We start from the raw sequence: 72,089 nt of genomic DNA on the forward strand, positions 1-72,089 counted from the left end.
TATCGCATACAGCTTGATATACCCGGCAAAGTTGAGAAGTACATCCAAACACAAGTTGCACTTTCTCTCCATATGAACGGACGTCTGGGGATGGTTGGAAGATGAAGGCCATGATGTTTCCCGGAGAAGTAATGACTGAAGCGGGTGAGCTTGGCAATGCAAACTGTAATGATCATCAGGGGCACCCACAAAGGAGCGCGCTGCGACAGAACGCGTGCCCTTGATCGTGGGCTGCTCTACAAGACGAGAGACGAGCACCTTGAAGCGATCACGTGAGGGGGAGGCGAGAGAGGGTGACTCAGAGGTCACTCGATTTGCAGGATGGATCTCCCTGATGATAGGTCTTCTCATCACCCCCGGATCGGCTGATGAACTGATATAAACCCCCTCTCTCAGAACAAACACTAAAAGTTAAACTATAAGACCTGTGTTCCCTTTCATGAAAAACCCTGACGGCATATTCACCTTAATAGATGGGACTTTAGAAGGAACAAATGTCTCAGTAGCAAGCATAACTGGGCCCAACACCAGCCATCCACACTTCCTCGAATCTCTTACTACGCACCTCGTGAGGTCCCTGGTCGCATACCGGCTGTGGGGAGTAGACTTTAACATGGTGCTTGATTGCACCCCTGATTTGAAACGCTCACTACTAACCCCTTCCATCGGGCTCTAACAAACCATTGGTGCAGGGATTTTGTCTATGGGTGGCACAGTGGGAACTGGCATACCTCTGGAGGGAGACACAACCCACAAACCAGGAGTACTCCTATATGTCAGGGGTACAATGCATTCACATGAGATTAGATAGATTCATGGGATCTATGCCACATATCTCAAATATCCCCAATGTAGAATATTGGTGCCACACAGATTCCGTCAATAACCCCCCCTTTTAGCGACATTAATAATTGGGAGGGAATTGTCTATGCTATCGATATGGAGACTACCGCCTTATGCGCTACTAGACCCTCCTGTTCCGGACTGCGATAGGTGAGTCGATCAACAACTACTTTCAAAATAAAGAGGGTACGGCCTCCCAGTTGAATATAGAGTGGGGTGCATTCAAGATAGTTATCAGGGATTATGCATTAAGACCTCGTATAGTGTTAAGAAAACATTGATAAGGGAGGTTTGAGATGTGGAGTCACGTCTCCGCAAACTGGAAATTGCTGCATTGGAAACACCCACAGATCGACCACAACTACGGGAACTGGCAAAAACACAGTGTGCATGGATGGAGTGTCTTCAACGTATACATTACAAAGAATATGCAGCGAGACAGTGAGGGGGATAGACTGGGCCATCTTCAGGCGTGGCAGGTGAAGAGAGACACCCACAAAAATATGTCAGGGTTACACAGCTTCCTACGGGCCACATAGTTACGGCGAAGGCCAAAATGAACAGTGATTTTGTAAACTACTATAAACCCTTACTCACTACTCCTATGGCTACCCAACATACCCAAATTACCAGATTACTGGCTCGAACATGATTCCAGGGCCTCACATCTGCACAAACAGTCTTTAAATGTTGACCTAGAAGTGCAAGAAATTAAAGTGGCAGTAGACCAACTGGTAAAGGGGAAATCACCAGGGAAAGATGGACTCCCCCTGAATTGTATGCTACCTACTGATCCTGACTAGTACCCCACCAGCATAAAATGTATACCAACGCCTTTAATACAGAACTGCTCCAGGACTCTACTAGGGAGGGCACTATTGTAATCCTTCCAAAAAAGTGCAGAGATCCATTGGCTGTCCGATCATATCGCCCACTCTCCCTCTCAAATACTGAGTGTAAATTATTAAAGAAGATTATAGCCAACCTTTTGCCTCCTTGTTTACCGAGGCTGATACAGCCAGATCAATATGGTGAATATCAGGCTACTACTACATAGCATGCCCCTGGTCGACAGACATTCAGGGGACCCGTCAGTGGTTTCCACAGACATAGAAAAGGCCTTCGACACCCTCATGTGGCCCAGCTTGTTTGAAGTGCTTTCCACAATAGGAATCAAAGTTAACTTCCTGAAATGGATACAGCTACTATATATGGAAGCAATGGCTAGTGTGTGCATGGGTATAATATTATCTGATAGGTGGAGGCTGTGTAGAGGCACCCGACAGGGATGCCACCTGTCACTATCTCTCTTTGGGCTGGCCCACAAACTTCTGGGCCTATTGGGATCCTAGGCACGATGTTGGGCATCAAATTTGGAGGGAGACACCAAGGGGCAGCATGGAATGCAGATGATGCGCTATTGCTTGTCAGATAGTCAGGAAATGCTCTACCCCAACTAGGACAAATACTCAGCGAACTCGGGAAAGTATCAAGTCTCTGAGTTAGATAGGAGAAATCTGGCCTGATTCCACTTAAGGGTGCGTACCCTGCAGAATGCCCCCTCTTCTTTGGAAACTCTCTTAAATGGGAGCCCTCCACATTTAAATATCTGGGTGTCCAAATCTACCACACAGATCAAACCCTGAAGGGGGACAGCTTGGATTAAAGTGTATCCAGAAGTCATCAGCCTATCCAGTTCTGGCACTATCTTCCCGCTCGCCATGCTCGGGTGGGTGGCTAACTTAAAAAGGAAAATTCTCACCCAACTTCTGTATTTCTTCATTGCCGTACTTTTGAGCATGCCAAAATTATTTTCTGCAAGCTACCATCCATACTTTCAGACCTGATATGGAGAACTAAGCGCCGATGCATGGCAATAGACAAATCTATGTGCTGCTTGGGGGGTACCTAACCTGGAGACCAATTCCATGGTGGCTCCAGTGGAGTGACAAGCGCGATGGCTGGTGGTAGAGATGGACCCTGAGAGGCTGCACATAGGCCAAATCCTGGAAGGCGAGACTAACTGGTGGGTGCTGCTGCACTGCAGCAAACCAAAAGGCTCCTACCCCTATGTACTTCGGGCTATCGTAGCCTATTGGGGACGTCTACACCAGAACACTGGAAGTACGCACACCATATTCCCCAGACCTTCCGATATGGGTGTGACCACACATGGCAGACGTACCTGCTCACCACACCACACAATCATGGCACCAGGCAAAGATCACTTCATTTGGAAAATTATATTCCGAGGGCAAACTGCAGTGTAGAAATTAATCAAAGACTTAATGTAACCACCCACCTCGGAGGTTCATGACCAAATTATTGACTTACGGAATACAGAGTAAGGCAGTGACCTGTCATGCATTGGCCCCAGCCTTTCATAAACCTATACACGCTCAAAAAAATATTTGGGAGCAGCAACTGGGGAAGAAATGTCAGATAAAGAATGGGGACACATCCTTGAATACCCCAAAAGCAGGAATCCCAAGTTCAAACACACACAGCTCAATTATTTACATTGCACCTAACTGTCACCGGCCAGGTTGGCGAAAATGTACATGGGGCTTTCATCAGCCTGCCCAAGACGCCAGGATGCATCAGCGGATTCTTTCCATATGTTTTGGGATTGCTCACATATTCATACATGCTGGACATCTATACCTGACTTTTTCACAGAAGTGACAAGACGACTGATACCAAATCAATGACGTTGTGCCTCCTCTGCTGGTTCGCCAGATCCCCAAAATCAAACACATGACTAAAATCATAAATTTAGAGCTTCTCCTTGGAAAATGGCCCATAGCAATGCATTGGAAGGCCCTGCTCACAGCCCTATAAAGACCTGGGTCCGAGACTTGCTTTAGTGGAGTGCTGCAGAAATCAGTGTCTAGACACATATCCACAGACAGAGGGGGCAAGGGACTCCCACAGCGTGGGATACACTGCCATTGGTGCTAGAAGCAAAATCAGATGAGACGCCCCATTAACCGGTGGAGTTAGAGGGTTACATGACACAAAACCACTTTACCAGGGGCTGGGAGGGCACAAGTCAATTGCAAGAAGAGTGTGGCACACCAAATGAGGAGGGACAGGCCTAGAATACATGGATAAACCGCAATACAAACTAGGACAGGGGTGCCCCAGAGCCACAGACCTCACTACCATGCCAACGACCTGGCCGACATGGGGGATAGGCTCCACCAAGGTGCAAGAAAGGAGAGATGTGAGGCTGGATTGGAATGTACATGGTGAAGACACAACAACAATACTACGAATTGAACATTCTAATGTTAATGTTAAACTGTTGCTTGCTCGTAAATACTAAATGCACGATGCTAATTGTATGTATAATGCTGACAATTGGCATGCGTATATCAACTGACACCCCTGATATAAGGTACCATTATATTTTGAATATTCTATAATAATGTGACGAAATGTAATAAAGCGCGACTATAAAAACAGTGAACTTCAAAGACTCTTTGCGTTGTCTCTTTTGAAAGCATCCAGTCCGGGGGGCGTCTGAAGACTTGTTGTGCGTGAGTGATGTCAAAGCAGCAAACGTCGGTGCCAATGAGCTGCTTTAAAATTTTGCATTTTGTCTATTTTCTCTCGTGTGGTGACTTGCTAATGTGGATCTTTGTCGAGCATACTCATTAAAACTCTATTGGACGATGGGCAATTAATCCCATCCACAGTGATAGAAGGGAAATTTAATCTCACTGATCAGGCATCAACGACCAGTCCAGTCTCATCCCAGATGCCAAGGTTTCACCCTCAGACTTGAGGGTTTCCTTGACATGAGCTTATAAATCCTGCTATACTTATCTTCATCCTCAGTTGACAACTAAACCTCTAAGACTCAGCAAACTTTATTGCCACAAGATAAAGAATGCCTAAAAAGCATTGTATCTAAATGAAATTAAAAAGCATATTTGAGCAGCACAACTAAGTCTATGAGTATATCTGTTGTCATTAAACTACGAAGACCCAAGAATATCAACACAAAAAATGCACAGCAGCGCCTGAATTTTAAGTCATATTGACCCACCCACAAAATAGTTCTCAAAACCCCCTTGAATCGTGTAAAAAATCGGGCATGTATGTCTTGGAGCCATAAATACATTTTCATATAATGTGATAAGCTTGTGACTTACTAAAGAGGTAGGGGTCAAGAAGAGAATGTTTCTGGTAATTGTTCTCTGAATCATCTTAACTTATCAAGTAGTCCTTTTCAGTAGTTAAAAGTCAGTAACTAATAGTCTGGGACTTGAAAACATTTTTAGTGTGCACAACGGTTATCATAAAGAAGTTTCAATCTATCTTTAAACCCAACTAAGAATACTAAACACCAGTTATGTCACAGCAGGTATGGCGAGAATACCATGACATTTAAGTGGCGACTGGGATTGCCATGGTGCTTTATTATGAGTCATTATGTTCAGTTATACCACACCCAGTAAATACCGATAACTTATGGTGCAAATATATGAATGAATGAAATGAGACTTCTAAAGCGCACCGCTACTCCCTGGAGTGTCCCAGCACTGTGGTTGCAGTTGACCACAACATGCAACCACATTAAGTATACTTGCTGGAATAGTCACTTCAGTCTTTTTCTTGGGCAAGTCGAAGGACGCTATTTCGTAGCTCCAAAGGGAGTTTATTCCAGACTACCGATCCACGATAGGAAAGAGTCCCTCTGCCCATTCTCATGCACCAGCCCTTAGGGATCCTTGCCAAGTGGCCATGGGCTTCTGGAGGGGGCATAGAAACGAAATCTAGCCCTCAGATAGCCTGCCGCAGAATAGTGCAATGATCTATGGACTAGGAATAGCGTTTTAGAGAGAATTCTCTTCTTTAGCGGCAGCCAGTGTGCAGCAAGTGTAGTGAACGCAGTTCAAAGACGTGTGTTCTTGGGGGCAGGTTAAGTAGAATGCGGGGTGCCATGTTTTGGACAACTGGAAGCTTGTTAACCAGATAGTCTGAAAGTCCTAAGTATAGTGCATTTCCATAGTCCAGTCTAGATGGCATGAGTGATGGATCACTACCTTCATGGCGGACAGGAAAAAATAGTGTAAACATCTTTTCAGAGTCCGCAAGAGCCCAAAGCATGTTCAGACCACCAGCATGATCTGTGGCTGGACTGACAAAGCATAAACAAATTTGATGCTCCGATTTTTGACTACTCCCCCTTGAGGTCCGGGGGGGGGCATCCTTGGGCCACAGCATCTGCCAGTCCAGAGGTTTAGGACCAAAGAATAAGATCTCTGTCTTTTCTGCATTGCATTTTAATTGATGTAAGGACATCCAGTGAATGACAGAAGAAAGGCAGGTTTAAATTGACTTTCACCCAATCGCCTGTCCCCATTCCCACAGGTAAACAATAACTGTGTGTCGTCGACGTAAGTAATCACCTTGGCCCCCGGGCCTCTACCAACTGTGCTAGAGGAGTCAGGTATGCATTAAACAAAGTACCAAACTTGGTGTGGTATTACCGAAGAATTCTGAGCTCCTCATCTCGGACTGGGGATAATGCAACAATAGAGTGTGACCCTCCCAAGGTGCAAAACTTACTTGAAGTAATGTGTTTTCTTAGTATGGGGGAAACGTACTGGTGTGGTAATTACTTCAACTTGGAATCCTGATTCAAATGCAAACTTGCATTGCTGGCCAAATCAGAATTGAAATGGCAATGAGCCAATAGATTTACTAACTTTTACTTCTATTTAACCTATGACAATTTCTAGCATTTGGGTTCTTTTATGTATGTTACTCATGCTGCCACACTGTTTCCTTTTTTCATCTTCCCTCGGTAATTTTTAATTTTGTCACTTATTACAGATCGGATATCACTGGATATCCCTGGATGAGTAGAGTTTTAATTACTTCTTCTTATTTGTTTAAAGTATCCTCCTTTTAATGAATTTCAACTTGGTGTCATTGTCGACTATCATTTTTCAGATTATAAAAAAGAAATGTAAAACATTTCGTGAGCTTCCAAAGCAAGGACACCTTGATTGAAACTTTCACCTGGAGACATATATTGGGCTGAGCAGACAAATATACAAAGTAGCCCTTATGAATGAACACAAACTATTCTGAACATGTCCATCTTCAAGAAATAGATGAAAAAGTCAGCAGGGGTTAATGTGTTATATATCACATACAATATTTAAAAGAAGCTCCTCTGTCTGAAACAATGGTCTACTGATTTCAAAGATGATTCAATTTACAAACAATGATTCTGAGCTGGGTGTACATCTGTTTGTTTTATTGTTTTGTATGTTGATGACAAACATGTTCAGTATTTGGCTGAAGGCACAAATGTATCAACATATTGAGTAACTAAATGGCACATTGTAAAAGCTGAGCATTGTGAACCTTTAAAGTACACTGAGGTTACGGCAGTCCGACTCCATCTAATGGGTGCACTGGATTATCCAATAGCAGGGGCGTAGCGTCAGGGAGGGTGTTTCGGGTGTTACACCCCGGTACAAATGTATTCTGGAGAACATAGTTGGGTGCAAGGGCTTTTAGTCAGGTATGATGAAGTGACTGTTGGATTTTACCTGGGATTTTTACTTGCCCACACTGACAAAAACACACACACACACACTCTCTCTCTTTCATTTGTTTTGAAGGCCTTAAAAAAGGTGGATTATTTTAAAAGATGTTGAGTTTTAAGTGCCCCTAACAACCTACCCTCCTCTCTCTTTCCACTGCCCCTTAAGTCCCCTCATGTACTGCTTCTCCTATAATGTGTTTTAGCAAGATATCTCAGCATGACAGTTGGGAAATGTGAAGCTCTCCCCTCCCCCCCAATCTTATTGACCAAGCTACACCCCTGTCCAATTGACACATTTGGAATGATCTGCATGCAAATCTCTCAGAATGCTTACCTAAGAAAATATGAGAACTAGTTCAGTGGTGGCTGCTGGAGAACGGTGGCGAGGTAAGGTGGGGGGATTAGGAAAAAGAAAAAAAGAAAAAACAAAACAAAACTTACCTGCTGGTCCCTGTTACCACCCATAGCCTCTCCTCCAGCAGGTACCAGGATGCACACAGCCTCCCAGAATTCCCTGACTAATCACAACACTGACTTACAGCAGCGTTGTGATTACTCTGAGTGCTGTGGTTCGGCACTCAGAGAGGGACTGGGCATGTTCTCCACACAGGTTGTACAAAACAGCCTGTGGAGAAAATGCAAAGTGCGCATGACGGTTGGCCGGCCAAAGGCAGCCGGCCAAACCTTCATGCGCACTTAAGATACAGCCACCACTCCTCCACTGGCCACGAGGGAAGGTGGAGGCCGGCCACCTCCTGCCCCGCCCTAAAAACCTGGCTGCACTGCAGTGCAACTGCAATACTAAAAATAAAATGATAACAGCTGTTCAGTTATTATAATTTTATTTTTACTTTGCACTGCTTTAAAGCAGCAGGGTGATGCCCCTCTGCCTTAGTGGAGTAGAGTGGCCCCTGAATCAGTAACGGCTGGTGCTTTAGAGCTCTGGGGTCCCCTCCCTCAGATCTGAAGGCCTCTTTAACACTTTTTCCCAAAATTTCAAACAAATTGGTGCAATAAATCAGTGTCCGGCAGCATGTTTCAAGTTTCGATTGAGAATCAGAATCTGCCCGTGGGCAAGCACAGAGTCATAATTTCTCTACGCAGGGCTTACCTATTTGCAGTCCTGTATTCTCACAAAAAGAATACAGGTAGTTTTTGGCTGCAGGATGGTCGTCATGGTTTCTAGACTGTTATGTGTGTTTTTGCCTTCGAGCTGCCGGCGCCGGGACGCCCCTTTGCTGGGGCAGTTGTGCGCTATATAAAATTTAATAGCATAACATAACATAACAAATAGAGGTGCTGGGGCATAGCTTGGTCAATAAGATTAGGAGGGTTGCGGACCTCAGATTTCTCAACAGTTGGCAGGGTTGTGGTAACAAGTTGGCAGGGTATGCTCAGACGTGAGTCCCTTGCTCACTTTGCCACTGGATTCAAGCAAACCTGGCTGAAGACGCTGTAATGCCAGAAACCGGTCCTAGGAAGCTTGTTTCCAGTCCAGGGAAGGCATGGCTTGGCAGTTCGGGCTGGACTGTTCCCATGAGGCACAGGGTCAGACTGATTTGCATATGGCCATGTCTGAACTGGGGTGGCAGAGTGGGCTAAAGAACGGTGATGGATTAAACCCAGATCTGTTGACTGGGTGTGAGTGTTTGATTGGTTCAGATGCTCCGTCCATCACCACTCCCTTCTGTACCACTGGCTGAAACCCAGCATGAGAGACCGACACGCAATTCTGGCGGGCATGACTCGCTGGTGGGGGGGGGGGGGGCGGGGCCTGGCGGGGAGGAGGTTGCGCAGGGGAGTGGTAAATAAAAATACTTACCTTCGCCTGCCCCGCCCCGCGTCCTCAGTCCAGTGTGGTCCTCTGCAACAGAAAGCAGGCAGCGTCCCTCCCCTCTCCTAAGCCAATCGCAACGCTGCAATGGCAACGTTGTGATTGGCTGGGACACCGACCGCACAGGCGTCTATGGCAAGGCCATTTTCTCCATGTAGGCTTCATTCAGCCTAGATGGATAAAATGGAGAGTGTACATGACTGGCTTGGTCGGCCCCAGAGGAGAGTGCCTTTTATCAAAAGTATCTGCACCATTAGGGGAAGAAAGCAAAGCTTGTACTTGCAGTTTTCTACTATATTATCCAGCTGCTGCAACCCTCTATAGATTCGCTGCATGCAACAGTGCTGTGACAGGTCAAACTTTCAGAGTTTTGAGAAAACTGTTGGGTATATTTATTTATTTGATTTTACAGTGGCATTAAAACTTTATAGTTTTAATCCAGGGTGTTAATGCCAGTATATAACATAGGGTTTTAATTAGTGCCACAGTAAAAATAAATAGTTTGTTACCACTTCCACATTATAGGAGAACTGGATGTACTTAAATAATATAAAATGTGTCCGAAGTGTCTCTCCCTCCAGCTTAAAGTTTTACTAGTCACCACTGGAAAAGTCCCTGTGCTATATATGCAAAACTGTTTGCTGGTTCAACGGTGATGCTGTGCAGAGCGAATGTGCGCATTTTGAATGTGGGGCAGGGTCACTATATTGCATGTGAGATACATATCACATGCGGTATGCTGGGTCCACAAAATTGACATACCACTCCATTGTGACATAAGTATATAGTTACTATCCGTAATTCAACTTATATTTACCTTCAAAGGGAAATATAGAGGCACTTTAGAATAGTAATGATATACTTACCTTACAATGAAGTAAGAAAATAAATCTTATTAGAGGTGGATATTGTCCGCCTCAATTCAGTTCCATAGAATCAAGCGGAAAGCCCATTTGTATTAAGGATGTGACTCACAATGGTTACGGTGTGAATTAGTTGCAAACCGAGGAAGCAGGAACACTACTTGTGATTCCTTTGGCAATTCCTAAATGTTTTGCACCTTTATTTATTTATTTATTGTAAAGTTTTGTATAGCACGAACAAGACCCGTAGGTATCAGAGCGCTTTACATTACAGGAGGTAGGTTAGAGATTAAACATATATAGTATAAAGATTTAAAGAGATAAGAGGTACATAAGTATTTGACTCTAAGGAGGTGAGCATATTTATATACATACAGTAACAGTAGCATAAGGTAAATATCAAAATATAGCTTGGTCACAATGAGTACTGCCAGTCCTGATTCATGGGTCATATCGTAGAGCATTTATCTCCATTAACGCCGGTAACTATCCCTTCTAATTACATAGATGTTCTGTATTGGAACGTCAATATTTCAGTTTTAGTGATGAGTTGTCTTACCTATGTAAGGAACTTACTCATCAGGAGAATCTTTGCTTCCCTCTTAAATGTAGCTGTGTTTCGAATTTTCCCAATGTTTGGAGGGAGTGAGTTCCAGATTTTGGGGGTTGCTCCTGAGAACGCTCTGTCATAAGTTTTCTTCTTCCTGAAAATGGGTGGTCTCAACAACTGCTCCTTGGCACTTCTAGCTGGTCTGCTTCCTCCTGATAGTTCAATTTTCTCGGCGAGTTATCTTGGTGTATTGCAGTGGAGTGCTTTGTGGGTGATACAAGCTATTTTTAGCTGAATTCTGGCTTCATAGGGTATCAAATTTAATGCTTTCAGGTGAGGAGAGATATGGTCCGGCGATGAGTCTTGCCGCTGCATTGAGGCATGCTTTTAATGGTGCTGTGGAGATTTTTGGTAGACCGGCTAAGGTAGTGCATCCATATTCAATCCTCGCGATAACTAAGGATTGGGCTGCAAATTTAAGATCCGCCTTTGAGATGAATGGTTTCACTTTTCTTATGTAGTTCAAATGAAAGCAGGCACTTTTTGCCATTGATTTAATGTGGGCTTTCATGTCTAGATTCTCATCTAATGTAATTCCTAGTGATTTCGCTGAGTTAATTAGGGTAGGGGTGCATTTTAGTGCTGTCACCAGCTTGGTCCATCCCTTCACTTCTGTATGGTTCTTTGGTGGTGAAATTAGTAGGAACTCTGTTTTGTGTGCATTTAGCTTCAGAGGATTGGTCGTTAGTCATTGCAGTGTCATTTTTAATGCCTCATTCATTAGCTTGTTATCTTCCAGAGACGCGATCTTGATATATATTTGCGTTTCATCTGCGTACATGTGATAGGATATCTTTGAGTTTCGAAGATTTCTGTAAGAGGTTCGACATACAAGTTGAACAGAGATGGAGATAATGTAGATCCTTGGGGGACTCTAATTGAGTTAGGACAAGATGGTGAAAGTGATCGGTTGACCAGGAATCTTTGTGTTCTGTTCTGCAGGAAAGATTCAAACCATTTCAGCACATTTCCAGACAGATAAACATTTGCAAATTATTAGCTTTTGGAATGCTCCGTTTTCTCACAGAGGTGCTGGGATTTGGAGAACAGGCCTCTTCAAAATGTCCCCCATATTTAGGTCTGGTCTTGAGATATTAGTTGTTTTGCGAGCATCAAGTTTTAAAAAAGAAAAATCAGAATACATACATGCTTTCGGTCAGCCATCCATATGCGTTGGTCTGTTCACGTGCCATTCACATTTTGCTTCTAACCACAAACGCCTAAATGTGAGGCAATGTGTCAGCCCACTTCAGCCATTGGCCCACTTCACTGTGAGCAAAGATATTTGACTCTTGCCCATCTGCATATCTGCCTAAAAAGCAGCCCACAAATGTTCAAAAGATACCATGCATGCATTTATTTTGTTTTTTAATTTATTATTGCAATAGTTTAATTTTTACTTACTATTTTCAGAACATGCACCCCTCATCTAGACAGTGGTATTTTTTTATTCATGTATTACTTTTATTTATTTATTTATTTTTATTTTAGAGGTTTTCTATAGCGCTAGCCAAACCCGAGGGTATTGGAGCGCTTTACAACATGATGTAGAGAAGACAAATGCATGATAATGGCGTGGTGGAAAAATGCAGAAATGTGGCGAAAGACAGTACAGTTCTGCTTAACGTCAGAGGTGCTTCGTTGAGGTAGAAAGGTCTCAGGCTCAGGATCCAAAGAGTAGGATTGCGGTAAATAGGTCGGGAGGTAGTCTCAAAGACCAAGGACCGCAAGTCTAGTGCTGGAGTTGTTTCCTAGCAGTGCTGACCAAAGGGGTGGTTGTTTGTGCGGTGTCTGAAGGTTGACCAGTGGGGGCGCGATGTCCGGTGCCTCCCAGCTGGGGGCGTGTGAGTCACGTGATTGCGTTCGGGAAGGCGCTGTTGAGGTAAAGGGCTTTTAGGCGGCTTTTGAATTTTGCCAAGGAAGGGGTGGTTCTGATGTCGACTGGGATGGTGTTCCAGATTTTTGGAGCGTTGCCAGTAAAAGAGCGAGCTGCAGTCTTTTGTTTACGTGTTTTCGAGGGGATGAGAAGGAAGGCGTTGGAACTCCTGAGGCTTCTTGTTTGGCCGGCTTTCTTGAGTTTGGAGGCTAGGTATTCCGGTTTCCCTGTGTGCAGGGCTTTGTGTGTGAGACAAGCAGTTCTGAAGGTGGCTCGCATTTCCACCGGGAGCCATTTTAGATCTCTGAGAGCGGGAGATATATGGTCAAATTTTTTGATTTCGGGGACCATTTTGGCCGCTGCATTGAGGGTGCTTTTGAGAGGGGCTAGGTGTGCTCTCCCTGTGCCGGTGAGGACTGCGTTCCCATAGTCCAGTCTGGACAGCACCAGGGATTGGGTGGCTTGTTTGAGGTCGCTCGGAGGGATGTGGGGTTTGATTTTGTTGAGGAGCTTCAGATTGAGGAAGGAGCTCTTTGCGGAGTTCTTCATGTGATTGGTCATGGATAGTTTTGGGTCAAGGGTGATTCCCAATGATTTGACCGAGGATGCCAGTGTGAGATTTCCGTTGAGGGCATCAATTGCTTTCAGCCATTCGACGATTTGCGGGTTTTCTTCCTTGTTTGAGATGAGTAGGATTTCGGTTTTTCCCTGACTGAGTTTGAGGTGGTTCTTTAAAAGCCATTCTTGGACTTCTCTAAGAGTGTTTTTGAGTCTTAGGATGTCGTTAAAGGAGGAGGTTTCCAAGTAGATTTGAGTATCATCTGCATATAGATGAAAAGGGATGTTTGCCTTTTTTTTTACCATGGAGGTGAGGGGAGAGAATGGATCCTTGAGGGACACCTCTGTTCACGGGGAGGAGGTCAGAAGCAAAGGATTTGATTTTCACTCTTTGTGAGCGATTTTGGAAAAAGGAGGAGAACCATTGCAGGACCACTTTGTCTCTTTGTGAGCTTTGATGAGAAGACTATGGTCTACAGTGACAAAGGCTGCTGACAAGTCTAGGAGGATGAGTAGACAGTAGTGGTCTGAGTCGAGGGAGTAGAGGATGTCGTCCATGATGTGTAGGATTGCAGTTTCGGTGCTGTAGCCTTTTCTAAAGCCTGATAGGTGATGGTCTAACAAATTAATGTTGTCAATCTGTTTGTTCAGTTGACGGATAACGCATTTTTCTAGGATTTTGGATAAGAAAGGGAGATTGGAGACAGGTCTGAAGTTGTTCAGGTCGGTGGAGTCAGGTTTCTTCAGAATAGGACTGACTTGGCCGACTTTAAGGCAGTCTGGTATGGTGCCTGTTTTTGGGGGGCTGTTTATGATTTCGCACCAGAGTGGAGCCAGGGTGAGTTTTAGCTCTTTGGCCATTTGAGAGGGAATGGGGTTGAGGTTGTGTGAAGAGGGTTTGAAGGTGGCGATGAGGTTAAGGATTTCTGCTTCTGTGATGGGGTCGAAGGAAGACCAAGTCGTTGCCGGTCGAATTCTCCCGGTATTTTCGCTTGAGGTGAGCCAGGCTATGTCAGGGGGATGGAGGTTAATGTCCAGTGAAAGTTCGATCTTAGAGATTTTTTCGTTAAAAAAGTTGGCGAAATTGTCACATAAGGCTTAAGAGGGTTGGACGCGAGAGGTCACTGGCTTGGATGTTTGTTTTTTGATGATGTCAAAAAGTTCTCTTGATCTGTTTTTGGCCTTGTCCAGTGTAGTGCGGAAAAAGTTGGATTTTTCGTTGTTGATATGTTGTTTGTATTTTCGTCTTGCTGTTCTGAGTTCTTCGTAACGGCTGGAGGAGGGGTTCTTTCTCCAGAGATGTTCTGCTGCTCTGAGCTGTCTTCTTTCCTTATTAATGTCCTTGTCTAACCAGGATCTGGAGGGGGTGTTTCTGGGTTTTTTCAATTTCAAGGGGGCTAGTTTGTCTAGGATGGAGGTCAAGGTAGAGTTGTAGTGAGATGTGAGTTCTTCAGTGGAGAGGCCTTCCGGGGAGATGGGCAGGAGAGAGGATATTTTCTCTTCTAACTCCTCTGTGTTGATCTGCGATATGTTTCTCGACCATGTGGGTGGATCAGAACTAGAGGGGCGAGTTATGATCTGTTGATGGAGGTGGAATAGGATAAAGTGATGATCTGACCAGTCGACCGGAAGGATGTGATCTATAGAGATTGCGTCGCGTTGGGCGATGATGGCATCCAGGATTGCATCCTTTGCTGTGGGTTTCTTTTGAGCAGTGCTGGTAGAAGTTGTTGGTATGGAGCACCTCATTTAGGTTTTGTACTGGAACACTGTTCTTATCATTCCAGTGGAGGTTAAGGTCGCATAGAATGATGTTGTTGGTATCACAGAGGGAGCAGTGAGCGATTAGGTCTGATAGGTGTTCCGTGAACGTGACGGTGTTGCCTGGGGGGTGGTAAAGGAGGTGGCAGTGCACTAGCTTGTTGTTGGAGTATCTATTGCATATGTTGGAAAAATATATATTAATAAAAAAATGTCCGGCTTGCCAATATTCCTAACACATTGCCTTTGCCATTGCTTGTTTTACACTGTGACCCTTTCCCCTGAAGCCATAGTCACAACACAGGTGCACTGGGTAGCGCTTGCCTTTAACGCTGTATGCAGCGGGACTCAAAAACAGGAACAACCTGAATATTAATGAGGTGAACAACCTGAATATTAATTAGGTGAACAACTTGAATATTAATCATGTGTTCCATACCGTGGACGGTGCATTTGTCTACTTTGTGCTCCCAGAGGTGGGTAAAGCTTGGCCACAATGCAGCAAGTCACTGCCCTGACTGAGCAGAGCACTGTGATCAGATCAGTACTGGTCGAAACCCTTTTGTATGGTCGTCTGAGGATTCAGATTTCAATACGTTACAACAGGTCGGAGAATCACAGTAAGAGGGTTTGAGTTTATTTAATAAACAGGCATATTTTGTACATAGGACTTCCATTTTATTAAGTAAACTTACATCTTGTCTTGTCTTGTGACGAGTGATGTTGATAAATATTCCATAGCGAGCTCAGCTAAGAAGCCACATTTTTCAGTTCTAAAGCGGACCCCACAGATATGTCGCAACCAGCACACATGGTCCCTGTTAGGACATACTATTGGTAGAATTGACATTTTAACATATTGAAAAAAATCTACATTTCAACACATCCATAGCAAACTAGAGCTTGATGTGAAAAAGATGCTGTTTACGAGGAACCTAGTGCACTGTGACCTTATTTCGCATGTAGCAAAATATATGGAACAAAAATGCAAAACCAGGTTCTTTCACTTGTTTAAATTCGCAGATGTTTAATTTTGGTTACTTAAAAGATATTGAGCATGGTTTAGAGTTTGGCGGCTGGGATACTCAGCCCAAGCGGGATGAACACCCTGCCTGCCGCAATACAAGTGCCATAGGATACCGTTTAGAATACGGCAGACTGGATATCTATCAAATTTCTGATAGAGAATCCCATCTGAAAAACTTTACATCAGGCCCAAAATCAGCAAGCAAGGTGTAGAAAAAACCATACAAATGTGCTACCTCTCCTATCACTCGTGGTCTTCATGATTGTCTTCGACCCTGTACCATAAAACTTTGGTGCAGCGTCACGTGATGCCAAAACATTCACTAAGAGGTTGATGCAGGGCATCAAGCCATTAATGGTGACGGCACTCCGACCTGTATCTCCCCTCTCCCCAATAGACAAAATGGAAGGAAGGGGGTTGACTTCCTGTGCCATTCCAACCAATCCCAGAGCTGCCCTCATGCTGTTTACAGCATGAGAGCTGCTCCAGGATTGGTTGGAGCAGGCTAACCCAGCACTCATTTTGAGGCTGGGGGCCTGTGCCTGCAATCCCCCAGCTGCTTTACAGGGCTAGGATTATTGTGTTTAAAGTGTGCATATTGGGTAGGCTTGATGTAGACAGCCGGCCACTCCGACATGTGAACTGAGCACTGACAGGGGCAGCAGTCATCCTGCTATCCAGAGGAAGCTGCCCTGATCCCACCCTTACACTGGCGTTTCAGCAGCGCAGGCGAGCGGCACACAGAATAATAAAATAATAATGACCATTTTCTTATTCCGTGTTTAGCACTGCAGCCGACAGGGGATGCTCCTCCGCCTATTAGGAGGACCTCCGCTGTCATGTACAGCATTCTGCAGCTAGGTCTGCGCTATAGAAAGTCCACAGAAACACACACATGTTCGTACGCACATACTTTTGCTTAGTGAGTGAAGTCCATCAATTCTGCATCGAGCCATGTCACAATCACAGTGGTAGGTAAGTGTCGTTACACACTCCTACACCATAAGGTCATATTTATGACCTTTGTGGTGCAGCGCAGCGCAGCGCAGCAAGTTGCCTTGCTGTGATCCCCTTCATCATTAGAAAAGGGCAGGAATGCACTGTATTTATGCATTACGACCCATTCCTGTCCTATTCCCTTGCGCTAGCACCATTTTGGCAGCCTAGCACCAACGCAGTCTCCCTTGCACCATGGCACAAGGGGCCAGTGTTGTAGGCAGGATTGTTTTTTTGATGGAAAGGGCACCTTCCTGCACAAAAACAATTCTTGTAGCACACATCGAAAGAGGAAAAAACTGGAACAAATAAAGATATTTCTCCTCATTATGCCTCACCTGGTGAGGTGCATCTTTTTGGCGCATTCCCAGGATTGAAAGGTCTTGTGAATCAAGGAATGCATAAAATTACCATGGGAGTTGCGTGGGAACACCGACGCAACACCGATGCAACGCCTACCCAGGGCAGAGTAAAGTAATGCAGCGATTTGCGCTGCAGTAATCCATATTTATGCAGCAACTCAAAGATTTGGAAAGTGGCTTTGTGTGGCTTCAAAAATATGACTAACGGTTTGCGTTGCTCTGGCACCATGTTGCATGGTGCAGAGCGATGCAAACTGGGTCATAAATATGGTCCACAGTTTGTGAGTTATGTTCATTGCCGGAACAATTAAATTAAATTTGATTTTCTGGTAATATTTCTACTGTGATGAGATTGGTCGATTGACTGCAAATAAATACAGAATCAATGGAGATATGAAACAAAAAATAACATCGATAAAATGCAGATGTAAAACAGTAAATATGAATTAAAGAAAAAAATAATAAAGAAAAAAAATTCTTAAAATAAACCTGAGAACAATGGAGATTTAGTGAATGTTCCACCTCTATGGAGCAACTCAGTGATGCACTGTTCTGTCGAGAATAGTGTCTCCCCAGGGCACTCAAAATTAAATGTTCAGTAGTTTGTTCAATAAAGTTCAAAAAAAGTTCAATTGACAAGTCGTTTTATTTCAAAGCTTTTCTTTGCAGATTATTACTTTCATGATTCATCTCATGGTATACGATTATTCAAATCATTGGCCCAATGCATTTCGGGCATTGCCCTTCATCGGGGGCCCTGTGCAATTCTGGTCTGCCGGGTTGTAATGCCTCCCAGGCGTCAGATATATCGGGTGAAAGGTTCTCGTTGAATCCTGGAAGGGATTCCGGTAATGCGCATTCAATGCTTCTTCCGCGGCAACCCAAGTACAGTGGGTCCAACCTCAGAGGCACCACCTACCCTCAATGAACTTACAAACATATCAAACCGAAGGAGTGCGCATCCCAACTTCCAATTGGATTCCATTACCTCTATGGAGCAGCCAGCATTAGAAAAGCAAATATGCCTGGTTTGTATTTTTAGTCCTGACTAAGCATTTTTAAAAGCAAACAAAAGTGGGAAAACAAAGCAAAAAATAAAGATTGCTTTCTGTACACAATGAATCTATTGAAGGCATTTAATATAGGATGAATCACTGTATTTCAGGGTGTAAAATAGTTCCTTGCGCATGGGACTGCAAGCACGGTCTAAGAGGCAGCGCAATACACTAAACATCCAATAGAGGGTGATGAGAGAATACTACTCCTCTGGGTGGCACCAAACCCTGCTCTAAGTATGCTTTAAAGAAATGGCAACAATAGACTTTACAGTCAGCTGTACTGTCAAGCCAGGGTTCAAAGGAGAGGTCAGGACATTAGAAATAATGAGATAAATGTAAGGACTTTGAGTCTTTCTCTGCTGTGTGACAAGTCATCATGGTACCTGTTCTGGCCCATACTAAACAGTGCTTTGCATGTGAAACTGTACTCAAAATCACACTGGATATGAATGCAGGTCTAACTCTGAACGTTATTCCTTCAAATAAAGCACCCTTGCAGCTACATTTTTGACTTTCTAGGATTTCTTATGTATTTATAGAGGAAATTTGTGGAGCTCTACATGTCAAATTCTGGCCACTGCAGGCAGCTACTAGGGGTGCCAGAGTCTACACATAGGGCAGCTAGAGTCCAGACAGTAATGGGGGGTGGCCCAGACCAATATTTTACATCACGGTCCATGTGTAGCAGACTCAGCTGGAGGCAAGTCGGAGCAGTCCAGATGTTAGGCCTTTACTGAAATGCCTGATGTTTGGTTCTGCCCTCAGATCGCCATAGAGAGCATTCCACAGGTTAGGCCTGAACTCCTAGATTCCGGCCTCCCTGGTTCATCCTCAAGACGGTACCCTGGGTAATTAGATGTACAGATGCAAGTTGCAGGATCCTGCTATGCATGTAGTTTGGGTGAATTTGTGGACATCTCTTAAGCCTTTGCTCCAGTGGGCCTACTTGATCCTGGTGTCTTCTGGGAGTCAGTGTTGAGCTTTCAAGGCTGGATTTATGTGGTCACGCCTCTTCAGGTAGTCTCCAATGCAAACTTGAGATCTGCTTGAAGGGTTTGCCCATAGTCCACTGTATGGGGCAATATGAGGACAACTTGTCCCAGTTCAGGACTTTTGAAAAGCAGTGGCAGTTTTCGTAGAGGCTTCTGGCAATAAAACTATGTCACAACTATATATGCAATCTGCTCTCACAAGCTGAGGATTTTATAATATAGAAAATTAGAGGCTACACACCTCCAATGGAAGGACAGGGCATACTCTGCTTATAAACGTGCTGTCGTTCCATCCCCTCTATGCTCTCAGCATTGACTCTGAACTTGTATTCCTGACTTCTTCTTTCTTGCTGGAGCATGACTTCAGCCAGTTGTGACTCATTCAGATGGCCACTTCAGGCAAGCACTCAGGCAGCACTGAGAATACTAACCAGGCTTCTGTGAGAGATAAAAGATATGTGTGTGTCATCAGAGTGCTTACGGTACAGAAGACCATGACTACCACACTCATGATGGCTGCTGGCCTTAGAAATGACCTTTGAAGGATTATGGGAGGGGGGATACTTGCCCACTTCAGTGATCTAAGACACTATGTGCCCGATGTAGGTAATCTCGATTTACCTACTCTTAAATACCAAATCATACCGATTCGGTATTTAAGAGTAGGTAAATGGGATGTAGGTAATTCCACTTTTGAAATTACCGAATCGGAATGATTCGGTAATTACCGAATCAGTATTTACCGATTCGATAATTGCCATTGATTCCTATGGGCCTCAAGGCCCATAGGAATCAATGCCAATTACCGAATCGGTAAATACCGTTTCGGTAAAATTACCGAATTTGCAAGGGGGACAGGATGTCAATTTAACAGCCTGTTGCACCCCTCAATTGTGCATGGGTGCACATGTTGCTGACATACATGCCCTTAGGGCATGTATGTCTGCAACATGGCACATTTTTTAAAGCAAAAAAAATGCTTTTTGAAGGGTTTTCATTATTTACCACTAACTTCTAGTTGGTGGTAAATAACGAAGTCTTAAACCCTTGTAGCACTGATTACAGTAATTTTACCGATTCTGTATTTTACAGAATCGGAAAAATTACTGATTCGGTAAAATTACCGATTCTGTAATTTAAAATACCCCTACATCTCATTTTCCAAATACCCGTCGGTAACGGCCGAAATTACCGAATTTCGGCCGTTTCCGACCGGTATTTGCCTACCTACTTCGGGCCCTATGTGTTTATATGATACTGCATTCACAATACCCTGGCTCTCACAAGCTCATTGAGTTCTATTTCACTATCTTTCCAGTGATTACATCCACATCATACATCATAATCTCCATTTTTGTATTTCTGTATCTGAACAGGAAGATGGTTGTTATTTACCAACCTTTTTCATGTTTGTATTTCTTCATTGCCATTTTCTATAGTTTCTTTTTTCTATTTTTGAGGTGTTCAGCTTCTGTTTGTATCACAGAACCTTTGCAATATTGTTCTCTTTGTATGTGTTTTCTTATTAAGTACCAATGAAAATTGTATAGGACAAAAAAAAATTACTTCTGAAGGAAAAGCAAATGAACCTCGCTGCACATGTACCATCACTTGCTGGGTCATGTAATATAGAATGGGAGCAGTGTTTTCTGGTCACATTATCCTTCTCTTCCTATGCTTTGTAAGCATTGTCCATCACATAGTGGAAACAGTGCCCCATAGACCGCTTTCTCTTTGTTAAAAATTTGCCAGTACATTAAACATGTCATTGGGCCACATTAGCAGTGTGGTGCTCTTCCATCTATTAATGAGGCACTGCATCTCATAATCTTGTGGTTCCAATGCACAATGGGGGAAAGCCCTACAGTGTGCACACTTTGTGAAGTGAGCCATCCTAACCCCAATGTGTTCAGGGTCAAACTAGCTTATAGGGAATCTGGCAGTGCCCGGGGGGCTTTGTCTGGTGGGCCACTTTGTGGGTCGGCGCAATGTCTGTTTATGGGCCTCACTGTTGATTTCCCGGATATACCCCACAAATTCATGCAGTCTGCCATACCTTCAAAAACACCTATACAGATTTCCAAGTTCAAAACAGCCCAATTTGAAAATGTTGCCAATTTGATTCTAGCTATCTCATTCAATAATGGTGGTCAATTTAATTTTGGTACCCAGACTTATTTTCTGTTCCAGTCTGACCCTGCACCTGTTTGTGCAAGGATAAATTCTTTCTATAATTGGCACATCATACTTACAGTTTAGGGCCCCTCTCAGTGTCACCAGGGGACACAGTGACCTCTGGGTGGATATACGATCTCACATTGTAGTGGACCATTGGCCAACTGTCCTCGCCAACAAGTCTATGATTTGATCATTGAAAGAGATCCCAACTCATACCTTTTTAGGAGGTGACTTAAATGTTGAAATGTTACTGTGCAAAGTGTTTGGTTATGGGATACAAGCTTACTTCAAGGGAATGTTTCTCAATAGTGTAAGCAACTTGGGATATTTAAGAAACTGCCTTAGACATTTTCTTTTAAAGTGGTTTCATCATTAAAGCTTTTCATAAGTCACATTGGGTACTCTAAGCTCTGATTATTTTGAGGTGTAGAGGCCCTACCAATCACAATTCTGAACAGTATATGACCAAGTCTTCTAACCATATTCCAGAGTAGGTTTGGTCCTTGCAGACATCAGTGTGCTGATGGCCTGTGCTGTAGCCTAAATCAATGAAGAGTAGCTTTAGTTCTCTGAATGGCTCAAGCTCGGGCATGAACCAGACAGACTTATGAAAAAATCAAGCAAATCTCAAAAGATTATTGTTTGTGTCCTTTTTTGTATTTCACTTGGCAACACATAAAGCTATGCATCGTTGGCCACGCATAAAGCCATGCATCGTTCTTGGGGCTTATCCTTTATTGTTGCAGTGTTCCCAGGGCTAAACTTCTGCTCAAAGCCTTGAAATTGGGGAAGACCCCAGGACTAGTTTTCTTCTACATCCAGGCTTTGGATCAGCGCATCTATAACGCCATGGCCCAGTTTTCGAGGCTGCCCACTTTGTTTCTAATCATCCATCCTGCATTCTTTTATTTGTGTTATGATTTTTTATTGACATTTTGAAAAAATATCATCATAAGTACAATAAGATTAATAGTAACTTACAATTTGAATGATATGAATGAATATATTGAATATGTGGAAGAGAAAAAGATAAAATTCATATATGATAAATACTATGCACCAATAAATAACGCTTACAACTATAAAAATAAATAGTAGGATAAATAATGCAATCTACAGATATAAGAAATATAAAAGTCTTAAAGAATCAATCATAGGTTAACTCAATAGATATATATATATTAGGTATATAGATTAAATATCATATATATTTATAAATATAGAATCCATCCTGCATTCTACAGTTCAGATGGATAGTACTAGGTTTCAAAATCATTGTTGATGAAGCAGCAGTGTGCTTTAACAGGTTTTATAGGGAAAGTATCATAAACTCCTATCCCCCTTAAAAACGTCTCAAAGTGATAGCATCACATGGCAGTTAAACCCAAAGATGGACTATGTAATTCTTTTACCTAAGTTAATATGATTGGATACCAACAGACACTCGGGCGCTCTCCAGTTTTCAGGGTGAGTCTAAATTGAATATCTAAATCGGTGCTACAAGGAAAGAGGTGTGGATCCAACACCTACTGCGTTCCACCGAGGTAGAAACTAAATCAAATCAAAGTCTCTCCGAGCACTCTAAATTGTATAGTTCAAATCCTGTTAGAGTTCAATTAAATGGCTTCAATACAATCAAATGGCAAATGTCACTGTCCAAATCTGTAATTCACAAATCCAAATCCTTGGGTTCAGGGTTCATCTGTCTTTATTTTCAGTTTTCTTCATACATCATGGATTATCTGTACATCAGCCAACACGTGTTTTGTCGTGTAGCTATCTAACACTTTGACTTCCTCAGGGCTGCAAATAAAAAAGTACCCATGAGTCTACATAATCCCAAAATATCCCTCAATTAGGAGTGTAAAGTGGTACATACACACTGTAGTTACAAAATTTGTGTATAGCCTTAAGATGTTGGGCTATATAGAGAAAAGCTGGAAAAATAGTAAGCCACATCCCACTCGCATCACACCAATTGTGCGTGGAATCAGTGATAACCTCATGCCAGATAGTAAGAACTATGAAAGAACAGCATATCATATTCATGCACTAGAAATATAATAAGCGATCACCTATAAGTATTAGATCTGGCTCCCAATTGTTATAATCTCAATATCGATCCTTTATTCAATTCTAAAACAATAATCATCAAATCAATTACATATTCATATTTGAATATGTTAATCCTCAAGTTCAATCTATGCCCATAATAACGTAACAAAGAATAGTGATCCAAGACAGTAGACACTACCACCATTTAGTTGTCCTAGGTCTAAATAAATAATAAATCCATGTTCAAATGGAAACTCAAATTCATTTTCAAATACAGTTCGCAACCATTATTTTAGTCGCAAACCTATTCATGTACACCAATATTACTACTCTACTCGTCCTTTTCTCTCCTACCGCTGGACATACATATAAACTATCAATACACTTTCAACAAAAGAAAAAACGCATTTTCCAGAGGATTTCCACAACATGTTCGTGCACAACCCAGACATTACCTATATCCGGTTCAATTATCTTCAACAGAATCTACTCACCCCGTTATCATAAAATTTTCGGGTAGGGAAATGTATCTTTGTTTCAGTTATGTTATGTTATGTTAAATAGGGTTTTATTAAGCGCTCAGCTACTCGAACCGAGTGTACCGGCGTTATCAGACCCAGTACCACACAACCAACATGACAGAGGGGAATCAGTTACAGAACAACCACGTCTTAAGCTCCTTCCTGAAAGACAGTAAGGTCACACATTTTCTTTATGACAGTGGCAGTGCATTCCATGTTCGGGGTGCAAGATAGCCAAAGGAGCGACCCCCGATGCGAGCACGCCTCACTGCCGGGATCGTAGCCAGTGAGAGGGACGCCGAGCGAAATGCTCTAGATGGAACGTGAAAGCCCAGCCGCTCCCTTAGGTAGCCGGCACCGATGCCATGGAGAGCCTTAAAAGCCAAGGTCAGCGACTTAAACTCGATACGTTTCCGTATCGGAAGCCAATAAAGGGATTTCAGCAGGCCAGCAGCATGAGCCCTTCGACCGAGGCCGAAGATAGCTTGGGCGGCCGAATTTTGCGCCACCTGTAGCCGTGAAAGAAGATAATCGGGGAGGCCAAGATAGAGCATATTGGCATAGTTGAGTCTGGAACCTACCAAAGCTTGCACTATGCTTTTTCTGTGGGCAATGGACAGGAGAGGGAGGAATTTCCTGAGCATTCTCAGTATCATGAAACATTGGCCCACCAGACCCAGAATCTGTGGTTTGAGGGACAGGGCGGTGTCCATCTTGACTCCCAAATTCTTTGCCAACCCCGTCTCAGCAGAGGGAGGGTGGATGTCGGCAGGCCACCAGGTCTTCCAGCACGGATGCGGAGAGCACCCAAAGAAAAGGACTTCAGACTTGTCAGGGTTGCATTTCAGCTGATTTATGTGAAACCAACCGAACACAGCTCCCAGGCAATTCTTATTAAGCTCTCCGTCAAAATCCCTGTTCCTGCTGCAGGTAAAAAGCAGCTGGGTGTCATCGGTGTATGAGACAATCTGGACACCGCACGCCTCGGCCAGCACCGCCAAAGGGCACATATAGATATTGAAAAGGGTGGGACTTAGAATCGACCCTTGAGGGACTCCCACCTCCAATGTCGGTACTGCGGCCGAGTACGGCGGGGCCCAGACTGTCTGTTGCCGGTTCGAGAGAAAAGACTCAAACCACCTAAGCACCGTTCCCCTAAGCCCAATCTCCGAGAGTCTCGCCAGGAGATGGTCATGGGGAACGGTGTCAAAGGCCGCCGACAGGTCTAATAACACCAGCAAGGCCTTTCCTCCACTGTATAGGACTTCCTTGATCGCTTCCGACACCTCAAGCAGTGCCGTCTCAGTGCTCATGTTAGCCCTGAAACCTGACTGGGTAGGGTGAAGGAAGCCGTGAGATTCTACAAAATCCACCAAGACTGCCGGTACGTGCTTCTCAGTCACCTTAGCCAGAACCGGGATCAGCGAGATAGGACGGTAATTGGCATGGGTGCCAGGGTCTAGAGCAGGCTTCTTTAAAAGGGGAAGGACCAAGGCTTCCTTCCAGGCAGGAGGCACGACTCCTGTTTCAAGGGAGCAGTTTAGAATAGGATTAACCATAGGGTTAATCACGTGTGCCAGTTTGGCAAGATATTTGGCCGGACATGGGTCCAAAGGTGACCCAGATCGCATCTTGGAAAGAATCTCCAGAGATTCCTGTGGTGCAATAGGGGGGAAATTAGCAAGAAAGGTCTGTCCCGACTCCGATTGGGGGGAAGGTCGAGCCATGATAGAGGTTGCTACCCCAGCAGCAGGAGTGAAAGCTGCCTGAATGTCGATGATCTTGTTTGCAAAAAAGCTTGCCAATTGGGTGACCCAGGCCTTCGTGAAGGAGCGTTTAGGAGTGATAGAGGCCGGAGAGGTGAATTCCTTTACAATCAGGAAAATTTCTTTACTAGAATTAGAGGCCTCCTCTATCCTCCTGGCAAAGTACGATTTCTTTTCTACAGTAATTTCCTTGTGGTAGGCCTTCACGCACTGCCTGTAGGCCTCCTTAAGGGGCTCATCATAATTTGCGCGCCAAGCTCGTTCGGCTTAGTTCCCTCTAGCTTTTAAGTTCTGGGAAAACAGAATAGTAAACAAATACGTATTTGTCTCCTTATCCCTTTCATTCAATTCGTATTCAACGATAATATCAACAAAGGTTCTCACACAGTTAACTCACCCCAGTTTTAACGTAATCCCGAGTACTGGATTTTCATTCTTCTACCTCAAAGCATATCCGCTAGAATTAAGAAAACGGGGATATATAAGACATCTACTTATTTTTGTCGGTGTGTATCGAAATCTAACAGACCCATATTGTGCTCTTACCTCAAATCTCACAATAAATCACTCAGTGTATCCTTCGGCGTTCCGCACGGCCGCCATCTTTGAACGTCTATTTATACTCATAATATGTCAGCACCATCTTAAAGTGGAGTCACACTACATCGTGATAGTCTAATTAAATTCATCCGACAGTTAGCGTCGAGTTACATCAATCAATAAGGTTGAGACTATATCTTGCAATAGTATGATTTCATCAAGTATAGATAGAATTACGCTTCCATCAAAACATAGTCTGTTGTCACGTCTCTAATATACTACCCTATAGTCCTACGTTGTTATCGACGCAATTACAGAGTGGTTATCTTATTCCTTTTAGAATCCTCTGTTATATGCTTGTAAGAAAATATTTGTTATTATTCTTATGGGACGAAAGTCAATGCGTTTTTAGTTCTCAAACACTATCATCCGTATACGCCATTAGGCTAATCACTTTACGCTATTCATAGTAAATGTACAAATGTATTTAACCGTTCTCAAATTATCTTGGTCTTCTTACCCTCTGCTTAATCTCGTAATACAACAATGTGATGTCACTGCAGTTAAAGAGTTAGGATAGAGTAGATTGTTGTGTTCTGATCTCAGAAGTTATAATTCAAGAAAAGATCTAAAGAAAATTAAAGTTAGGAAATCATTATTTCCAAATAATTAAAGAATGAAGAGCAGTGATTACGTGGAGATCAGATTGCATGCAAACCACAAATACAAATAAAGATCTTGGCCCATCCACATGTTACCTCATAGTTTACCCACAGTTCTATTAAAGGAACTCATTGGAAGGGCTGAGTATATAACAGTAAGAGGTTCTTATTCATATTCATATTAATCAATAACATAAACTCTTAACATTTAACTTCTAAGCACAGGGTTTTCGGGTCAATATGCACAATTCATACTCGATCAATATAAAATATACATAAATGGACATGAATTCAATATTCATGCATCATTACCTCATATAGCAATCAATAATACTGTACAAATACTCTCAAGTTGTTATCAGTGTTGTCTCTTTACATTACATCATCTAATCTTGACCCAGAAAGAATTGAAACTCATTATCAATATTTAAACCCATGTCAACTGCCCGTAATTTCTTTATCCAGATCACCTCTCTGCGTCTTAGTTTCAATAACCTGTTCCCCCCACGTACATCTGGGGTCACATGATCTATCCCGAAGAAACTAAACTGGTGATCCTCTCTGTTTCCCGGATTCTGAATTTTGAACTATAAAATTTAGAGTGCTCGGAGAGACTTTGATTTAATTCTTTTACCTCTTTGCTGAGAATGTTAATCAACTGCATGTTCTTTATTTACTGCCTTTTTTCCTCAAGCCATAACCTTCTATTCTTTCTCATCTCGTATCTTGCTACTCTTCCTTCATTCCTACTTGCATATTCTTTCTTTCCCTTCTTCCTTGCTTTCATCTTTCTCCCTAAACCTCTGCTCTTTTGTCAACTTTTCTTGCCTATCTTTCTCTCCTTCTTCCTTCCCCACCACTTTCTAGCCATTCCCTTCCTTTCTCCTCACAAATTGTGTTGTCATCACTGCATCCTTCAAAATCACGTTCTCCATACCCACTCAGGGCTGCAACATGTAACTTCGCTATTTCGCTATTTTCAGAATGGTTGCTATTCAGCTTAGTTTTTTTTATTTTTATGAAGTTTTATATAGTGCGAACTTGACCCGGTATCGGTAATCAGAGTGCTTTACATAGCACCAGTTGTGCTACATGAGGACACATTCATTTTTGTTAGGCACGGGGAGATTACGTGATTTGCACAGAATCACAGGATGTTGCTTCATTGCTGAGACTGGAACCCGGTTCCCCAGATTCGAGGTGGACCGCCCTAGCCGTTAGGCCAACTCCTCTCCCCTAGTTATGCATGCTTAAAGTTAGCACCCTTAGAAGCTGACCATCACCTTTCTCTTGTGGTACTCCGGGTTTGAAAAATGAACTCTCAGATATTCTATAAAATTAAAAAGATAAAAAGTGGCCACTGCTGATATAGATTCCTATATTTTTCAGTGTCTTCTGAAGAGACCTATAAAACAGCACATTGGTGCTATACAAACTATCTGCTCACTCCTGGCGCTAAGTACCATTGTCTTCAAACAGCTCGACTACAATTGCCAAACTTTAAAAGCGGAGAGGAGTTTCCTCCCATTAAATGCTGTATAACCAGTGCTTTAAATGGGCCGGTACTCACCGCTACTGAGTACCGGCACTTCTGAATTTTCAGGCCCTCAGTACCAGCACTTCTCATTAGCCAGAGAGAGTACCAGTTACCTAATAAATGGAACTGCAGGCTCCGGTTATGTCTCTCCTATTGCACAGGGTAGATGCAGCTCTGCTTTACAGGAGCTTGTAAGCGCGCCAAGCTTCTCCCTGCTGGAGATTCCAGAAGCGCCCATGTGAATGGCCTGAGACCGCAGGGGTCTAAGAGGGCTTGCTTTGCGTCACACTGTGATTAACAGGACAGGGTCTAGACAGACCCTTCCCTGTCCTTCACAAACGCAACGACTATTCAGCTGAAAGTGCTTTAGCCTCACCCCCGCCCCTCTCAATCAGGTGTGTAAATGGGTTAATAAAGACAGTCAGTAATCCAGTTGTATTTAGGATGGTATACAACTGTTACAACAAAGTTTTTACCATGCACTACCATTACAACGCAAACAGTGAAGAGTGTTGTTGTGCTCCTCTGTAGCCCGCCCCGCCTCCCAGCTGAGACGCCCTCCCACTGACTACTAACAGCGCTCCACTCCGTGGAAACGCTGTGATTCACTCTTCGCTTTTGGGCTGAGTGGTCGCTCCCCAGCGGTATCGTTCTGCAGCGCTTTGCTTTGCTTTAAAAGTGCCTCGTTTTTATTGAATACTGTTTGCCTTGGCTGCCGCTTTATTTATATGCACTTTGTATTTGCCTGTGTCAGTTTCACGCTGATTGCGCGTTTTCCCCCTAGCGCTCCGCTCTGCTCACCCCCGCCTCCATTTTGTGTGTTGTTGTGCTCCTCTGTAGCCCGCCCCGCCTCCCAGCTGAGACGCCCTCGCCCCTCCCCCTCCACCATCCATATATGACAGGAGTTCCCGCGCGCAGCGACCGCGCCCAATCCGCGCCGAAGGTGCGCCAAAGGTAAGCCCGTCTACGCCCGTCCGCGCCTGGACCGCGCCTAGCGCCAGACCCCCTGCCCCTCGCGCTGCCCAGCCCTCCCGCACTACCTACGATGCCGCCACCCTCCTAGCCCTCAACCCCGGTCGCGCCCCCAACTGCGTCCAAGCCGCTCCCGGACACACCCATGGACCTTTCTCCTGCTACTCCTGCAAATTCATCGGCACCGACAACATCCCCGCTACGACCACACCACAGATCCCTGACCCCAACCACCTACAGTGCATCCTTCTCAACACTCGCTCGGTCCACAGGCACGCCATTGACCTCTGGAACCTACTAGACACCATCTCTCCAGACGTCGCCTTCCTAACAGAAACATGGATGAACGCTACCTCCGCCCCAGACATCACCATTGCCATCCCTGAAGACTATAAGATCACACGCAAGGACCGCACCGACCACACAGGAGGAGGAATCGCTATCGTCCATAAGAAATCAATCCGCATCTCAACCAGCTCTGACGCCAACCTCGTTAACTCCGAACACCTTCACTTCCAGATCCACATCGACCCCAAGACCACACTCAGAGGCACCCTCCTCTACAGACCACCAGGACCCCGCGCAAAATTCAGTGAAGACATCACGGACTTCATCACTCCTCACGCGCTCCCCTCCAAAGACTACATCCTTCTGGGAGACCTCAACTTTCACCTTGAAAAGATCAACGACCGCAACACCGCCACCCTCCTGGACAACCTCGCAAACCTCGGACTTAAACAACTGGTCACTTCCCCCACCCACATCGCAGGTCACACACTCGACCCCATCTTCACCTCCAGCAATCATGTCTCCTTCAGCCACACTACGGATCTCCTCTGGACTGACCACAGCTGCGTTCACTTCACCTACAACAAACCAAAACCCACCAACCACCTCCAACCAACTCTGCAAAGAAACTGGAACAAAATCACCACGGACCAGATCTCCGCATCGCTCCTTCTAAACACCCCAGCCCACTCTTCTAACGCAAACGAAGCCGCCGCCAACCTCACCCTATGGTTATCCAACACCGCCGACACCTTAGCACCACTGAAGAAACGTCAAAGCAAACCTGGCAGCAAAAAGGCCTCATGGTTCAACGATGATCTTAAGAAGTCCAAGAAACTCTGCCGCTCACTTGAAAAGGCCTGGAAAAAAGACCCAACCACTAGCACCAAGGACGCCTTCAGAAACGCCACCCGCACTCACCACCAACTAATCCGAAAGGCCAAGAAAACAGCATTCAAGGATCGACTTGACAACAACGCCCACAACAGCAAGGAACTTTTCAACATCGTCAAGGAATTTTCCAACCCCTCGGCCAACTCCAACGACATCACCCCCTCTCAAGCCCTCTGCGACTCCCTAGCCTCATTCTTCCACAACAAAATTGCGGACATCCACAACAGCTTCGACAACCAACCCGGAAACCAACCCACCCTACCATTTGCTGAACATTCTCCCCCCGTGAACACCCTTATCGACTGGAACCCAATCTCCACTGAGGACACAATCCGCCTGATGAATTCCATCCACTCAGGATCCCCCACAGATCCATGTCCTCACCACATCTTCAACAAAGCAGACTCCGTTATAGCACCGCACCTCCGAGACGTCATCAACTGCTCCTTCAACTCCGCCACCTTCCCGGAAAGCTGGAAACACGCTGAACTCACCGCCCTTCTGAAAAAACCCACAGCGGACCCCACCGAACTCAAAAATTACCGCCCCATCTCGCTCCTTCCATTCCCGGCCAAAGTCATCGAGAAAGCTGTCAACAACCAGCTCGCCGCCTTCCTCAAAGCCAACAAATCCCTCGACTCCTCACAATCTGGCTTCCGAGCAAAACACAGCACTGAGACCGCCCTCATCGCAGCAACAGATGACATTCGAACTCTACTGGACAATGGAGACACAGTCGCCCTCATCCTCCTCGACCTCTCTGCAGCATTCGACACAGTCTGCCACAGCACCCTTCTACAACGCCTCAATAACATCGGAATCCAAGGTAAAGCACTCGAATGGATCACCTCGTTCCTCACCGGAAGAACCCAGAGAGTCCGCCTCCCACCATTCAAGTCCGAGGCCACTGGAGTCATATGTGGCGTACCACAAGGATCCTCACTCAGCCCCACCCTCTTCAACGTATACATGAGCCCCCTCGCGGCCATCGCCCGCCAACACAACCTCAACATCATCTCTTACGCGGATGACACTCAACTAATCCTTTCTCTCACCAATGACCCCAGCACCGCCAAAACTAACCTACACGAAGGAATGAAAGAAGTTGCCGAATGGATGAAACAAAGCCGTCTGAAACTGAACTCAGACAAAACAGAAGTCCTCATCTTAGGTACATCCCCCTCTGCATGGGACGACTCCTGGTGGCCGGAAGCCCTCGGAAAAGCACCCATCCCGACAGACCACGCACGGAACCTAGGCGTCATCCTGGATTCTTCACTCTCAATGAACAGACAAGTCAGCGCCGTATCCTCTTCCTGCTTCAACATTCTTCGCATGCTCAGAAAAACATTTCGCTGGATCCCCACCGAAACAAGGAAAACAGTCACCCATGCTCTGGTCACGAGCCGACTGGACTACGGAAACACCCTCTACGCAGGCACTACCGCTAAACTCCAGAAGAAACTCCAACGAATCCAAAACGCCTCAGCCAGGATCATATTAGACATCCCACGCAACGAACACATCTCTGGTCACCTTAAAGACCTCCACTGGCTACCCGTCAACAAGAGGATCACTTTCCGACTGCTAACCCACGCACACAAATCACTCTACGACATCGGACCAGAATGCCTCAACTCACGACTGTCCTTCTACACCCCCCCCCCGCCAACTACGTTCCTCCAGCCAAGCCCTCGCCACTGTACCTCGCATCAACAAGACCACCATGGGAGGCAGATCCTTCTCATACCTGGCTGCAAAAAAACATGGAACTTACTCCCCGCTTACCTTCGCCTTACCCAGAACCACCTAGCATTCAGAAAGCAACTTAAAACGTGGATATTTGACAAGTAACCCTCCTCCTCTTTCTAAGCGCCTTGAGACCCTCTGGGTATGTAGTGCGCTATATAAATTCTCTGACTTGACTTGACTGGCATTACCACGCATACCATTACAACGCATTGCGCTGGGGGGGCGCTCTAGGATAGGGAATAAGTATAATTTTATATCCAACACCTTCCCTAGTGTCCACGGGGACTGGAGTTGGAATATAAAATTATACTTACCACTATCCAGCACTTCTAAGCGCTATGCGTTGTAACGGTATGCGTTGTAAATACCGCGTTGTAATGGTATGCGTGGTAAAAGTATGCGTTTTAACGTCATACATCCATTTAGGATATTGATGGCACTGACTGTACTAAAGCGAGTGGCAGCCCAACAAAATACTCTGCCTTCGCCAAAGACGGTTTTCTTTGTATCTTTTTGTTCAGGTCAGGAGCTGCTCCTCTTTGTGAGCCCCTCCAACATTAATCACTGTATTTACAAGATACCAGTGACTGACCTGAGTACTGGCTCTATGGGTGTGAAGGTAGCCCTGCCCATAGGGCAATGAATAGCAGGGAACGCTGCAGCACTCAAGGAATGAGTTACATTACAACTGGCATTGGCTTTGGTTGGGGATAAAGATGAGGTGAACATAGCAGGAAAGAGGTGGGATGAATGTAAAGAAGTGAGATGACAGGTGAAGTTAGGATTGCCACTTATTTTCTGATAAAAATACCAGATATTTGTTGAGTTCTGTATTCATGAATCGTCTTAGAATTTGTATTTTTTTTAAACACACATTTCTGTAAAGTCATAACTCTGGTGCATTTCTTATAATTCTCACAGAATGCCAAAATGCCCAGTAGCCAGTCCGGCCCTGCCCACACACTGACACACACACATACTGACACACATATAGACATACACACACACACACACTGACACACACACACACTGACACACATACACACACACACAGACACACATACACACTGACCCACACACACAGACACACACACTGACACACATACAGACACCCACACACTGACACACACACACAGACGCTTGTACAGACACACACACACACACACGGACACACATACAGACATACACACACAAACACTGGCACACATACAGCCACACACAAACACAGACACACAGACAGACACACAGACGGACAGACACATACAAAGACACACACACACAGACACAAGCACACCCAGACACACGTACACCTAGACGCACACACACACCTAAACACACACACACCTAGACACACACACACCTAGACACACACACACACATACAGACACACACACACCCAGACATACACACACCCAGACACACACACCTAGACAAACACACACCTAGACACACACACACACTGTGACACACATACAGACACACATACACTGACACACATACAGACAGACACACACAAACACAGACACACACCCATACACACAGACACACAGAAGGACAGACAGACACACACACACAGACACACACGCAGACACACACACACGCAGACACACACACAAACCCAGACACACGCACACCCAGACACACGCACACTCAGACACACGCACACCCAGGCAAAAACACACCCAGCCAGACGCACACAGGAACACACACACACACACTGCAGAACAAAATACTGGCCAGATGGCGAACTTAGGGGGTGAGTACAGCATGGAGGAGAGAGCAGGAGACAATAGGGAAAAAAACTGTGAGGAAATTGAAGACTTATGGCGAGAGTAAGCAAAAGGTGGGAGGAAGAGGAGCAGAACTACAGAGATAAGCTTAGAGGCTGGGTAAAGATGAGAGGCGAATGGGGAGGACTTGCCAATGTAAAGGCATGGAACCAGGAAGAGCCTGGTCGTAGGGAAAAGGGCAGTGGCATTGTTTTAAATGGGCTGGTACTCACAGATACTGTGTACCAGCACTTCTTATGATAGTTATCCCTGTTAGTATCGGCACTTCTCTACTGCTGAGGAGAGTACCAATACTCATAAAAGGTAGGCTCACTGGCTATGTATCATCATATGTTGCTCTTAGCCCCGCCCACTTGCCACACATCTAGCTCATATTAATGAGTTCCTGCACTTATTTTTTCCCATTTAAAGCACTGTGTATAACATTATTTCTTGTAGCACATTTTTAGTTACACAGGTTCGACCAGACAACACACCCTCTAGGTGTGTCAACGGCTTTGTAGTGACTGAAACCTGAATGTTGTCCTATTAGGTTTTTAGGCCTGAGTTTCCGAGCACTAGAGCTGAATCCTTATTTGCACTGCTGCCGTTATAGCAAACAAGCCATGTATAGAGTGTCCCGTTCCAAAGCGATGAATTTCGAAACCAGACATTAGCACAGCCTGTGATGTTCCCGCCACATGAAAGGACCCGTCCCCTCCCTGCACTGGTTAACCAGGAGCTGCCCCAGACAGACACGCAAGCTCTCTGTTTGGGATTTGCTCGAGAAGCTGACTGAGACGAAGCGCATTCAGTACATTACTTGCATGTCTAGGAGTGATGTCTCGGCACACAAATACATATTTTCCTCAGTCAGTTAAGACTAGTGAAGCGCGCCATGTTTGCACCTTTCCGGGGTTCCAAAACTATTCTTGAGGCGACTGCAGCGCCCCGCAGAGATAGCGCATGGTGCTGGCCACAGCGCACACTGAACTTGTCTGCAGCACGTGCTATTTGATTGGATGAGTCAGCACGGGTATTTCCAGAGCACGCGCTGCATGAAGAGGGGTCTGTGCGCGCGGTAATAGCGAGCCCAGCGTGGGCCGTTTTCGTCTGTCAGGCAGCAACAAAACGTGCCCAGGCCCCCAGCGAGTGAATGTGGTAAGATTCCACGGCCAGAAAGCAAACTGAGGCTGGGTGAGCAATGGTGACATCATGCTGACTCCATCGATGGGAACACGTGTCTCTGATGATCAGGTTTCTCGTGGTGGACAGTAAGTGCCCTGCTGCAGCTTCTCGTCCACGCCGCCCTCGCGACTCTCAGTTCACCCCCCACCCATGCTATTCATCCGAAGATCGATCTGGGAACATTGCGTTTTCCCCCGAAGAGCCTTCAGCGCGTTACAGATGCAGCAGCTCGGGTTGCGAGCCGCACTATCAGGAGCCGTGGCTGCACGAGCCTCGCGCCATGGCCATGGCTCTGTCTGTTTAAAGGGGAAGTCCCCTTTATGGAACTGTTTTTTTTTTTAAAGCTCGCGACGTTAGCCAGTTGCATACTTTACACAGTAGTCTCTTGGCACCGGTGAATGTGTTGGTTTGCACAAAAATGAAATTCAGGGTGAGAGTTTTCCAATGTATTTATTTATTTATAAGTTTTGTATAGCCCGAACAAGATCTCGAAGGGTATCAGAGCGCTTCACAGTAATGGAAGGGGGAACAAAGTAGGGGAACGTTGAGGTAGGAGAGACTAACATGTTGAGCTAATAACATAATTGTACATCAATGCGAACAGAACGTAAGTTAGTACGTTAAGGCAAAACGTTTCTTAATAGGTAAGGCAAAAAATCATAGACACTATATGTGGAAGAGGTGTGGCGCAGCGGCCAGGGCACTGACGTTGGACGCTGGGGATCATGGTTCGATCCCTGGCACCGGCGGCAGGGGTCTGCCCAGCACCAAGTGACTCTGGACAATAGCTTGCTCAATCTTCCCGACAGCCCCCAGCGCCGGGAAACCTACGGGTAGCTGTGCGCTTTACAAATACAGGATTATTATTATTATTATTACATATGTAACCAATAACAGGGGTTGGGTTGTGCAATCGTCCATCAAACCTCTGTGAGTGCCATCAAAGGCCAGCCCTCCTTGGGGGAAGGAGTGGAAAGATGCCTTACCAATTTTGGCTTTGGTCTTGGAGAATGGATACATGTTCTGTCAATGTGCTTGGTGTTGACAGTTGCATAACACAGAAGGGGGTGTGGGGTGGTGTAATCGTGGCATTACCGCCTGTAAATTAGTTGACTCTAGGCCCACATTCTTGGAAATAATGGGCGCATGCACAGTAGAATGGCTACTGGTAACTGGCCCGGGGCACGTGTGCTCTCCCCTTTTTTATAGCAGCTTCCCTGACCTCTGACGCCTGTGATGGGTGGGTGTAGACTGTATGTACAGTATATTCCTGGAGCAGGACACTACACCCCTCCAAAAGTTTATTGAAAAAGAGATGAACAAGTCCAACCTGTGGGTAAAAACAAAAGAAACACAGCACCTCTGAGTCTCTTCAGGCCATCTGCTGGGCAGTACTGGAGCCCTTAACCACAAGTCCATAAGGTTTTAGTCCACCTCGGCGATGTCATCCTGACTGGCCTGGTTTCACGGTGTTGAATATGGGGTGCTTCCGGAGCAGTGGCGGTGTCCACTGAGGAGAACTCTTTGAAGGCGCTCAGGCTCCATGTCCAGTCAAACTTGCAAAGACTGAGGACGACATTGAGGAACAAGTCTTCCTTGAAGGCCATGATGCTTCCCAGTGTCCGCTGGTGGAGCAGCTTCAGACTTCCCTTTCATGCAAAGACTCCCCTATCACAGGAATTTCCTTGAGGCCCTTTCTGCCAGGCTGCCACAGGACTTTGTGGACTATGTGGACCTCTCATAGGGAATGCAAAGGTGTTGCTTAGGAACTGCCAACAGGTCCAAGTCATTCTTTTAGCCACAAAGGGTGGTTGACTCAAGGTCTGTGTGCTCTGCCCATCAGGTGCACGTACCTTCATCAGATAGTTTTTGGGTGACCATTCTACATCCGCAGCCTCAGTGCTTCCCGTTGCCTGTCGTGGTGCTGCTGCAGATGCATCTTTCTTGCTGGGATTTTCTCTCACAATGGAATTCCCTCGAGACCTTTACCCCGGGATTGCCACTGAACTGCATGGGCTGTGTGGGGCTTCATTTACCCAGCCTAAAGGAGTCACATCCAAGACTCGTACAACCCCAAGAGTGGGTGGTCCAATGGTCAAGTATGCTCATTTCGGCAGGTCTCAGGTTCACGGGGGCTCACAGAAGATCTCTGGGTGGCCAGTCTCCCACGGTGCCAAGGATGCCTTGTTAACCTCTAGTTGTTTTGCAGACATAGGGCTCCACTCTGGTGGTACGATGCTCCTTAGGTCGTTCTAATGATACACCTGGTAATTATGAAGATCTTACCATCTAACATCTTGGGTGACAGGTGGCAATGTCTTGCTTGGAATAAGGGTGACCGGAGGTACTTTGTAGCCACTTGCAGTTCATCTTCTGCATGTGCAGATACTAGCAGGGATGCCATCTAAGCAGGAGGGGACAGGTGACTGGGCGGTCACACTGTGAAGCGTGGGGCCTGGGCTCGGTTTTTGCTTGATGGCCACGTACAGTTGGTTCTCCGGCTGAGCTGTCTCCATTGATATCTTTGCACCTCAGTGGCTGGCTTGTGTTAATGGATGCCATGTCTGGTATTGGCATGAGTCCTCAGCCTTATAACTCTTCTCCCTTTTCTCTTGCAATCCTGTGGAGATTGTTGTTCACACTGTGGTATCATGCCACTCTCTTCTCCTCTTTAACTCCTTCGGGATGTCCTGTTATGCTCTTCTCTACTTCTGATCAGGTTCCTCATATTGATGAGGCGCCGTGTTGCATGTTGACTCCACATGAACATCTTGCTGGTTGTGTCTGGTTCTTTAGACTGTGTCTTTTCTTTGCTGTCACTGGTCTGTCCTGTCGGTAGGACTTGACTCTCCTCTTTTTGTAGACCTCTTGCAGGTCCGACCCCTTCCTCAGGGATCCTCTCTTTGTTCCATCCCCTGGATGGAGGGTCATCTTCTTTCTGTTCCTCTTCCTCGCTCAATGGCGTGGCGCTTTCGTCTTGAGGCTGCGTTGTTGCAGCCCTTGGTCCTGCCTAGTTTCAGGCATGCTGGCAGGGTCGGTCTCCCTATGTGCCACTCTCAATGATGGGTCAACAGTGACCATTCAGTGCTGAGGTGCGGCCTCTTCCTTCCAGCGTTGTTTCCTCTTTTCAGGGAGCTCTCTCACTCACGGGTCCTATCCGTGCTGTCAGGTTTCCGTGTGCGGTAATCTGTGCACCTCTGACTTTGCGCTCTTGGTCTCTCTTTATGGGCACCCTCTTCTTGCACTTTGCATGCCCATTCTCCTGACTTGCTGTGTTGGTCATTCACCGCTGCAGGCATGTGACGCTATCCCTCACTTGTGTTGGCATCAGACAGCCACTGCGGTTTGGGCACTCTTCTCACATAGAAACTGCTGCTTTGGGGCTTTGTTGCTTGGCTGCTCTTGGCATCACTGGACTCTTAGCAGCTCACTTGGCTGGGCATCTTTGTGCTTCTTGTGGGGATCGGCAGTCTTTCTATACTGGGGTTCACAGGCTATCCTCGTCTCAACAATTGGCAGCCCACCGGGGGCATGTGGAGCTCTGTCTGTACAGTACTTAGCTGTAGCTGCAGCTGCTCAGAGCATGGGCACTGCCTGGTCTCCTTTCCTGTAGGTGTTTGCCACTCGGTCACCTGGTAGCCTCAAATGTAGGCTGTCCTTCAGGGTTGTCTCTCCCTTCAGTCGATTTGGGCAGAGGACGGCCAGTGTGTCACTAAGCACACCTCCTCTACACTTCTGCCATAATGGAGAGCGCCCACCAGGGAGCAGGCGGGCCTATCGTCACATGTCCTGGTTTCTCTGGGATACTGTCCCTGTGCCTGCTGCAAGGACACTGTTGGCCACTCACTTTCCTTTCTCATGCAGGGCAGCTGGGGCTTATAATCTGCTAAATGCCTCGCAAGCTTCTTGCTCCTCCTCAGTCCATGAAGCGGTGCAGCGAACCACCGCTGGGGGTGCTGTGGCTGCATTCAAGCACCGCAACAGCTACACTGAAACTGTGAGCCACCCGGTGCTGCTACCACTTTAACAACAGGCTCCGGCAGCCTTCTCATTACTGCAGGCCATGCCTTCCTATGCGGTTCTCATCTGGTGGTCAGTGTGCTACCCAGACTTTGCCCTTGTTGCGGTGTCGTCACCCACGCAGGGGCTGCCAGTGTGGAGGTGGCTACAGTACCAGTGCTGCTTTACTAGCACTCCCTTAGACGGCCCTAGCACGGTCCCGCAACAGGTTGTTATGTAGTCAGCAGTCTAGTAGTTGGGTGGGTGGAGCTAGCTGGGGTGGAAGGGAAGAGGAGGAGCGTAGACAGGATGGGGTTAGTTAGAGTAGGGACAGGGACACAGAAGGAGGTATTCAATAAAGCTCCTATATAGATATACATAGACTTGTCTGTCATTATTTCATAGACACGACACAGGTGTCAGGCAGTGCTGCAAAAATCTCTCTTACCAGGCGGCCGCTGTCTTTCCTCTGACTGCGTGTCTTGACCGTTACTGTAGGCCGGTGCAGGACTTCTGTGCTGCGCTGGCGTTGGAGGGGGGCATGCAGTACTGGCGAGGCAGGGCAGCTCATCCCTTTCCCCTTTAGCATTTATTTGGAGCCACCTCATGCAGGTATCTCAGCGCTGCATGTCGCTCAAGGGGCCACAGCAGGCTCGCGCAGGCATGCGACTGCAGAGCATGAAGGCGGGATGCCGTTCCTTTTCTCACGGGGTAGCCGTCAGGCTGGCAGCTGATGTGTTAGTGCCTTACTCACAGGCTACACTTTTCCTCCTAGAACCAACTGGAGGACTTCTGCTATCGTACACGAGGGGACTGACGTACTCATCGCCATTGTAAAGTAGTGGGCCTTGGTCCAACATACTTGGAAATAATAGATACAGACACAGTAGTATGGTTACTGTTAACTGGCCCATGGCACGTGTGCCCGCCCCTTTCATTAGCAGGTTCACCTGACCGGTGACGCCTGCAGATCAGCGGGTGTAGAGTGTATGTACAGTACATTCCTGGAACACTAGAAAGTGTCCAGCAAGACACTACACCGCCCGAGCTGCCCACTGTGGAACTGGAGAACCAAGTTCGAGTCCAGGCGTGGGGTCAAAATCCTATGATACAAATCACTTAATCTCCATGTGCTTAAAAAAGAAAATGAATCTAACCTTATGTAATATAACTGCCGCTTGTGCAAAGTGCTCCATTGCACATGGGCCGAATTCGCGCTATGTAAAACTTCAAAACGAATAATAATATTAACGCAAAATGATGAGGCTCCCTGCAGAATGAGAGGAGGTTCCCTGAGTCTTCCATATCTCACAGATGTACATTGGCATTAGGCTGAATGTGGGCCCTTTAAAGGAGTGGGGACCTCTAAAAAGGTTGGGTGATGCCCCTGTTCTGCAGGGGGTGCAAGGGCTGGCTTTATGCTTCATGGTGTTAGGAGAGTGCAGCTGGATCAGATCTTGTCCCTTAATGTACCCCATATGTAGCAATAACTGCTAGGAGTGGGAAGCAGCAGTGAAGCTGCCGATGTGGCCCCCCTCCTAGCTCTGTACGAGGCAGCGCCTGAGAGAGTAGGGTGTGGGTGCAGTTGCATCTGAATGTATTGAACACAACAACAAAAGAGCAACTGAAGACCTTCATACACCCCTGACTGTGGCGATTGAGTCCATTTGTAGAGGCTGAAGGCCGATAAGGGCCTGGTTGATCTCTATGCATTCGGTCCTAGTTAAACAATACACAAATGGCATTCTTACTATATCTCGTGGGTCCATTTTTATCTTATTATTTCTGTGGCAGCATGCATTATTGATTTTTGACTCTAACAACACTTAGTTGATGGCACCCAAGCCCGGGTTCGAGTGACACTTCAGCACAGTAAGTAAAGACCATAAGAGAAATATCAGCTATCATCAGTGTCAGAAACTTACCAGAATTAACCATAGTGATACACCTTCCAACATGAAGTAGAAAAAATGGTGAACGAGTGCAAAAAAGAAGTTCACTTCCATAATTCCAAAAGTATAAACATTTTCCAATTGATTTATTAAAATTAAAATAATGTATATCAGTAAAGCCAGTGCTTATTACATGCCTCTTTTCCCACAAATATAAGTACATCTTTGCATTACTTACTTACTGCTCCAAAGCTAGAATATGTGTTTAATTATGTTTGTGTATTTTTTCCCAAGGATGATCATTAGGCCATGGCAGAAGGTTTCAGGGATACAGTGTTTGTCCAGCCCTGAGGATTTGGGTCGCTACCTCGTAAAGAGAACTCGTGTGCCTACAGCTAGTTTTGAAGTGTCTGCTAGGGATGGGTAACCGGGGATGTTTAACTATTCGTCACAAGAATGGGCAAAAGTACCTGCAGGAAAATGTAACCAGTACTTAACAGGCTGTGTGCCTTCTGTGATTTGGATTGACTGGTTTCTAATAATCCCTGGCATTTTGAGTGTGTGTTTCTGAAGAAATTCAAGGTATGATTCACTGGAGTGTCTCTTGATACCCTGACATTGGAGATTAATAAGGCTGAACTGGCCAGAACATGCTCGCAAACCCACCTTGCATGACCGAAGCCATGCGCTGTGGGGGTTGGTGACCTGCAATGGGTGATGGCTGTCCGTATTCTGTTGAACAACCGACCTATCCAAGGAGCAGGCTCTGCAGCCTCTGTGCATGGCTTTAGGGAGGGTGCAGCAGGGGTGGGCTGTCTGCAGTGGACTGAGTACAACCACTTGCAGCAGGCCAAGCCCTGGCCTATCATTGTTACACAAGGTCCCAGGCCATGAACTGTGAAAGTTAGCCAGTTACTGTGGTTTGGGTGCAGGGCATGGACTTTGGCTTTTGGCGATGTGAGGGAGCCAGCCCCTGCAAGTGAAGGCCACTTTTACATAGAGACTTAAGGAGCCAAGCAGAGATAAGTATAGGGTTTATTTCATGAAGTAAAAGGTAATAAATAAGAAGCCCACATGCAGCCTGTCCTCTTGCATAAGACGCCCAACGAAGACTCAGCAACTGATGCGGGACTGCAGCGCGGGCCATAAAGCAGTAACTTACAATGAACCATAGCAACTCGAATGCCTTTACTTTTGGCAAAATAAAAATATCTAAAATAAGCAGAACACAATCTTTACATCTATTATTTTTTGTAAGGCATATAGTAATCCTTACATTTAGAAGGCATAGTAGTATTGACTATAGCTCTGTTGAAATGGGATGTATGCAATCATTAGATTCTTCAGGAACTATTTTTGTACCAGGATGACTTTGTGTAAGTAGCACGTCATTTGCATTCATTATCAGACTGAGATGGCCCTTGACTGTCAGTTGAATGCTCTTGAGTTGTTTGCCACTAAGGGCTTTCAAGAGAGGGATTATTGCCATTGTAGCCTTGCACAGCTTGAATTTTGGATGCCTTCTCTTGGTTAATCTTGACCAGGTCTTTTTTACTCCACCTGGCTTTGTCCTTTATAAGTACTGAGCCATTAGACACTTTTTAAACACAAACTGGTTTTGAAAATTTCAATAAACCCTTCTTGACCTTAGTGTGATTTCTGATCAAAACCCAATCGTCTGCTTTCAGCGTTAATTCTTTGACAAGGTGTGTTTTGTCAAAACTTTCTTTAACCTGAGTTTGCATTGCTCCAACTCTGGATGCAATAGTGTGCATCTCAGGTGTGCTAATACTTCGGCTTATAACCAACCATATTTTTTGTTTGTTGGAATTAAACTGAACTGCAATACGTTAAGGTATCTTTTCCGCGATTTAAATATACTCAAATCTATTTGCCATCTGGCTAGCACTAGGAGTGTTCCTATAGATTAATTAGATTATTTACCGTACAGAATCGGAAAAACGCAGCAATGAAAGTCCGTCCTTTCTTTCATTGGATATTTCTAGCAGCCAAGGATTAAGTCTGTTATCTGTTGCGTGTTTAGTCATACTGACTACCATGAATATCTAGGAGAGTCCGCTCTTTGTGTTTATATTTTCTACTGCCGCGTTTGTCAATTTCATCACGGCGAACGCGTAATCCTTTTAGCGGCATATAAGTAGCAACGAACATCTCAGATGTTGTTGGACGCCAGATAGATCAGACGGTGTACGCGGGACGTTTCGTGCTTCACGGAGGAGGTAAGAATCGGCACTCCCCCCGCCCCCCGGTCGCGTGAACCTGAAAATTGTAGCCTTAGCGTTTCACTTGTCCTCTAACGGGGTTTTGCTCTTGTCTGTTTATGTTACAGGACGGACAAGGAGAAAATAGACTTTAGGTTCATGGTTGTAACTCGTTAACCAGAACCAGATAAAGATTTATGGATTGCACCCTCCCTGAAATGGGCTTATCAGCGCAATAGATTTTGTGCGCACTACCGCGTACTGGGTCCATTAAATTTAAAACTCTATGTAAGTATACCCCTTAATTCAAATACTTTAAAGTAGCCACTTACAATCGTGGTCTGTGTAGTAACTCACAACACTTTTGCTTTGCTTATCTACAGCTTACAGCTATATTGGCTGGTGACACTATCGATTGTGGAATTAAGACCACGCCTCTACTATTTTTTTAATTAGTAAGTAGCACACTGAATGTTCTGATTGCTATTGATAGTCCTTGGCATAATAGTATAGATGCGACCACGGTCCCGAGAAAGATCAAAATACAAAAGTATATGTAAGCTGGGTTAGTTCGATTAACAGAGGTGACCTCCCTTTATTCCACGCAAATTTTTGTGGGTTCTACTGTGCACATAACTAATACCTGTTCTTAGATCATTCTTCGCTCAACGATACGCTAAGTGCAATATGAGTAGTTTCTCTATCTGCTGCCAAGGCAAATTTGTTATATCTGTGTTATTTGTCATTTTTGCGAAGCGAAGTTTAATTTTGATAAAGTGCATAGACCGATGAGGACTTTGTTAATTAGATGCCTTGACATCCTTACAAATAGGTGGGCTTTTATTTCCATTCGAAATGTCAAATAGGTGCCCAAACATCCTTTAGAAATAGGCGTGCTTTATCCCGGCTATAGATAGTAACGTGCATAGCCATATTGTGGTTAACCATAACTACACTCACTTCGCTATAGAAGCTATCTGCCAGAAATTCTTATTGAATAGGATATCTGGTTTGTGTAACCATTTAATTAGATATTTACCCATGTTATATCTAGGAATTCTATATACTCTATGAGGATAATTCGCTGGACGAATATCTGATAGAAAGGACAAGGAGGAAGTATACCCCTTATGACGCACTGAAAAATTAATTTTATGCCTGAGGTAGGTGATGTACCCTGTTCATTATTGTTGCCACCTCAGTCTTAAGGGTTAAACACTTGTTTACACTTTTTAATGACATTTTTTTGGTCCTATCTATATGATCCTAGCTCTTGCGGATAGATCTTTTTATAAATAGTACGCATGTATATGATAGACCAGTGCTATGAATTGAAAGGTACTGCTGATTATGTAGACCTGTTTGAGATTCGCATTATGTGTAGTTGTTTTATGTTTTATGTTTTATGTTTTGTAAAGTACTGTTTTGTAATCTTGTAAATTTGGAAGCAATGTTATTTTGTGTGTTCAAAAGATAGAGTAGGATACCTGCATTATGTTCATGAATATGCTTTGAATAAGATTTGTGTCTATCAACTATAACTTAGACCGATTTTTATTTAAATTCACAGAAATATTGGGAAACAGTGATACATATATCCTGAAGAAGGTGGTCATATTTTGTTTAATACCGCCGAAACGCGTCGATGCTCAAGGAGTGAATTTGGATCAAGAAATTAAGGAAAATTCAAAATAATTGTCATATTTGAGTTTAGTCCTTTTTCCGTAGCTCCTTTTTTATTTGGAATGTTTTTTATTCATTATTGTTCCGTCCTGTGTATGTTTCCCAATTTTTAATCAACATAATGTATGTGAATAAATTGTACTGAGATTTAATTTTAATATAGTGTTTTCACGTGTTTTGAATTTCTCATTTTTATCATTGCTTCTTTGTTACATTTATGTATTAGTGAGTTTTCTGTATGTTTTTAAGTACTCTGGTATTGATGCTAATTCGCCCAAAGGGAATTAACTTCTTGACTTGTGCTCTTTTTGCTTACATCTCTCACCCAAACAGGACAAACTGAAGCACTTGAAAATCTATTGCGTAACATCATAAATAGGGACATACCTGCTGTACTGTGTGGAGTTACTAGATAGGACCAAACTTTCTCTCTGAGAAAGGTTTCAAGCTCAAAACACTTTGTCAAGGCTATTTGCACACCATCTTTTAAGAACGTATTCATACAATCAACCAAACCATTGGCAGAGGTGAATAAAGAACAACTCTGAGAGGAGTAATGTGAAAACCCTCAATTAAGTCCTTCATGCACGCTGATGTGAAGTGCGTGCTGTTATCTGTAAGAATTTCTTTGGGTGCTCTTTCTACATCAAAACTTTTTTTTTTTAAATGTGATTATAGCGTCTGTGCTGGCAACAGAGTTAAAACCAAATTACAGGCTCACCCCCTGATCCGGGGGTGAGCCACCATCTTAGAGGGAGGTGCAGGGGTCGCGGTCTAGTCTTTCTGACCCTCCCAACTTCTTCCCGTATAAATGTGTATCATCTCCCGTCGGCGCAGCGGGCGGGCGTAGCGGGCGCGCCGATTTAAAAGGGCTGGGTGCTTGAGCTCATACATTTAAATGTCATGCAGAAACTTCAAACCTGTCGGAATGGGGAGTGCTAATCTATCACATTCGTTTGTTACAAATTATATACATATTTATGTATTTCGCAAAAAATATGCCTATATGCAATTATTTAAATACTTGAGTACATTGCATGCCAGGGGCGGCTCCTCCATTAGGACGGAAGGGCGTCGCCCCACTGCTTTCTCCTTTCACGCAGCGAGAGAAGTAGAAACATAAAATTATATTTTAAATACCATATTATGTTTCTGCTTCTCGCACTGCGAGAAAGCAGAAGGGTATGCCGGATTGGGGGCGGGCGGGACTGGGAGGAGTGGCTTGCCCAATGCCGTGGGCCCTGACTGTTTGGTCGGCCCTCCGGGGCCGACCAAACCAGTCATACGCACTCTGGATTTTCATACAGCCTACATAGAGAAAATGGCCTCCCCATAGGCTCCCGTTCCGGGCGCCGTCCTCACCAATCACAACGCTGCTATTGCAGTGTTGTAATTGGGCTAGGGGAGGGGAGGGAGCCTGCCTTCTACCTGTTCCTGCCGGAGGCAGGAAAGCAGCAGGAAAACGCGGGACCCGGTCAGGAGCGGAGGCAGCCCGGGACCCGGTAAGGTAAGTTTTTATTTTTAAATTTCCACCTGCACTAACCCCGCGTTATCCCCCCCCCACACACCCCCCGTGACACCTCCACCCTCCCCTACACCCGGGAGTCATGCTGGCTGTGACTGCGGAATGCCTGCAGAAAAAATATCATACTGCAGGGTCCATTTTAATCATTTATTTGTTGCTACCGTCTTCGGTTGATTAGAGGCTCAGGACTGCCCATCATGGAGGCCTAGTCGGATTCTGAGGGCATGGGTACGAAGTTCGTGAGTAGACTGTGTAACAGAGGAGGGTGACTCAGCAAATTAACATGGAGCGTCGTGACCAGGCTCTCAAAGACAACCACGAACCAAGGACATATTTGGAATGTAAATCGTCCAACGCATGCATTCAAAATTATAGATTAGGCTTCATCATTCAAAAATTGAATTTCTTTCCCATGCAGAAAGGTTTCGCGTTAATTAATTAGATTCTCTCTGCGCTGCATGGTTTTCATTAGAAGGGATTTTTTCAAGCATGAACAGGTTTATGCCTTCTCCACCACTTTAACTCTAATACCTGACTGCATTAGGGTGCTGTACTAGCGAACCCAACAATGTCAAACATTTGTTTTTAAGAACTGTATCTGGATTGGAGCCTGTTTCCACAGATCCCAGTCAGCAACTGTAACCGCTAGGCAATATCTCTAAGGAAAGTCAGTTGTCATGTGTAGTCTACACGTGGTCAAGCTTATTATAGCTAGAGCAAAATGAAAGTCTACTAAACCTACACAAGAGTATTCTTTACCTACAGCCCTGAAGGGATATGTTTCATGGTGCTCTAAAACGCGATGATATAAAAAAAATGAATCAAGCTATCCTGGCTGAAGAGGGGTGAAACCCCGAACCCAGTCCTAGGATGCTTGTTGCCGGTCCAGGGAAGACCTGGCATTGCACTTTGGGCTGGACTGTTCCCATGAGGCACAGGGTCAAGGCTGATTTGCATATGGCCAGGTCTAAACTGGGGTGGCATGGTGAGCTAAAGACTAAAGGATTTAACCCAGATCTCTTGACTGGTGGTGAATGTTTTGATTTTTTCTGCATTCCATCCATCAATTGTGTGTCTTTTGATATAGAAAAATGCTGCACAGTGGAATAAAATTGTCTCAGATCACACTATTTGGTCAAACAAGGAAGCTGGGATTGATCCCAGGTTTTTTGGTTGTGCAATTAAGGCACTAGAGAGTATGTTTTTCAGTCCTGTTTTGCATTAATTGCTCATGCAGTATTTTAAAAGCTATATCAGAACACTGTTTTAAATAGATACTTAAATTATGAGTATTGCCAGCATTAAGGGATCTCTATTACTGGGGTCTGGGCTTAGTATTAGAGAAGCTTGCTTGTCTGCATCTGACCTTGGTCTCTTTGAGTAGCCAAAAGGCTGAAACAGGCCACAGACTTGTGAAAAGCACTGCTAGCGGGAAGTACTGTGCACAAAAACAAGTTTTTTTGCATAGATCCTAATTGTTCTTAAGGCAGTGATTACTTGTATCTGTGCGTGGATATGTCTGTATAGAAATACTGCACACTGTGCTGTTGCTCTATGCATTTTGCTGAAGTACAAAGTTTTCAATGACTGACAGGGTACTGTAAAATCCACCATTGTAATTCGTTTTTTTCTAAAACTTTCTGCCCTCTCCTCCACTTTATCAGTTTGGGCTCTTTCCCAGTTTTCCCCCTACCACATTTAAAATCAACCACCGACCACTGCTGGTGGCTGAAGCCAACTAAAAGGGCATCTGCAAAACATAAAGGCTCTGATAGAAGTTAAAAAGGTGGTTAGCTCTTGGGACCTTTCAGCTAATGGAATCGTGTGGTAAGTTGATTTTAGAGCCAAAAGTGTAAAGAAATTGTCCTTGGCTATTAAGGGCCTGATTAAGAGTTGGTGGTGCGGCCCCAGGTCTGCCCCGCTGCCTCATTGTCAAATCTGTGGTTGGGTCACCTGCCAGATTACGAGGTGTCTGGCAGGCTTTTTTTTACGTTCCCATAGCGGTGCCTCTAAAAATGTGCACCACAATGGGAACGCCAAAAACAGTTCCTGCACGTCAATGACTATAAAGTCCAGGCCATGTAGGAACTGGTGTGCATGCACACAGGTGGAGGCTCCCTTTGTTTCCTCTCCGCCATGGTTTTCATGGAGGAGGAAATGCCAAAAAAACTGTGGCGGAGAGAAAATTTGTAATATGCTTGACAGGACCTTGGCAGTACCGCCAAGCATATTACTGCCTCTACATCGCCACACCACCAGCAGGCAATGGCGGTTTCCTGGCAGCTGTGGTGGGACAATGCGGTCCGACCGCCCTAATTGTAATATGGTGGTCGGTAGACCACTGCCGCTGCACCCCCGTGAGTCTTGTGGTCTGTGGACCGTCAAACTCGTAATCAAGCCCTAAGTCTTGAACCTTGATAAGAGGATGGCAATCAACCACAATGTTCCTGTTGAGACTGCGCAGATCAGCGTACAAGCGAATCTCACCATCCCTTTTGCGCACAATTTCAATGGTACTTACCCATTCAGAGGAGTCAATGGGTTGGATAATGTCATCTCCAACTAACTTCTCTAATAGCTTTTTCAATTCATCTCCAACACTTAAGTGGACAGGTCTTGGCTTTGTATGCAACAGGTATAGCAGGTTTCTTCAACTTAATTTTGTACACATATTCCTGAATGAGGCTAATTTTACCAGAAACATTTTCATGTACTATTTTACCAATATCCTCAGTGGGGTTAAAATCATCACTAGTGAGTGAAGATACATTTGCTACCTAACTGGTGGATCAGGTTCCTCCCCAGTGGAAGAGCCTGCCTCATGCCCAGTCCTCACCCAAGTGCCCCAGGAGCCGTGGACCGCATCACTGGCAAGGGCGCATGAGGGCAGGGCCAGGCCATGTGCCTACCATGTGCGTGTTCCATCTGGGATGCGGCTGAGGGTTTTAGGCTGGCACCATCCATCACTCGAGCCGCTCTTTAATTAATGCTCCTTCCGCAGGTTCACCTACAGAAACCTTGTTATGACTTTTACTTCCTCTAAATATTCAAGTTTGATAGTGTTCTCGGTGCGCTCCAGGGTTGCGGCTGACCCCGGTGGGGCTGATCTGAAGGTCTCACTAAACCATCCAATCGGTAATTGCAACAGGCTGTGTGTACAAAGGGCAGGGACTTAATCAACGTAAGCTTATGACCCACACTTACTGGAAATTCCTTGTTCATGGGAAATAATAGCAATCCCCAATCTCTATAAATACCCGCACCTGTCAGCGAAGGATAGACAGACGCTGATCTGTTCAATGTAGTGCACAAGCAACACCTGACATCTAAGGGCATCAGAGACCTGTTAGCCGGCATAATTTATGGTCGAAACAACAACGGTATCTGTTCGTCTTTGAACCTCCGACTTTCATTCTTGATAAATAAAAATATTCTTGGCAAATGCTTTTGCTTTGATTCATCTTGTGCTAGTCCAAGAATTTCACCTCTATGGGCACAATACGAATGCCCCCAGCCATCCCTCTTAATCATGTCCCCAGTTCCCAATAACAGCAAAATAGAACCGGAGTCCAATCCATTATTCCTAGCAGCTGAAGTATTCAGGTGACCGGCCTGCTTTGAACACTCTGATTTTTTCAAAGTAAAGCTTCAGATCCCCAGGATAGTCAGTCAAGAGCATCAAGGAGGCACCAACAGGCAGGAGCTGGGACAGGCGGTAGCTCGCCTCGCGGCGGACCGGCAGCTCAATCCCAAGATCTAACTTATTAACTGCAGCAACTTTAATATACTCTATTGGATTAACCTGGCTGCTGGCACCAGACTTCCCTCCAATGGATCCTCATTAAAGGATTTAAAGTGTGCTCATTCCAATTACAGGGCCTAATTCCAAGTCCTGTATTGTTTTTTTCATCACTACCTCCCTGAGTCGGGAATGGGTATTTTGCACGCCTGCTGCAGTACTTGGATGTGGTAGCCATTTCTCAGACTCCTTCTCCGAATCAAATCCTGATTCCTGTAGGAAAGTGGGTTTCTGTTGGCGTAACACCCCCACTTTTTGCCTGACACTTTGACTTGATGTGCCCTGGTTCCCTGCCAATTAATTTCCCAGGGCTTGTGTTCTTTCCCAAAACTGTACCTTGGTACCCACATTTGGCACATCTCTGGCCCTTGTAAAAGGTACCATAATATCAAGGGCACTGTGACCAGGGAAGGCCTCAAAGGGCTGCAGCACATATAGCACCACCCTTAGAGTCCCTGCACCTTAACATCCACACACTGCCATTTCAGGCTGCGTGTTTTGGTGCAGAGAAAAGTGAAGAGTCAACATGGCACACATCCCTGTGTGCCATGCCTGCAACCCACTGGGGCCTAGGTAAATCACTCCTCTAGCAGGGTGCACTAGCCGATAGGTAAGGGTACAACTGCATGAGCACTGTACCACTACAATGTCTAAGTCCATTCTTAAACATTGTAAGTGCAGTAAAGCCATAGAGAGTAAATGGTCTGAAAGTTGGTCAATACAAACTCTACAGCTCCATAATGGCTTTACTGAAATTAGAAAGCTTGGTAGCAAACTTCTCAGCACATTAAACCCGCACTGATCCCAGTGTAGGATGTAATGTAAAATGCATTCAGCGGGCATCTTAGAGATGCCCCCTGAAAAACAGTGAGCCCTGGCTTGGTTCCTGAATGGCTGCTCACCATTTGCCACCACCCGACAGGTGTCTGGACCCCTGGGTAGAGGGCCTCTGCTCTCTGGGTCCAGAAACAAAGCCCATCCTGTGCAGATGTGTCTTGCCTTCTCCCCGAGGATGGACTGGGTCCAAGATGCGGAACCTTCAAAGGACTGCAGCCTTTGTAAGCTGTCCCTGCCTTTTACTTCCCCTGCAACTGGCCCCCACCCCTTTGGGTGGGAGAATTGGCAGGAAAGCCTAGTTAGGAGGAAAGATGTGCCCACCTTTGCCAATTCCACCCCTCATGTGTGGGAGGCGGGATGAAGCACACATCTGAGTCCCTGCCATCTTGAAGATGAGAGAACACCGTCGATTAGAGAGAGGTTCATGCCACCTCGCACTAGAGGGTGGCATAATAGGGGATGTACTCACCCCAAGGAAGGGTTCTATTGGTCCCAACCTCCGCACACCTATAATACCCCTGAATGTAGTTATTAGGGGGACCCTGAATCTTGCCTCCCTAGATTCCTGCAACCTACGAAGAAGAAGGGCGGAAGAAGTCGCACAGCAGAGAAGACTTTAGAAAAGAACTGACTTGGCCCCAGCCCTACTGGCCCCTCTGCGGGTTCCATAGATCCTGTGCCAAAATTAGACTTGACCTGCAGCCAGTGACCTCCAGAACGTCCGGGAGGACAGCCTACCTTCAACAAAGCTTTTATCAAAAGAAACTCCAAAGAAAGATTCTGAGCCTAAAGATGAAGAAACTTGACGCCTGGAACCACCACTGTACCCTTTACCTATGGCCTGAGTCCAAGTGTCCCACTGGTCCCACCGAGGTCCCCCAGCACTCCGGAGCCCGAGTCCACCGTGGGTGGACTCTTCCAGAGTTCCCCGATGTCACCTGCAGCCTCTGCACGGAGACCACCAACTGCGAGTGGCTCGGTAAAGGTGAAATCCGACCTCAAAAGGCACCCCTGCATCTAGCTGCCCTGCACCCTGAAGAAGAGGACCTGGGATGCACCTACATCCCTAAGCCCTCCAACTAACATGCCCAGCTGTTGGGACCTGCCGATGACTTCCTGGACAAGCCTGCAGCCAAAATCCCAAACCAGCCAACTCCGTAGGATTGCATTGGACACCAGACCCCTCCTAAGCACCCTGCACCCAGCTGCCCCAGCGTTGCTGGTGGTGTGGACTTGTGCCAACCTGGGACCCCCTTTTACTTGACCTTAACCCAAGGAGCTAGGCTCCCAAAACTGAGTAGCCTGCCCGTGAGCAGCCCCCAACCGAAGTGCCCCTTAGCCCCATTGGCTAACATTGGGCCCCTGCACTCTGCTCCTGGCCGCTCCAGTACAATTTGAGTGCCTAACTGGACCTTGGGGAAGAACCCTGGCCCTAATTCCTAAAAGCCATACTCACAGGTCGTGGGCTCACCTGTAAACTGTTATCACTCTTTTCCCACAAGAACCAATATTTTGATTTTGGTTCCTAAGTGCTCTCAAGCTGAACTTAGCTGTATTTTAAACCTGAAAAAGTTTTACTTACCTCTGCACTGTAAGATCCATGGTGTGATATCTAGGCTTATCACCCCAGGTAGTCAATGTAATCTAAAAGTAATCACAAGTAATTTCTATGTAATTTAAATAGTTTTAAAAGCCAATACAAGCCAGTAACAACTTCAAATCCATTCCCAATGCATTTCCTTGTAAAGTTTTACAATTAAAAGTACATTTTACCTACATGTACCAAGTTCTGCTTGGTTCTAGAAATAAAACATAAGTATACCTTTTTTATACTTACCCAATTGGTCTGGATTCAGTCTCTGAGTGTGTGTAATCAGTCCTTAATTGAGTGAATATAATTAATGTGTAACACACCCTCCTGATAAGCTTAACTGTTCGACCAAACTACCCCAAACAGAGCTGTTAGTGATGATCTAATTTAGCCTCTGCTCTACCTCTGGGGATCCCCTGGACTCTGCCCACTATGCCTTACTTTGGTATAGTATATACAGAGCCAGCTTCCTACATTCCCCATTAGCCGTGGTCACTATGGTAGGCACAGAAAGTACCGTCAAAAGTTGATAGGGCAGACATCCGAATGTATCATTGCTGTCATGGGAATGTGCGATCGGCCTGAGGTTATCTAGAGCCTCCAAAGTGGCCGGGCAAGCCAAGAATTAGTCTTGGTCTGATAAATGCACGCATCCCAGGAGGTCAGCGCTCATTGGCATGTATTATCTCTAGAATTACCATAGTTAGCCAAGATACACATGGAGCAATCAAAGGAGCCATAACTGATTTAATGAGCCATTCGAATTTCACAGCACCGGCTGTGTGCACTTACACATGCATGGCTTAATCTTTTAGACAAGTATATGCTACTGGCAGGATCAACCAGGTAGCCACACCTGCTCGACTGAGTGAAACACAGGGTACAGGGACACCCCACAGAATAGTTGAGCTGTTGCGGAAATGCGCTAGGTGGAAGAGGGTGACAGTCAGGCACGCGGGTGACAGGACCACCAGGCAGCCTCCATGGGACCTGGCACCAACCAACCCCTTCCACTCTGATCAGACCACTGGGGTGTGCAAGATGCCATGGCGGCTCGACCTTCGGTCTGCTGGGTAGGGGAAGGGCCTCCGCTAATCGGCAGGCCCTCGAGTCGGACGTTCCTTGGCAGGGCGGAAACTCTTAATGGCCAAGCAGTGCATCCCTAAACAGACCGAGCATTCCAGATCGATTGGAGTACATTGCACTGGCCAGGCCCTCCCCTGGCAGGCCACCCTGCTCAGGGATGCCAGCTTCATGTCCCTGCCTGATCCCAGGGAAGAGAATCTCAGAGGAAAAGCCCATCCGAAAGGGCTGGGAGGCAGGTGCAGACTCAGGTCCCTGGGGGCCCTGGCGGGCAGGCCCAGGCCCTGGATTTGCCTGCCTCCAAATTGCCAGACCTCAAGAGGGTCTGAGGTACCCTCTCCCTAGTAATCCGGACAAAGGCTACCCTCCTTTCTTGTCATCCGTGTGCACTGAGTGAGAGAGGAAACCAAAGGCAAAAACTCACCCGGCCTCCTGGAGCCCTGGCTGGGCTTGGGGAAGTAAATGAGCCCACATTGGGACTTCCAAGGTGGCTCTTTCATCTGGTGGCGTCCTTGGAAAGCAGTGCGCATGAACAGATGGCTGAGCTCGAAGGATGGCCATTTGGTTGCGCTTTGCCTTAACAAACAGGGATTCTGCTTCTCCTTGGAGGGGACAGGGGCTCGGTTGGAGCTCCTGGGCCTGGACGCACAGGGAAGGCCTACCCGGGCCCGTGGGACCCCTTCTGGGCGCTTTACCACCTGGCGGGCCGGAGGATGAAACCCAGGATGGGAGGTACCCACCCCGGGGCCAACTGGGGCCCAGGTCAGAGATCCTGGACCATGCAAAGCAGGGGAAGCTTCTCCGGGTCCCAAGGAACCCTATCTCATGTGTTTTGACATGCAGGGGGCTGTGGAAAGAGCCCAGGATATAGGTGGGCCAGTCCTGGACCAGCTGGTCCCTGGCTGAGACCCTCCAGACCCCAAGGGGCCCAGAGTACCCTATCTCCTGTAATCCAGAGAAAGGCTACCCAGCTTTCTCATAATCTGTGTGTACTGAGGGACAGAGGGGACCACCGGCACAAACTCACCCAACCTCCTAGAGCAGGGGAAGCCTCCCCGGGCCCATGGAACCATGTCCTGGGTGCCCTGGTATGCAGGGTGCCCGAGGGCAAAGCCCAGGACAGAGGTGGGTCAGTCCTGGGCCCAATGGCAACGGACTGAGAACCACCAGACCCCAAGGGGGTCCAGAGTACCTTGTTGCTAGTAATCTAGAGGAAGGCTACCCCCCTTTCTTGTCATCCGTGCATACAGTGAGAGAGGGGACCAAAAGCGGGAGTGCACACAGCCTCCTTGAACCCTGGCTGGGCTCAGTGAAGGAAATGAGCCCCTATCAAGACTTCCAGGGTGGCTAGGCCATCTGGGAGCACCATTAGAAAGCAATGCGCGCAACCCGATGGGCGGGCTCAAAGGACAGCCATCTGGTCGCGCTGTCTTTTAACGAACATTGCAAAAAACACAGTTGATGGACAGAATGTAGAACAATGTCATACATTCACCCCAGTACAAGGATCTGGGCCTAAATCCATCGTTTTTTGCACTCCACACCACCCTGGGTTAGACACTGGCTATATGCAAATCAGCTCTGACCCTGTGCCTCATGGGAACAGTCCAGTCCGAACTACCAAGCCATGTCTTTCCCAGACCGGAATCAAGCATCCAAGGACTGGTTTCTGGCTATCAGCCTTCATCAGCCTGGATAGCTTGACTCCAGTGGTGTGGAGAGCCTGGGACTCACGTCTGAGTATACCCAGCACACTCTGGGTGAAAATTGCAAAAAACACAGTTGATGGACAGAATGTAGAACAATGTCATACATTCACCCCAGTACAAGGATCTGGGCCTAAATCCATCGTTTTTTTGCACTCCACACCACCCTGGGTTAGACACTGGCTATATGCAAATCAGCTCTGACCCTGTGCCTCATGGGAAGAGTCAAGTCCGAGCTACCAAGCCACAAAAACACAGTTGATGGACATAATGTAGAACAATGTCATACATTCACCCCAGTACAAGGACAGCCAGAAACCGGTCCTTGGATGCTTGATTCCGGTCTAGGAAAGACATGGCTTGGTAGTTCAGGCTGGACTGTTCCCATGAGGCACAGGGTCAAGGCTGATTTGCATATAGCCAGTGTCTGACCTAGGGTGGTGTGGAGTGCAAAAAAACGATGGATTTAGGCCCAGATCTTTGTACTGGGGTGAATGTAAGACATTGTTCTGCATTCTGTCCATCAACTGTGTTTTTTGTCTTTTAACGAACAGCACTTCCGCTTGCCCTTGGAGGGGACAAGGACTCTGCAGCCTGGGGGCTCAGAGTCCTACCACCTGGGCCTCAAGTATGAGGCTGTGAAGGTGGCCCGACAGGCCTCAGACCCAGGGCCCGAAGGCTCCTTAACAAGCACACGAAGCAGGGGGAAGGCCTTCCCAGGCTCGGTGGACCCCCCGACCCAGGACCTTTGCCATGGAGCAGGCCAGAGGATGGAGCCCAGGGCAGGAGATCCTGCCCTCGTGCGCGGCAGGCCAAGGGGCCTGGTCGGAGCTCCTAAGGCGCTTTGCCATGCAGTGGGCTAGAGGACAAAGCCCAGGATGGGGGTATCTACCCCAAGAACCAACGGGGCCCAATCGGATCTACTGGACCCGGCCAAACATGGACAGCTTCCCTGTCCCCGGAACCTTTTCCCGAGTGCTTTGACATGCAGAAGACCCGAGGACAGAGCCAGGCCAGAGGTGGGCCTGTCCTGGGCCAGCTGGTTACTGGCTGAGAACCACCAGACCCAAAGGGGGTCCAGAGTATTCTGTCCCTAGTAATCCGGAGGAAGGCTAGCCGGCTTTCTCATAATCTGTGTGCACTGAGGGACAGAAGGGACCACCGGCACAAACAAACCCAACCTCCTAGAACCCTGCCTGGCCTAAAGGAGTTAAGTTGAACCCATATTGGGACTTCTGGGGCAGCTTGGATGGCAGCTTTATGTCCCTTCCTGCTCTCGGGGAAGGCAGGTTCAGTGGAAAGGCCCATTGGGCAGGTCTTAGAGTCAGGCGTCGGACCGGGCCACTGGGGGCCCCAGTGGCCCGGTACCTGGGAGCACCTGCCTGAGAACCTCAGGACCATAAGAGGGTCTGGAGCACCCTGCCCCTATTAATCTAGTGAAAGGCTACCACCCTTATTTGGACTTCATGCGCAGCAAGGAACAGAGGGAACCACCAGCACAAATCACTCACGTCCTAGAGCCCTGCCTGGGCTTTAGGAAGCAACTGAGCCCTCGTTGAGACGTCTGGGGCATCTGGGATGTCCAATTCATGTCCCTGCCTGCTCTCGGAGAAGGCAATCTTGGGGGAAAGGCCCATCATACAGGCCTGGGAGGCAGGAGCAGACTTGGTCCCCTGGGGGCCGCGGTGGGTGGGCCAAGGCCCTGGCTTCGCCCAGCTCAGAATCGCTGGACCTCAAGGGGGTCTGAGGTACCCTTTCCTAGTAATCCGCAGAAAAAATATCCCCCTTTTTTTAAATTTGTGCACACTGAGTGTTAGAGGGGACCAAAAGCCAGAATGCGCCCAGCCTCCTGGAGCCCTTGCTGGAATTGGGGAAGCAAACAAACCCCCATTGGGACTTCCAGGTAAGCCAGGCCATCCGGTAGCACCATTGGAAAGCATTACGCATGACCAGATGGACAAGGGGATCGATGCGACCAGATGGCTGGGCTCGAAGAATAGCCATCTGGTTGCGCAGTGCCTCAACGAAAGGGCTTCCTCTTGTTCCTGGAGGAGACAGGAATTCTACGGCCTGGGTGCTCGGAGTCCCAGCTGGGCCTCAGGCACAAGGCTGCGAGGGGGCCCCTGACAGAGTTCCAACCCGGGGCCCACATGCACCTTAACATGCAGGGAAAGCGGAGGAGGTCTCCCCGGGCCCAATGGACCACCACATCCAAGCCTGTGGCTGTGCACTAGGCCGGAGGATGGCGCTCAGGACGGGAGCTCCTGCACCCGGCCAAGCAGGGGAGACCTCCCTGGGCCTGCAGGACCCTATTCCAGGCTCTTTGTCACTCAGCAGGCCTGAGTACGGAGCCCAGGATGTAGGGACCCACCCCAGGGCCCTCAGGGGCCCAGTCAGAGCTTTTGAACCCAGCCAAGCAGGGGAAGACTCCCCAGACTCAATGGAACCATGTCCTGGGCCCTTGGCAGCGTGGCATACCGAAGGATGGAGCCCAGGTCGGGACGGTCTGCCCCTGGGCCAGGTTAGAATTCCTGGAACCTGGCCGAGGAGGGTAGCCATTCCCGGCCTGGGGGAGCCCATATCAGGGGCTTATCGATGTGGTGGAGCCCAGGATAGTGGTGAACTCCCCCAGGGCCTGGCAGTGCCCCAGTCAGAGCTTCAGAAGCAAGTCAAGCAGGGGAAGCCTCCCCGGTTCCGATGGACTACGTCCCAGGTCCTTGGCAATGAGCCAGGTCGGAGGACAGAGCCCAGGGTGTGAGCGTCCACCCTGGGGCCTGGTGGACCCAAGTCAGAGTTCTGGGACTCGGCCACACAGGGGTGGCCTTCCCGGGCCTGCGGGACCCCGTCCCTGGCACTCTGCCATGCGGCAGGCCTTAGGAAGGCGATCATGATAGGGGGCCCCCACAGCAGGGTCCGCCGGGGCCCCAGTCCTGGGCCATCTGGTTACTGGCTGAGAACTGCCAGACCACAAGGGTGTCCTGGGTACCCTGTCCCTAGTAATCCTTAGGAAGGCTACCTTCCTTTCTTGTAATCTGTGCGCACTGAGGGGACTGAAGGTGTGTATGCACCCAGGCTCATAGAGCCCTGGCTGGGCTAAATGAATCAAATTAGCCCTGATCGGGACTTCCAGGGCAGCCCGGCCAGCTGGTCGCCCCCCCAGTGGAAAGCACGGCGTGCAACCAAATGGCTATGCTCAGGAGACCCTGCAGCCTGGGTGAGCAGAGTGCCAGCTGGGCCTCAGGCACGTGCTGCGAGGAGGGCCCTAACAGAGCTCTGACCCCGGGACCTTATCACACAGGAGGAGCAGGTGAGGCCTCCAGGGGCTGGATGGAAGCCTTTCTGGGCCCTTGGGAGTGGGGCAAGCTGGAGGATGGAGCCCAGGGGCCCTTGGGCCTGGTCAGAGCTCCTGGGCCTGGCCATGCAGGTGAAGGCACCCAGGGCCCGGAAAATGATATTAACACTTGTTCTACCATTTTTGTTCATCTAGATTTAGGACCCTAGTTCAGCCAACACGCGGGGAAACCTAGCCAACCCAGGGCTATCCAGGCTGGGCTGACTTACGTGGCTCTCTTCGTGTTTTATTACCCAGAATGCCTGCCAAACCTCAAACTTTGACTATAAAAAACACATTTTCCTAACATTTCTGTGATGGAAGGTTCTAGAATCTGCAGGGAGCCACAAAGTTCCTTCCACCTGGCATTCCCCCAGGTCTCTCGACACAAATGGCAGGGGAAGCACCTCCCCTACTAAGGAAGGCTGAAAAAAAATGAAATTCCACTGCTGCATACAACAGAGGGATTTCCTTGACCTGTGCAGAGGACATATTGGTTGGTCCTCCACACGCTGCCACTGTGGCAGAGGACGTCACTGTTACGTCCTTGGCATAGATAGGGTTAAATGGAATTTAGATCTGCATCTGAAAGAAAACGTGTTAGTATTATGTTGAACATTCTTAATGATTTTGCCCTTAACTTGTACAGCATAAACATGTTCAGAATAACCCACAGCATTAAAAATAAGAGAAGATGTCTGAGTGCATTCCTGAGACTGGAGATTATTGAACGTTCCGTGCTTTTGGCCAGATCAACAACCTGTGACAATGGAGGGTTTCTGCAACTGAGTAGCCTTTTTTGTATCTTTTTTGAAAAGCGGCTATACACAAACTGATCTTGAATGTATATGTCAATGAATGCATCAGTTGTTTGTTTCTTGAAAAAATGTATTTCTCAGATGGAACGCTAACGCTAGGTTGTTCTGAGAATTCGAAGTCTTGTAATCACTTCTGAGTACTCATTAGAAACTCTGGATTGTCCAGATGTGGGAGCATTTGCAGGCAAATTAACTAAAACTTGCTGCCCTTAATTTCCGAAATGACTAAGCAAAATAGCAGCCTTTCTTTTGGGTTCAACGCCATATGCTCCAAATGTGATTAAATAGTTCTCAAAGGATCTAAACCAATCATTCCACTTAATCAAAGGCTTGCCAGGAAGTTGAAGAAATGGTGAGTTCTGAGCCAAATTTTTAGAAGCCATTGAAATCTTATTTTTAAGATGCCACCACCAAATGATGAGTTGATACAGTTAATGACACAGTTCTGAGAAGTCAGTAAGTATTTCAACTTTCACTTGTGCCAATTCAAACAAAAGCTCTCAAGCTTTAAAGAAACGTTGCTGAAAACTTGAACTAGCCAAAGTAATCTAGCACTGGCATTGGCACAACTTCGATAATTAAAGCAGAAATAGATTAGAAATGTAAAGTTAGTGCCAGAAGGACATATGTGCATAGGGCAGCTAAGTATTTACTTGTAGGACAGGTATGTAAACTGAAGAAATCATATCAAGCGCCTACACATGCATGCAGGCTCAGTGGCTCACCTGTGTTGAGGAAGAAGGTGATTACATGGAGCCCAAACAGGGAAGTCGGCGGAGCAGCGTTTAAAATTGCCCAAGAGCAGCCTGGGGCTTTGTGGGCTCTAGGAAGTACTGGAGAAGCAGTCACCAGGTAACAGCTTAGACAAGTGAAATGATACAGATGATAGTGTGGGTTATCCGGAGTATGCTGTAGGCTCCATAATCTCAAAAGTCTCAAATTTCTTGATAAATCATCACCAAATGTCATGCAGAGACTTTGAGAGCCAAGAGGAGATAAGCACAATATTTATTTTGTGAAGTACAAGGTAATAAATAAGGAACCCACCCTCATGCATCAGACACCCAAGAAAGACTGAGCAACCGATACAGGACTGCAATGTGGTCCATAAAGCAGTAACTTAAAAGGAAACATAGCTTGTGCTTTTGACAAATGAGCTCACTACGCAACGCACTAGCTCCCTCGCTCATAACAAGTTCTCAAAGGTACCACGCACTCCATACATTATTGCAATGTCTTACGGTACAGCAGACACTATTAGGGGTTTGGTCACATGAGAGACCCTGCAGACACCTCCCCAGTGTGCATGACCAGAGGCCATGTTTAGCAAGGGTGACTGCCCGCGTCAATTTAGGCAAGGCGCTTAGTCAAAGGCCAGAGGTCTAGGGCTTGCATTGCAGGATTTTGCCATCCATAGAGGATTAAGTGGAGGCCCTGACCATGTCAGCAGGGCTTGACTCTTCTCTGCATATTGAGCACCATTCAAACCCTTTTGACAATCTCGTTGTGCATTGGCAATAGTGTTTCACCTTAAATGGCATTTTAGGAACAGAACAAGTGACCAATCCTGCTGAGCACGACTGGAATCCAGGCACAGTGGGGTTTGTTGTCTGTAGCGGGTTGGGCACAGGGCCTGGCCTAAAACTAGGCCCTTGTCATGCACTGTCTGGGTTGGCTGTCCATAGCAGGTTGGATCCATGGCCCAGAGGCCATGAAAAGCGGGTGCTGTTCACTAACGGCCCATAGCTTGTCAGGCACATGGCCGTCCCCATAACTAGGTCCTGCAGACAACACCTGCTCTACAATCACCCATTGATAAAATTGTTTCCGACTTGGATGGAGCTATAGTTAACGCTCTGGACATCATAGCGCCTAAACGACAAATAAAATGCCCCTCGAATAAAGCTCCCTGGTTTACAGATGAGTTAAAGCAAAATAAACAAGAAGCCAGGGTAGCAGAACGCAGATGGAGGAAGACCAAGAGTAACGAAAATAAAACCCTCTATAAATCCCTTCATAAAAGATATATGAATAACATTGCCCTGGCCAAAAAAACATATTTCAATGAAAAGATAAGGAAGGCAGGTAATTCACACAAGGAACTATACGCTATAGTGAAAGGATTTACTTCTCCCCTGCAATGCCAACTATCTACCCCTGAATCTCAGAAATGGGCAGACACACTTGCCTCATATTTTAAGGATAAAATCGATGCCATCCATAAAACCTTTCCCAATGAACCCATTGACAGGGTACGGGCAATCCAGAATGAACCCTTCAATCCTCTGAACTCTCCTTGCGACTACAAGCTCAATAAATTCAATCCAATCACAGAGGAAGAGGTAAATATCAGGCTGAATAAAGCTAAATCAGGCTCTCCCAACGACGTTGCTTCCGTTCAGATCCTGACCAAACTTGGCCCCGCACTGGTGCCAATCGTAACCAACATCTTTAATGTATCACTTAGCCAAGCTACTGTCCCCTCCGTTTGGAAGGAAGCTTTGATCCAACCCATCCTGAAAAAACCAATGCCGACCACAACCAATCGATAAATTATCGCCCCATCGCCCTGCTTCCACTTTTTAGTAAGATCATGGAAGTTTCCATCAACGCTCAAATTACCAAATTTCTAGAGGATAACGGCATCCTGGATACATCTCAATCAGGCTTCAGAGCGTCCCATAGCACGGAGACGACTCTTGTAGAGATAGTGGACAACATCAGACTAGCTCTTGATTCCAAGCAATCGGCGATTCTCATCCTGCTCGATTTGTCGGCAGCCTTCGACACCATCTCCCACAGCATACTCTTAGAGAGGCTGGAAGAGATTGGTGTCGGGGGCCTTGCCCTTAGCTGGATCAAGAGCTATCTCAAGGACAGACGATCAAGAGTCAAAATAGGCCCTTTCCTATCTGACATGGTGGAGAATGATAAGGGAGTCCCCCAGGGCTCAATACTCAGCCCCACTCTTTTCAATGTTTACCTCTCCCCTCTAGCAAATAATATTAGAAGCTTTGGGTTCGATACGGTATTCTATGCCGACGACACCCAAATCTTGATTAAGTGGGGACATCATTTGCTAGATGTCCAAACCAGATTTAGCAACTGCATGATAGCCATAAACACCTGGATGGCTAAGAATTATCTCATGTTGAATACGGCTAAAACTGAGATCATGCTCTTTGGCCCGGCAAAGAAGACTTGGTCAGCCGATTGGTGGCCAAACGAGCTAGGGCAGTGTCCAATGCCCAAGGAAACTGTGAAGAACCTCGGCATCCTATTAGATGATACACTATCTATGTCACCGCACGTCAACAAGGTAGTCCAGACGAGCTTTGGAATCATGAAAATCCTCAGGAAGATTTTTAGGTGGCTTCCCATAGACTGTCGCAAACCCCTCATCCAAGGCCTCATAATTAGTCGCCTTGACTATGGGAATGCACTGCTAGCGAACATCAACGAAGGAGCACTGACAAAGTTGCAGGTGCTGCAAAACACAGCAGCCAGACTGACTCTTAACTTGCCGCCTCGCACCCCTTCTGCCCCTACCCTCACTAAGCTCCACTGGTTGCCAGTAAGGAAAAGGGTAAAATTTAAGATCTGCTGCTTGGTACACAAGTCAGTTCATGCCCAGGGACCTGCCTACTTGAAGAAAAAACTAACTAGCTGTCTTCCGACCAGAACCCTCAGATCGGCTGACAAAAACCTTCTATGTGTCCCTAAAGTTCGCACAGTGAGGAATGGAGATCGCAGTTTTTCTAAACTCGCTCCTGATCTATGGAACTCCCTCCCACTGTCACTCAGAGCTGATAATAACTACCGATCCTTCAGGAAAAGCCTCAAAACATTGTTATTTTAAATCACCTCCCAGGAGCTCCGCTTGACACTGCATTCTTGTCTGGGTACATCTGTTCGCGCTCTGAGACCGTCTGCCGGTGAATTACGCGCGCTATAAATGCATAAACTAAACTAAACTAAACTATAAGGCATAGCCGTCACCCTGTGAATCTTGGTCACCCATGTTGGTTGGAAATTGTCTGGATTATATCATTAAAAAAAAGTCCACTAAAAACATAACTATGAAAGTCTACTGACATTGCAAGCTTTGTGCAGTGATATTTGGATCTGCAGGGACATGGGTGGTTTAACAATATTAAAAATCTCCATGTGAGTGCACCACAAAAACAACACATACACGGTTATCAGTATTTCATGATCAAATGCAGAAAGCTCACATTGAAAATGTAATGAAGATACGCACGAGTGTTAAGCATTTTTAAATAGGAGTTTCTCTCTTTTAATATAGCTAAATATAATTTAATTGAAATCATTCACAAGAAAGTGTGAAAGTGTGCACAAAATAGCACAACTTTGCCGAGCATAATCGCATGGTAATCTATGACACTCCGTCGAGGCACAAATGACTTGAAATGTTGCTTGAGAATCCATACACTCCTTTGGGGTTGTCTTTGTAACACAACCACTTTGGACCAATATAGTTCGTGATTTCACATTAAAGATGCACCAATATCTAGGAATGTTTTTCAAAATTTCTTGGGAGGGTGGATCCCAACAATGTTTTACAGTTGTATTTGAAGCCTGTCCACTCAGAATTGATGTGGTGTGTGATTTCCAATTAAAAATTAAGACTTTTCCAGTGATCATTTTAGATGTTTTCTTTGAGGTGGACTCCACAACCAACTTGTCGGTGACTCTGTAACCTACCCACTTTAGACCACAATACGCCATTCACCAAAAATAATATTTACAAGTTTATTGAGGGAGAACCCCCAACTCCAACGTTGCAAATATGTTTAAAGTCTGTGAACTTCTTGCTGTGTTATGCAACAATAGTGTAACTCTCGTACCAGACTTTTTGGCTGCTGTATAAATGTTTGTAAGTATTTAGGGCTTACAGTGATATAATTAAGGCACATAGCATGTCTTCATGAAATGTAGCAGGCGAATTGGGTAAAGTAGACATGGGTGAACTGTGGACTCCACCTGCAGCCCGGACTGAATGCAGCTGCAGTCCATGCACCATAACTCAGACCATGGCCCTCTTCACAGGCGCAACCGTGAACAAGAATGGCTTCATTTACACATTGATTGGATGCCCACCAGCAGTCCAGATTTTCAGATGGCCTTGCCTTTTCCCCCAACCCAAGAGATCCCTACCATACTTATAGGACCACCTGCCTAGCAGTAGTGTTTTTTCCTGTGTGTTGGGGTCATTAGCAGTTTTCATTGGCCAGAACCATGATACTTGGGCCCTTATTTATGAGGCCTTGCGTCAGTTTTGCGCCCCCGGTGCGTCACTTTTTGTGACGCACCAGCGGCTTACAAAATGCGCCTTGTTGCGCCATATTTAAAAAGTGACGCATCTAGGTAGATGCGTCACTTTTTAAACCCCTGCGCCACATTATACCTGCATCAGGTATAATGTATGCAGAGGGGGCGTTCCCCCGCAAAAAGCCTCGTAATAGTGACGCAGTGAAATCTATGAGATTTCACTGTGTCACTTTTAGGATGCTGTTGCGTCAAAATCTTGCGCCTGCCTCACAGCAGGCGTAAGACTGACGCAAGCCCTTTCACATGGGGCTTTCCCCATGTGAAAGGACGCATTGCTGGAGTTGCGTCACTTTTGTGACACACTCCAGCAATGCGTCACTTTTGCGCTTACAGATGCGTCAGAAATACTGACGTATCTGTTAGTCCTTGCGACATGATGCGTCATACATTAAATATGACGCATCATTGGTTTCGCAAGGAGTGCGCAGTGAAAAGTGACGCATCGCTGTTTTCACGCAGCGATGCGTCACTTTTAATAAATGAGGCCCTTGGATTCTCTGTCCCAGGGGTTAAACAGCCTTTACAAAGACGTCTTTACCACGTAGTGTCTTTATCATGCAGGTAAGTACCCAGCAGGTAAGTATTTGTACCTTTACCATGCATGCCTTTACCGTCTAGGTAAATATTTTTATTAGGTTAAATGAGGGTTTAACCGCTTAACCGCAGTGGCAATTCATTGAGTGGGAGGGGCCGCGTCGGCCAACGGACGTGCGCAGCACTACGGAGGTAGTGCTTGCAACAGCCGTTGGCCGATGGGCGCATCAAAGGGGTTAAAGGCAGGTAGTCGTGAAGGGAGGTAAGTGTCAATTTTGGGCTTGTGGCTGGGAAGTGGTAAACGGAGATAAGGAAAATCTGAAGGGCTAGGGGTAGGTAGTGAAGTAAGAGTAATATTAGGGCTTAAGGGCTCCGGTAATGGGTGGTAAGGGTAATTTTAAGGTTTATGGGTGGGCAGTGGTAAAGGCAGGTAAGAGTCATTTGAGGATTTAGGGGGGTTAGAGGTAAAGGGAGGTTAGAAGTAAACTAAAACATGGAGGGTTTGTGGGGGTTTCCCCAAAGAGGAAAAAATAAAAACAAATAAATATTAATATTATATATATATATATATATATATATATATATATATATATATATATATATATATATATTTTTTTTTTTTAATTATATATACTTGCATACACTTACCATATGTGGTAAAGGCATGCATGATAAAGCCATCGGCATGATAAAGGCAGTGCGGGAAAAAAGGTGTAGTAGCTGCATGCATTTAAACCTCATACATTCGTCCTGGGCGGCAAATCCCGTAAACGATGCCCTGTCCTTAGGGTGGAGTGACCGTCACTGTGGATTGGTTCTCTTGTGGCATACTTAAGGACAGTGGTTAATTTTAACTGATGGTTGCAGGTGGGGCCAGAGGCTCTTATTTTTGGGTGCTTGGACTTATTTTTCCACACGAGACTCTGAATTAGAGCAAGGGAGACAGAAAAGGCACAAGGTGGAAAGAAGAAGGAAGAGAAAGACAGGATACCCGTGACAAAGAGAGAAAGCCAGGATGAAAAACAGTGAGATTAAATGACAGCGAATCTCTAGTGGTGGTTTACAGAGGTATGAAGTGGAAAGGTAGCGGCAACAGCCCATCACAAATTAAGGTTGATCAGGAAAATCATCCCGTTTTTGGCTGACACCGCCGCCAAAACACTGATTAGCTCCTTAGTGTTATCATCTCTTGATTATTGCAATGGTCTGTTTTTAAATGCCCAGGTCAGGGTAACGAATACGCTTCAGACAGTACAGAATGCAGCAGCACGGCTGCTTTCTGGAACACCCAGGTTTTCGCTTATATCAGATACCATCAAGAAATACCATTGGCTAACGATCCGTAATCAGATCAAATTTAAATCACTTTGCATAGTATACAAAGCACTGCATGACCAAGGCCCATACTTTTTTAAGGATCAGCTGATACCTTACAAACTGGCTAGATAGCTTCGATCGGCCACTCTGAACCAACTAGTGGTCCCTCGATCTAAAACAGTTTCGTGGGGAGATCGTCGCTTCTCAGTCACGGCATATAAATTATCGAACACTTTGCCTCAGTACATCAAAATGTCCCCTTCACTTCTGCAGTTTCGCAAGGGATTGAAGACTTGGCTTTTTGATCAGTAATTTAAGACAATTTTCATTATTAGCCTCCAGGGAAAACTAGGGAATTATTCAGCGCCGAGACGCCTACGGGTATTCGTTCGCGCTTAACAAATTGTAAAAATAAATAAATAAATAAAATAAAAGACTACACAACCTTGGTATTTGGTACAATGACATTCTACAGCACAGGCCACAGGCTTTGTAGCAAAACTTTGGGCTCCAGAACCTATTTTTTTACAATTTAAGCACTGGCTAAAGGTTTGCATTAAGAGTACCTGTTGAGTCTGTACTATCAAAACCCAGCACCTCCCCATCTAGAACTGGGGCAGGGGAAACTGGGCGCCCATGGCTGGACTGAGAACGCTAACCAGCCCAGGCAAATAAGTCGGACCGGCCCTGGGGGCGGTTGTCCTGGTGGGAAACACTGCTGCTGCTTTTGTTAGAAGGGGCTGATATTGCAGCACTGCTGCAAAACCAGCCCTCAGTAACAAAAAAAGGCCCGCACTGCTCCAAAACCGACCCCCACCCTTCCGGCCCACCGGAAAAACGCCTGACGCCCTCTATGGCAAGGACGGCCCTATGGGCACCTGCCATTTTGGGGAAATTACATTGCATATGCCAACCTCTAAACAAGTGACATTGTTTTCATGGTTGACTCTATGAAAGAGATGTTGCAACACTGGGTACCTTTCACATCTCTGGTTGTGAACACCTTTGTCTTGCTAATAAACTCCTATTGAATTGTGTGGTCTCTGCGAAGGGAGTCGGTGTTGAAGGAAAAAGGAGCAGTGATAACATTATGCTTTGATGCAGTCCTGAAGCTCTATGCTTGAAGTTCTTTTATGCAGTAGGTGAACTAAGTATTTGCACTGTAGTGTAATGGTCTGTCCATTCCAAGATGAGAAAGGAGAGGTAAGATGCCGACATCATCTCTATCCACACACTGGTACGAAAATATCTTTGCTGCTGTGGTAGAGGTGGACATTTCAAGAAATTAACAGGAAGAGCTGCGTCAGAGCTAGCCAAGGGTCTGGCTTGGCTCAAAGAGCCCATGAACAAGCAGAGCCCTGAAAGGTTTTGGCATGTAAATCATGCAACAAACATCGTATAAAAATATGACAACGTCACTTCTAAATTCAAACAACTACATTTTATTTACATGCAGACGCACTTCTAAGTACATCAAATGATATTACTACACTGACAGTCATTAATAAAAAATGATCATTTTTAAACATGTTCGTAAATATATTTATGTCCCCCACACTGACCACATTGCCACTGGTGGACTAAGAGGCAAGTCACCTGTCATTTGCACCCTATATGTGGCCTAGATTCTTATTATCATGCAGTAACACTATAGTTTATTAAATCAAACACAAGATGTATTTGCAGACTGCTCATGCAATGAATAAAAAGAAGGCTTGGCGAAATAAAATATTTGTCAAGGATTGTAATTAGGGAAGCTGACAATGACGGCAATGTGGTCGTCATGAACAAGAAGGACTATATTGGGGGGATCAACCACCAACTCAATGATAACCTATGTTATGAACTAGTTAGGGCTAAGACCATTGGGGAACTGACCTCGCTCATAACCTTTAGCTTAGCGAATGGAAGGATATGTACTTACTGAGTGATTATTATTACCGGTATCTACGGGTTGAACACCCGAGGCACTCATGTATTTACATACTCCCGAAGGTCCACAAAAAGGGCCCTTTCCACCAGGACGACCAATTATCTCGGGGGTGGGGTCCCCGATCGGAAAACTGTTGGAATTTGTTGATCTAAAGTTACAAAAACATGTACTGAACCTGCCATCATACATAAAAGACAGCAAGGATATACTCACTAAGTTCAAAGACTTTGTTTGGTCTGAAGGTCTTTATTATGTGACTCTCGATGTAGTCAGGTTGTACACCTGTATTCAAAATACATTTAGCATCATGGCAGCAAGGTCTTACTTGGACACAAAAGGAGCTGAGCGCTATGAGCACAACAACATGATTTTGGATATGATTGAATTAATACTAACTAAGAATTTTTTTCCTTCAAGATGGTCAATGGTTCCGACAGACACAATGGACAGCTATGGATTCTGGGTTTGCTCCCTCTTATGCATGCCTTTTCATGGGCTGTTATGAGAGGGAGCATGCCTGGTGCCGACATGCCTCACCCTGGATTCAACATATAGTCTTTTGGGGGAGGTATATCAACAACATTATTTATCTGTGGTCTGGTACAGAAGAAGCCCTCTCTCTGAGTATTTCCAGCATCTGAATGATAATCCTTACAATGTTAATCTCACTGTGAACTATCACAAGGAAAGGATGGATTATCTCTAGACCTTCACTTCTCCATCAAAGATGAAAAAGTGAGTGCATAGCACATTGTTCCTTAAAGCAACTGCTTGTAATGTGGTCCTGCATGCCACTAGTGCACAAACCCAATCTGTGATTAAAAACACACTGTTTGGGGAGATGGTGAAAGTCAGGCGTAATTGCAGTGAGAATGATGCATTTAAAACTGACATTCTGGATACGAAAAAAAGATTTCGGACACGAGGATACAATCTGAAGGTTTTGGACTCGGCTGAGAATAGGATATACCAATTGGAAAGGGAAGCCACACTCAGGAGCAGTCGCAGGGCTAAGAGAACAGATAAGTGTAACCGAAATTTAAGATTTGTGACACAATGCACCACATATAGTGACAAAGTTTTTAGACACTTCAAAAAGAACTGCCACCTTTTTATGGAGATTCCGAGTTTGCGAGTAATTTGATGGCGATTCCCCCCATTACCTAGCTGAAACAAGGATATTGAACGTTTTTTGGAACACCACTTATGGTCATAAAAGATGAAGGTGATACTTCAGAATAAGGGTGCGTCTGGAATGCGATTACACGGGTCAGTGGTGGTTCTCCCAGTCTCTATGTGCATACACATTTCTCACCAAATGCACATACTGCATGCCTTTTTCTTTGACTGTCTCTTCAAATCCAATTTTTATCTCTTGTGACTTGGTTTACTCATATTTTTTATTCAGCAACAATGCCCCTTATTGTATAGAACCAAGTCCTGTGCACACGTATAAGGGGGAAGGTTTTAGTGTAAAAAACCAAACTTAAAAGAACTTTTCATGCAAAAATAATGAAGGTCGACATCAGGAATATCTTAATGGGGATTTTTATATCAATCCAGATCAATACAGAAACAAAAGACCAGCCAACACGTGTTTCGTCACAACGTGGTGCAATTGTGACTCTTCAGGGCTGGACAGTTGCAAAGTCATGGATATCGCAATAACTGTGATAATTCCGTCCCTATAGCAATGTAGGTAATCAAAATTAAAGTCAGGAAAGCAAGGGTGGTCCTTCCCAGTGTCTCATTAGTTAAAGAGACAAAAGCGAGCGGACGTGTACGTCTGATTCCAACGAAGATCTCAGCTCACAATTGTGGCATGCGTTTTAATGTCCCAAATTTCCAATTTCCAAATAATGTCTTGTGCCGTTTGTGTTGAATTTATTTTTGTTTTTGTTGTTGTTGATTTGTTCTTTTATGTTAATTGTTTTTCAGTTCTGATGAAGTTCCTACTGTTTATGGAACATAACGCGTTGGCTGGACCGTAAACGTAAATAAAGAAAAAGCGATGAAAACAGAGAAAATAAAGGATTATATACAATAAGCTTGATTGGACTTCTCTACCTGGTGCACTTCCATATGCTTTATTTGTCAAGGATCACACAATTTGTTGGAGAGAGGAAGCTGGGATTGAACCCAGGTTTTCTGGTCAGCATCTAACGGGTACCTCTGTCTGTCGCCCATTTTACATCACAGGTCACTCAGTGCCTTGTGTTTAAATCTTGGTGCATGAAGTTAGAGCAGAGTTCTTCAAACTGTGGGGTGCGTCTTCCCAGGGGGGCGCGACACCATCCCAGGGGGAGCGCGCACTCGACCCTAAAATCTTACCTTTGTTGTCCTCCGCGTTGCAAGTCTTCACCCATTTTAAATGGGAATTTCTTTCATTAGAGAACTCCCGGTGACAGAGTGTTAGGGGGAGTTGGGGGGGGGGAGAAATCATTGGGCACGACGCGCACATGCTTTTTTTTGCAAAGTGCTAACTGTTTACCAACCCAGGAGGGGGGTAATAGGTAGCGCTGAAATGCTTCAGCTGCAGTGGGAGGCAGGACGTCTCCTCAGCTAAAACCGAAAGCAAAGGAAGAGACAGTCCTGTTCCTTTGCATTCGATTTCATAGCAGAGGAGACTCCTTGCCTCCCACTGTAGCTGAAATGAATGTTTCATAGCTGTCAATGTTTAAGATTGCTTTGTGTGACACTTTTATAATTTCAGTGTAATTATGAGTTACATTTCAACCACTGAGTGACACTTTTCTTGCGAGCAAAATCAAGCAGTAATGACGAGGGAAATGTATATAAACATTAGAAATGATACACGCATTGGAGCAATAATTCAATGTATTCACTTGTATATATTCTAGACCGCCTTGGCTGCAGAGTTTTGAAGGACTGGGTTCTTTAAGACCCAGCGGTGCCAGGGCACAACACCTGAAACCTTCGTGCGTAACCTGCTCCGGCGTACGAATGACAGAGACACGGGACACTTCCTTCGGC

Source organism: Lissotriton vulgaris, chromosome 3_1 (genome assembly GCF_964263255.1).
Source record: "Lissotriton vulgaris chromosome 3_1, aLisVul1.2, whole genome shotgun sequence".
NCBI lineage: Eukaryota > Metazoa > Chordata > Amphibia > Caudata > Salamandridae > Lissotriton > Lissotriton vulgaris.